This window comes from Nyctibius grandis, assembly GCF_013368605.1.
Source record: "Nyctibius grandis isolate bNycGra1 chromosome 34 unlocalized genomic scaffold, bNycGra1.pri SUPER_34_unloc_4, whole genome shotgun sequence".
NCBI lineage: Eukaryota > Metazoa > Chordata > Aves > Nyctibiiformes > Nyctibiidae > Nyctibius > Nyctibius grandis.
In genome coordinates this window covers 125,598-195,808 of record NW_027167471.1, presented here as the reverse complement: position 1 = coordinate 195,808, position 70,211 = coordinate 125,598, and the positions used below count along the sequence as shown (strand labels likewise).

The window sequence follows — 70,211 nt, the reverse complement described above, 5'->3', positions numbered from 1 at the left end:
TCAGGTATCAGTAATCTCACAACCATTTACACAAGTCATGTGCCAGCTCCCAGCCTATGATCTACTCAGGCACCAGGGATCTTGCAGGCACATACCAACCTATTTGCTCTGTGCTCGTGTGGTGGGGTGACCCCATGTGGCAGCTCCCACCCAATCACTTGCTCACTCCCCACCAGTGGGATGGTGGAGGAAACTGGAAGGATGAAAGCAAGAAAAAAATCTCATGGATTGAGACAAAGACTGTTTAATAAGTGGATTTCTACTTCTACTTTGAAGAACACCCTCCACTCCCCCAGTTTTATGGCTGACCATGACAGCATGTGGTATGGAATATCCCTTTCATCACTTGGGGTCAGCTGTCCTGGCTTTGTCCCCTTGCTGTCGGGTCAGAGTGAGAAACAGAGGCGGTCTTGACGCTGTGCAAGCACTGCTCAGCAATAGCTTGAATGTTGGCATGTTATCAAAGCTGTTTTGGCCACCAAGGAAAGCACAGCTCCATAGGGGCTGCTAACAAGAAAATTATCTCCATCCCAGCCAGACCCAGTACAATCTCCACCCCTTATTCCATACCGTGTGCATCCTGCTCAGCTTGTACACTGTTCAATACATTTACATGAACCACCACCCCCTTCCCCATGCTTTGACATGACATGCACACAGCATACTGGGTTTGGCTGGTGTGGCTCAGGTGCACCTGGACAAGTGCCAGCACACTCCTGACTTCTCCCCTCACTCGGTCAGCCAGAGCTTTTTGAAACATTCCAACAGGTTATGAACCTAAGGACAAGGAAACCTATACAGCACCAGCCTGCACCCCACACTGGTCTTACAGGTAGCTGTGAGATCCCCCACAACCATGGGGAAAGAGAGTTCCCCACCACCAACCTACCTCTCTGTTTGGCACCTTGAAATCCAGTTTGCAGTTCATGGGCTCACTGGCTAGTTCTTCTAGTTCACATGGTCTTTTCTGAGATCCTCTTTGGGTCTCTTCCATATTGTCCCCATGCACATATTCTTCTGATGTTGGCATTTTTGCCTGGTTTTGCACATTTGCAGGCGGCGTTGCCTCTGTCTTGCAGTAGCAAGAAAAGCTCAGCATCTGCCCCAGTAACCCTGCACGGCCATCCTGCTGGGCTGGGCTGGGATGTGGGAGCCTCCGAGGTTCACAGCATTGGGCTCTTCTTTGTACGTTAACAGGATTTGCACCAGGGGTCCCTTGGTGGCCCTCTGGGAGGGAGCCATAGACCTCGTGCATGTTCCAGCTTCTCTGTGTCCTCCCCACCCTCTTGAAGTTGAAAGTGGGGAACTTGACCCATCCTTGTACTTTTCTTTCTATTCACATTTAAACTCTAATTGGTCATTCCATTAGCTCTTATTAAAGAAGACTTTATCAATGTTATACCTATGTTATAATGGCTATTATAGTTAATTTCCCTGGCTTTATATATATTTATATGAATAAAACCACGTTAATATAAATGTATACACATGTATTTGTGTACAGAGGGTTATATCTATTTAAAATACTGTATCTATTAAGAAATAAAAATATATTTATACATATTTGTACACTCACTTTTATATCTCTCTCTCAAAACATATATTTTATAATACAAAATACATCCTTTGCTGATGTGCTTCTGGGTGCACTGGGAGGGGAGGCTCCTTTTGCCAGCCAGTCATAAGATTTCCTGAGAACACGTTTGATGCTGCCAAGCAGTGACCATCAGCCAATCACAGAGCAGTATGGGGTTTAGGAACATGGTGGCTCACTCCCATAAAATGGCGGCACTCATTCACAACATGGCAGCCCCCACAAAGGGCAGCCAAAACAAAACGGCAGCCCCTGGGTATGTAGGGAAGGGCCTGATACACTTCTGGGTAAACCAGAAGGCATGGCTGCTCCCTCCAGCCAATCACAACAAAGCACATGCCCAGTAGAGGGCAGCGACTTCCAGGGCCAGTGGCCCCTTGGGCAGTTGGGATGGGGCGGGACTTCTGCTGGCAGCTGGTGGGCAGGGCACTGCCCATGCCTTACCTCCAGTGTGGGGGTGCATGTGCTCCTGGGCTGTTCCGGGTCCATGAACTAAATAAGCACAAGGCAGGCACGTGGGGATGTAAAAATTCATCTTTTGAAGCTCTGTCACATAACGGGTCACTGTGGTGCCGGACCTTCTGTGCTTGTGCCTGATGTAAGAACTTTTCCCACCTCCATCAGCTTCAAGTCTGCACAACCCTTCTCAAAAAAACACCACGGGACCCTCCTGGGTCTCGTGTCAAAATCTGCACCATTGTGCTGAGGATCCCCTCTGAGCAGGGACAGCACAAAGTCTTTTCCACGTGCCCCCGTCACCTGGCCGTGGTCTCCTTGTTTATCACCACCTGAAGCCCCCCTCCATCTCCTCCCCATCCCTGGATCTGGTGGTGGCAGTGCTGTACCCAGTGGTGCCTCCAGCAGTGAACCCCCTCATCTACAGCATGAGGAACCAGGAGCTCAAGGATGGGATTAGGAAAGGGATTAGATGGAAGTTTTTCAATAGTGATCCACTCCCCATCTCTCGCCACGAATGACCCCCAGGATCTCCCATCCAAAACTGGTGCTTTGGTCTATCACCATTATTGTTACTACTAGCATTAACTTTATCACTATTGTTACTTGAGGTTATGATGTTCCCAGAGAGATGTTTTAGTTTTTCTCACTTCTCCAAAGGCAGAACATGCTCTGTCTCACCTGGAGCCAGTGTAAGAGCGTGTCTAACACTGGGCTGGAGCTGACTCCCCTGTAGCATCTCTGTAACAAAACAGGATCTCCCCAGTGCACTGAGGAGATGAGCATCTGGGGATGCTGATCGACAGCCGGCTAAACATGAGCCAGCAGTGTGCCCAGGTGGCCAAGAAGGCCAATGGCATCCTGGCCTCTATTACGAATAGTGTAGCCAGCCAGTCTAGGGAAGTGATCGTCCCTCTCTACTCGGCACTGGTGAGGCCGCACCTTGAATCTTGTGTCCAGTTGTGGGCCCCGCACTTCAAGAAACATGTTGAGGTGTTGGAGCAAGTCCAGAGGATGGCAACCAAGCTGGTGAAGGATCTGGAGGGTCTGACCTCCGAGGAACGGCTGAGGGAGCTGGGGTTGTTTAGCCTGGAGAAGAGGAGGCTCAGAGGTGACCTTATTGCAGTCTACAACTACCTGAAGGGAGGTTGTAGTGGAGTGGGAGTCAGCCTCTTTTCCCAGGCAACTAGCGATAGGACAAGAGGACATAGCCTCAAGCTTCACCAGGGGAGGTTCAGGTTGGTCATTAGGAAGAATTTCTTCTCAGAAAGGGTCATTAGACACTGGAACGGGCTGCCCAGGGAGGTGGTGGAGTCACCATCTCTGGAGGGGTTTAAGAAAAGACTGGACATGGCACTTAGTGCCATGGTCTAGTTGACATGGTGGTGTCAGGGCAACGGTTGGACTCGATGATCCCAGAGGTCTCTTCCAACCTGATTGATTCTGTGATTCTGGGAAGAGTGACTGATGTCATCTACCTGGATTTGTGCAAAGCATTTGACACTGTCCTGCATGACATCCTTGTCTCTAAATTGGAGAGACATGGACTTGACGGATGGACTACTCAGTGGATAAAGAATTGGCTGGATGGTCGCACTCAAAGAGTTGCATTCAACGGCTCAATGGCCAAGTGAAGACCAGTGACGAGTGGCCTTCCTCAGGGGTCAGTATTGGGACCGGTCCTGTTTAACTTCTTCGTATGGTGACATGGACAGTGGGATTGTGTGCGCCCTCAGCAAGTTTGCCGATGACACCAAGCTGTGTGGTGTGGTCGACACGCTGGAGGGAAGGGATGCCATCCAGAGGGACCTTGACAGGCTTGAGAGCTGGGCCTGTGCGAACCACATGAAGTTCAACAAGGCCAAGTGCAAGGTCCTGCATGTGGGTCGGGGCAATCTCAAGCACAAATACAGGCTGGGCAGAGAATGGATTGAGAGCAGCCCTGAGGAGAAGGACTTGGGGGTGATGGTTGATGAGAAGCTCAACGTGAGCCCGCAATGTGCGGTTGCAGCCCAGAAGGCCAACCGTGTCCTGGGCTGCATCCCCAGCAGCGTGGCCAGCAGGTTGAGAGAGGGGATTCTGCCCCTCTACTCTGCTCTCATGAGACCCCACCTGGAGTACTGTGTCCAGCTCTGGGGCCCCAACATAAGAAGGACATGGAGCTGTTGGAGCGAGTCCAGAGGAGGCCACGGAGATGCTCAGAGGGCTGGAGCACCTCTGCTATGAAGAGAGGCTGAGAGAGTTGGGTCTTTTCAGCCTGGAGAAGAGAAGGCTCCGGGGAGACCTTCTAGCAGCCTTCCAGTACCTGAAGGGGGCCTACAGGAAAGCGGGAGAGGGACTTCTTACAAGGGCAAGTAGTGACAGGACGAGTGGGAACAGTTTTAAACTGAAAGTGGGTAGATTGAGATGAGATATTAGGAAGAAATTCTTTACTGTGAGGGTAGTGAGATGATGGAACAGGTTGCCCAGAGAAGCTGTGGCTGCCCCCTCCCTGGCAGTGTTTAAGGCCAGATTGGATGAGGCTTTGAGCAACCTGGTCTAGAGGAAGGTGTCCCTGCCTGTGGTAGGGGGGCAGGATGACCATGAGCCAGCAATGTGCCCTTGTGGCCAAGAAGGCCAATGGCATCCTGGGGTGTATTAGAAGGGGTGTGGTTAGCAGGTCGAGAGAGGTTCTCCTCCCCCTCTACTCTGCCCTGGTGAGGCCGCATCTGGAATATTGTGTCCAGTTCTGGGCCCCTCAGTTCAAGAAGGACAGGGAACTGCTAGAGAGAGTCCAGCGCAGAGCCACGAAGATGATTAAGGGAGTGGAACATCTCCCTTATGAGGAGAGGCTGAGGGAGCTGGGTCTCTTTAGCTTAGAGAAGAGGAGACTGAGGGGTGACCTCATTAATGTTTATAAATATGTAAAGGGCAAGTGTCATGAGGATGGAGCCAGGCTCTTCTCAGTGACATCCCTTGACAGGACAAGGGGCAATGGGTGCAAGCTGGAACACAGGAGGTTCCACATAAATACGAGGAAAAACTTCTTTACCGTGAGGGTGACCGAACACTGGAACAGGCTGCCCAGAGAGGTTGTGGAGTCTCCTTCTCTGGAGACATTCAAAACCCGCCTGGACGTGTTCCTGTGTAATATGGTCTAGGCAATCCTGCTCTGGCAGGGGGATTGGACTAGGTGATCTTTCGAGGTCCCTTCCAATCCCTAACATTCTGTGATTCTGTGATCTTTAAGGTCCCTTCCAACCCAAACCATTCTATGCTTCTATGATTCTATATTTAGTGTCACATTAAGGGTCCTTTCCAACCAAAACAACTCTGTGATTCTACAATTCTATCACACCAGCCATCAGGTATCTCAGATTAAGGTCTAGGCTCACTTTGTCATAATCAGAGAGACACAGGGAGAACCTGGAAGATGATCCACCTCTTTCTGAGCACAACACTGAAACAAGGCTGGAAAATCAGTCTGGATCTCTTTTCAGCCACTGACCCACAGGACTGTTTGGAAAAGATTTTGTCCTAGATTCAGGACACCACTCATATAGGAACAGACTTTGGGAAGTCTCCAGTCCACCTTCCTGCTCAAAGCACGGTGCCCACTGAATTCAGGCCAGGTTACTCACAGCTTTGGCAGGTTGGGTGGTATTGATCTGGGTGGTAAAAATCTCCAAGAACAGTAACTCCACAACTGGGACCCTATTGCAGTGCTGGATTGTCTCCTTGGTCTTTTTTTTTTTTTCTTCTTCCCCTTTATGTCAAATTAGTCAAGAGTTACATAACTCAGTGCAAGACATCACACCAGGGGAAGGTGACCTTTGTTGGGGGATATTATTGCAGCTAAGGGAAAGAATCAAGAGCTGAAGTCAACAAGCTCTCCAAGCAAGGCCACAGGCCTGTCTCCTGTGTGCTTCCCACAGAGCCTCTGCATACTTGACAGTAAACATCACTGTGAACAGTGCTGGACTTGGCACCTGCAGGATCATGTTACAGCACAGGGGGATGGTGAAAGGACTGACCAATGGGAGGCTGCAGGGGCGAGAGTGGACAGCGTGTGGCAGAAGCGGGGGACCAATCGGGTTTTGCATGGACATTGCCTGTCTGCATGTACGGAAGCAGATATGTTATAAAAAGGGTCTTTTTTTTGTAATAAATGGCTTTGGCTTAGGCTTATGCTTGATTCACATTAGATCGTGTACTGTTGTTACTGCCACAATTGGTGACCCCGACGTGATCGGCCGGCCGGCGAGACACGTTCGGGAGAAGGTTTTTTGCTGGTGGAACAGCGGCGGGAAGAGCTGCTTACCCGGGAACTTAGTAAGGAGACACCGTGGAATTGGTGAGCCACCAGGGGCACGATGGGGGGTACTATAACTAAGGAAGAGAGTACCGTTTTATCTCTGTGGCAGTCAGTTTTAAAACAACGGGAGATACGTCTCCCGGACCCATCATTGCAGAAAATGTTGATATGGTGAAAGAAGAATGGGTGTGATGCATCCCCTATTACCGCCTTCAGTTTAGCAGTGTGGGAAGGCTTGGGATCTGCCCTTTTTGAGGCAGTGACAAAGGGAGATAAATCTGCCACGGAACTGTTAACGACATGGCGTGTAATGAAAGAGACTGTACAAAAAGTAAAGCAACAGCAAGACAAGGAGGAAAAAGGAGAAAATCCGGAGTCTCCTAATCCTCCTGTGCCATGTATCAGTGGCGTTGGTGCCTCCGCAGGCGAGAGGCGAAAACAAACAGACGCGGCGCCGGTAAAAGTGAAGACGCCTGTACCTACTGCTCCCCATGCAGTAGCGGAATACTACAAGAATTTAAAGCCACCATCTCCTTCTAATCCGCCGCAACTGCTCAGCGAAATAATATCAGAAGCTGTCGACGATGGTCACCCTCCCTCCCTCCCTCCGCTTCTGACTTCTTCTCATCCGACACCGACTGCGCCTCAGACTGGCAGCACTTCGCCTCCCCCCCATCCCTCTGCACCTCCACTCTCCACAGAAGTCTCCTCTGCTAGAGAAGAAGATTTATCGCAGGCACTCAATCGGCTAAGTATCACAGAGGGCCTCTCTTGTAGACCTAATATTAATGCCCCTCCAGATAAACTCTTTAGCGTGCCGGGAATTACTGTGTTCCCTCGGGACCCTGAGAAATTTTGGGAGGTTGTAAAATCATCGGCAGCTCAGCAAGGGGAGTGGGAGATGGTAGAGAAACTGGGAGGCATGGCAGGTGATGCGGGTGGATCTGCGTCTGGTCCTTCTGTTTATCCCGTGATTTTTAATGATCCTGCTGTGGGTGAGCCTCATACGCACGCTCCTTTTTCGTGGAAAGTTGTACAAGATTTGCAAAAGAGTGTAGCTCAATATGGTATAAATTCTCCTCCAAGTATGCAAATGTTAAGGTTGTTGACATTGGACGCTTTGACTCCTTGGGATTTTAAGCAGCTGGGAAAGATAATTTTCCAGCCTGTGCAATTTACGGTGTTTATGTCAAATTGGAGAAGTGCTTCTGAAGCTCAGGCGCTGGTAAATTTGCGATACAGTCAAGATGATCCTTGGTATGGTAATGGAGTAGATGTCTTAATGGGAGAGGATCAGTTTGCTAATCCTAATCATCAGGTGCAATGGCATTCTCTTATTTTAGATCAGATTAAGACGTTGGGTATGCAGGCGATTCTAAAAACTGCACAACTGGCATCTCCAGTGCACAGATATACCACCGTGAGACAGGGACCAAAAGAGCCGTTTTTACCTTTTGTCGAGAGATTACAAGAGGCGGTTGAGAAACAAGTTTTTGACGTGGATTTGCGAGAGACATTGATAACGCAGCTAGCTAGGGATAATGCTAATGTTGATTGTCAAAAGATCCTTGAAGCTTTACCTGGAGAACCAGATTTGAATGCTATGATAAAGGCTTGTGCAAAAGTGGGTACTGTGGAACATAAGGCTCAAGTTATGGCTGCGATTAGAACTCAGGAGATGCAATGTTATAGATGTGGAAAGAAGGGACACACTAAAGTGCAGTGTACAGCGTTACACTCTCAGGTGAAGTGCTATCGTTGTGGGAAATTTGGACATTTTCTGAAGGAGTGCAAGGCAAAATCGGGAAACGGACGGAGGAGCGCGAAAGGGCGCGCTCAGACACAAATACCCAAGGTTCAGACGGGACCTCAGAATCGGGGCTCATTGACACCCTCCATGGGGAGACCTCAGGGGCAGCAGGGATGGATGTATCCACCGCCGAGTCAGTAACAATCACAGACACGGCGGTCCATAAAATACCATTAAATGCTAAAGGACCAATTGGGAAACGGCTGAGTGCTCTCTTGATAGGTAGATCTAGTAGTACGATTATGGGACTTACAGTACATGTAGGGGTGATTGATGCAGATTACACTGGACGGATTTCAGTAATGGTCTCTACAGCGACACCTCCTGTCACTATTCCTGCTAATACGCGTATTGCTCAATCGATACCATTCTGGAGTGCAGTTGCAAAAACTCTCAGGATTGAGAGGAAAGAACAAGGGTTTGGGTCCACGGGACCTCCAGCTGTCTATTGGACACAAAATATTGCAAAGAACGCACCAAATTTAACCTGCACCATTCGGTCAAACAATAATATTCCTCGATCTATTACCCTGAATGGGATGTTAGACACAGGAGCAGATATCACTGTGATTGCACTGCCTTTTTGGCCAAAGTCCTGGCCTTTAGAGTCCGCACAGGGAGTGATGGGTATAGGTGGGACAGCAATGGGGCTGATTTCCACCGAGGTGGTAACAATCACTAACCCTGAGGGGCAACATGCTACTGTCCGTCCATATGTAACATCTGCACCAATTACTCTCTGGGGGAGAGATGTGTTATCCCAGTGGGGTGTTCGTGTCACCACGGATTTTTGACAGGGGTCACTGTATTATTTGGCGTCAAGCAGCCCACATTGGCGTTAACCTGGACCACCGACACTCCGGTGTAGGTGGATCAGTGGCCCCGAACAAAAGAAAAGCTTGATGCCCTTCATTTTCTGGTGCATGAACAATTCACTGCTGGACACATTGAAGAATCACAGAGTCCTTGGAATACTCCTGTTTTTGTAATTAAAAAGAAATCAGAAAAATGGAGATTATTTCAGGATTTGAGAGCAGTCAATAAGGTAATGGCTACTATGGGAGCTTTACGACCTGGGTTACCTTCTCCCACCATGCTCCCCTCAGACTGGAAAATTTTAGTTATAGACCTAAAAGATTGTTTTTTCACTATTCCTTTAGCACCACAAGATAAGGAAAAAATTACTTTCACTGTACCTGCTATAAACAACAGTGGCCCTGCAAAGAGGTATCATTGGAAAGTATTGCCTCAGGGCATGAAAAATTCACCCACAATATGCCAATGGTTTGTGGCTCAGGCCCTTAATCCAATTAGAGAACAGTTCAATCAGGAATATTGTTATCATTACATGGATGATATCTTACTGGCTGCTTCAACAGATCAGAAATTACAAGAAATGGAACAATGTACTATAAATAGTCTTCATGCATTTGGACTCTGTGTTGCACCTGAGAAAGTTCAGAGAAAAGCTCCGTGGCTTTATTTAGGTTTAAAGGTGTTAGAAAAACAGATTATCCCTCAACCAGTGAAATTAGAAGTCAATATTCAGACATTAAATGATGTTCAGAAACTTGCTGGGACGATAAATTGGCTGCACCCGTACTTAGGGCTTACATCCTCACAATTGCAGCCTCTATTCCAATTGTTAGCAGGGGACACAAATTTAACAGCACCACGACAGACTACTGCAGAGGTACAGCAACTGATTACAGATGTAGAAAGCAGGCTACATTCCAAATTTGTACATCGTATTGATTTGAATCACGAAATACAAATTATCGCTTTGTTTGATAGGCAAATTCCGTATGCAATAACTGGTCAATGGAATTCAGAATGGTCAGATGCGTTACATGTATTAGAATGGTTGTTTCTACCTTCAAGAACAAAGAAAACTGTCCCCATGATTGCAGAGGTATTGACACAGATTATCATCAAAGGACGGATGCGATGTCGGGAGCTTGTGGCCAGAGATCCTGCATCACTAACCATTCCTATTGCAGCTCAATACTTTGAGTGGTGTATGGCTAATAGCTTTGCTTTGCAAACAGCTATGGAGAATTTCTCAGGACAGGTTGTTTACCACTTGCCCTCCCATCCTGTTGTAAAATTGAGTGCAGAACTTCCAATTACCACAAGAGTGTTGCATACGAACACTCCCGTGGATGGAATTACCATTTTTACGGATGGAAAAACTGGCAAGGCGGGCCTTGTCTGGTATTCTGACGGCAAGTGGGAATCTATGGTAGTACAACAAAAGGGTTCACCTCAGGTGGTAGAATTACAAGCTGTATTAGAAGTATTTCAGAATTTTCCCCTTCCCTTTAATTTGGTTACTGATTCAGCATATGTAGCTGGCATTGTAAAGCAATTGGATAGATCTGTTATAGAGCATACACGTAATCAGTGTGTTTTTGAATTGCTGCGAGCTCTGTGGCAAGATATTCAAATCCGAACTGCATTGTTTTATGTTTTATATGTAAGAAATCATACTAATTTGCCTGGGTTTATTGCAGAAGGCAATGCTCGAGTGGACTCTTTGATTTCTGACCCCACAAATTCTACTACAATGACTGTACAGGTGCCGGACATTAAACAGCAGGCACATATGTCACATGAGTTTTTTCATCAAGGACATTGGGCACTGTGACGACAATTTCATTTGTCACACAGTGATGCTCGGAATATCGTGGCTATGTGTCCTGATTGTCAGCAACTGCCGCAACCTACACAGATACAAGGAGCCAATCCTCGAGGACTGCGGGCCTTGGACATTTGGCAAACAGATGTAACTCACATTGCTGAATTTGGCAGGTTAAAATATGTTCATGTAACAATTGACACTTTTTCTTCTTTGATTATAGCTACAGGGCAAACAGGCGAATCCAGCAAACACGTTCAACAGCACCTGCGTTCTGCTATTGCGGCCCTGGGCATTCCACAGGCGATTAAAATGGACAATGGCCCAGGCTATGTGGCACGTGCCACACAGGACTTTTCCAGCTGTGGGGTATAACACATGTAACGGGCGTCCCACATTCACGAACGGGACAAGCTATTGTGGAGTGCGTGAATCAAACTCTGAAACACCTTTTACAAAAACAAAAAGGGGGAGAGCCAGGGCTATCTCCTCCTGACAGGTTGTGTAAAGCACTTTATGTACTAAACTTTTTACGCTTGCCACAGGACTACTCTGTACCTCCAGCAGTAAAACATGGTGCAGGGTTAAAGGGAGGTATGGAGAATCTTCAGAAAGAACAGGAACAAGCCAAAGTGATGCTACAGGAGCCAAATGGGTACCAGCTAAGTGGGTGAAGCCGTGGCTACAAAAACAACCCGAACTACAGGAGCCAACTCAGGATCTGCCTCGGAACACTGACCTCTTGAGAGATCCAGTGCCCTGACTGTGGGTAGTGTGAAGAAAGGTTTGCGTGGGAGGTATAGAAAAGGGAGCAAAAGGCGCAGTCATGATGAAGCAAGAGGTTGTTTTTTCTGTGTTAAACCTGCTTTGGATCCTGGACCTGACAAAAGGTCATCAACCAATACTCCTTCCACCAACACCGTGGAAGGGGAGTCACAACGTTTGGGTGACTCTGATGTAGAGCTTGAACCAGACACAGTTTTGTGCCTCCTTAGCTCAGCCTGAACAACCCTTTCATACATGCCTAGTGGAGGTCCCCTTAAAGGGATCTGAAAGCAAAAATTACCAAAGGGTCTATTCCTAATTTGTGGGGATAGGACTTGGCCAAGGTTGCCCAGTAAGAAGGTGGGAGGTTCATGTACGATAAGCAAATTAAGTCTACTAATGCCTATGTGAAAAGTCATACTAACCATACTAACCTACATAAGGCCAGGTAAAAAAGAAGTGTCACTAACATAGGGATAGAATGTAACGATGCTGACCAAGGGTTAACACAATTGTGAAATTTAGCTTGCTAGGTTGCAAAAAGAGCTAACCAAACTCCTAGAGTTTTAGAAGCATTAACCAATGATGTAGATAGTATCCGACATGCTACCTTACAAAATAGAGCTGCTATAGACTTTTTATTATTAGCACATGGTCATGAATGTCAGGATTTTGATGGGATGTGTTGCATGGATCTGAACGATCACTCCAAGTCAATTCATAAGCAGATCAAAGAGTTCATGGATACCACACAGAAAATACGGGAACAGCATGGGTTCCTGGATGACTGGTTGGGTAATCTGGGAATTGGAGGGTGGCTGGTCGGATTGATTAAAATGTTATTGATGGGATTGTTCGTGATTTGTATTATCATACTTGTATTACCGTATTTATTCTCCTGCTTGCAAAGGGGCCCTGCAAGTGGATGATAAACACGGCCTTTCTGGCTCAAGAAAAGAAAAGGGGGAATTGTAGAGGGGTTTTTGGAGGAAATGGTAATGTAATGAGCCAGAAGTATGAGAGTATGGAGTGAGAGCCTAGCTGCGTGACAAGATTCATGTAGCTAGAGTCAACAGGCCGACCTTGGAGAGATGAGGAAAAACAGCAGCTGAGCAAACAAGAATTGAGGGAGTAGGCGGTGGGAGTCGAACACGGAAGAGAAGAAACAAGAAATGATGGAGCCAATTAAGAAAGGACCAGCGGCAGAGCAGTGACCAATGAACACATCAAAGAAGAGTATGTTTAGTAATATTAACCAATAGCAATGCACATGCTTACAGCCAGGGACAGTACAAAATGTATAAAAGGGACAGCTTATGCTTAATAAAGCATCTTCACTTTGATTCACATTGGATTGTGTGGAGGCGTGTTCCTTCTCCTCAGTTGGCATTTAGGCTGACGTCACAAGCACCGTGGGTGTCCGAGATTGGAAAAGTGAGGAGGGAGCAATGCTGTTGCAGTGCCATGCTCAACTTGGCATGCCTTTTCCAGCCCCAGCGTCCCTAGACCTGTAGGCTTTGTGGCATTCTGACCCTAACCCTAAGAGTAACGGGATGTTGGGGCGGAGACAAACGTCACAGTCTCCGTGTTGGTCCCTGATAAGAAATGTGAGGAGGTAGCAATGTCAATGCAGTGCCGTGCTGAACTTGGCATGTCTTTTCCAGCCCCACCATCCCTGGACCTGTAGGCGTTGTGGCATTCTGAACCCTAACCCTAAGAATAATGGGATGTTGGGGCAGAGGCTGACAACAAAAACTCCATGGATGGCCCTGATAAAAAATGTGTGGAGGGAGCAATGTTGGTGCAGTGCTGCGCTCCCCTTGGCATGCCTTTTCTAGCCTCATTGTCCCTGGAGCTGTAGGCTGTGTGGTTCTCTGAACCCTAACCCTAACCCTAAGAGCAATGTGATGTTGGGGTTGAGGCTCACGTCATAAGCAACGTATGTGTCCAAGATTGGAAAAGTGTGGAGGGAGCAATATTGGTGCAGTGCCGTGCTGAACTTGGCATGCTTTTTCCAGCCCCAGTGTCCTGGAGCTGTAGGCTTTGTGGCTTTCTGAAACCCAACCCTAACCCTAAGAATAATGGGATGATGGGGCGGAGATGGACGTCACAATCACCATGGTTGGCCCTGATATGTAATGTATGGAGGGAGCCATGCTGGTGCAGTGCTGAACTCAACTTGGCATGCCTTTTCCAGTCCCAGTGTCCCTGGAGCTGTAGGCTTTGTGGTTTTCTGAACCCTAACCCTAACCCTAAGAGCAATGGGATGTGGGGGCTTAGGCTGACGTCACAAGCACCGTAGGTGTCCAAGATTGGAAAAGTGTGGAGGGAGCAATGTTGGTGCAGTGCGGTGCTCAACTTGGCATGCCTTTTCCAGCCTCAGTGTCCCTGGACCTCTACGCTTTGTGGTTCTCTGAATCAGAACCCTTAGAGCAATAGCATGTTGGGGCGGATTCTGACGACACAATCACCGTGGATGCTCCTGATAAGAAATGTGTGGAGGGAGCAATGTTGGTGCAGTGCCGTGCTGAACTTGGCATGCCTTTCCCAGCCCCAGTGTCACTGGAGCTGTAGGCTTTGTGGTTCTCTGAACCCTAACCCTAACCCTAAGAGCAATGTGATAATGGGGCTGAGGCTGACGTCACAAGCAGCGTGGTTGTCCAAATGTGGTAAAATATGGAGGGAGCAATGTCGGTGCAGTGCTGTGCTCGATTTGGCGTGCCTTTTCCAGTCCCAGCGTCCCTGGACCTGTAGGCTTTGTGTTTTTCTGAACCCTAACTGTAACTGTAAGAATAATGTGATGTTGAGGCTGTAATTGAGGCTGACGTCACAAGCACCATGGGTGTCCAAGACTGGAAAAGTGGGGAGGGAGCAATGTTGGTGCAGTGCCATGCTCAACTTGGTTTTCCTTTTCCAGCCCAGGTGTCCTGGAGCTGTAGGTTTTGTGGTTCTCTGTAACCTAACCCTAAGAATAATGGGATGTTGAGGTGGAGACAGATGTCACACTCTCCATGGTTGTCCCTGATAAGAAATATGAGGGGGGAGCAATGTCGGTGCAGTGCCGTGCTGAATTTGTCATGCCTTTTCCAGCCCCAGTGTCCCTGGACCTGTAGGCTTTCTGGTTTTCTGATCCCCAACCCTAACCCTAAGAGCAATGGGATGTTGGGGCAGAGGCTGACATCATAAGCACCGTGGGTGCCCAAGATTGGAAAAGTGTTGAGGGAGCAATGTTGCTGCAGTGCTGTGCTAAACTTGGCATGCTTTTTCCAGTCCCAGTGTCCCTGGAGCTGTAGGCTTTGTGGCTTTCTGACCCCCAATCCTAACCCTAAGAGCAATGGCGTGTTGGGGCAGAGATGGACGGCACAAGCTCCATGGGTGTCCAAGATGGGAAAAGTTTGGAAGGAGCAATATTGGTGCAGTGCCGTGCTCAACTTGGCATGCCTTTTCCAGCCCCAGTGTCCCTGGAGCTGTAGGTTTTGTGGTTCTCTGAACCCTAACCCTAAACCTAAGAGCAATGGTATGTTGCGGCGGAGACTGACGTCACAATCTCTATGGTTAGCCCTGATAAGAAATGTGTGGAGGGAGCAATATTGGTGCAGTGCCGTACTCAACTTGGCATGCCTTATCCAGCCCCAGTGTCCCTGGACCTGTAGGCTTTTTGGTTCCCTGAACGCGAGCCCTATACCTAAGAATAATGGGATGTTGGGGCGGAGACTGATGTCACAATCTCCATGGTTGGCCCTAATAAAAAAGTGTGGATGTAGCAATGTTGGTGCAGTGCCGTGCTCAACTTGGCATGCCTTTTCCAGCTCCAGTGTCTCTGGAGCTGCAGGCTTTGTGGTTCTCTGAACCCTAACAATAAGAGCAATGGGATGTTGGGGCTCAGGCTGACATCACAAACTCAGTGGATGGCTCTGATATGAAATGTGTGGAAGGAGCAACATTGGTGCAGTGCCGTGCTCCACTTGGCATGCCTTTTCCAGCCCTGGTGTGCTGGAGCTGTTGGTTTTGTGGTTCTCTGCAACCTAACCTAAGAATAATGGGATGTTGGGGCGGAGACGGACATCACAGTCTCCATGGTTGGCCCTGATAAGAAATGTGTGGAGGGAGCAATGTCGGTGCAGTGCCGTGCTCAACATGGTATGCCTTTTCCTGCCCCAGTGTCCCTGGAGCTGTAGGCTTTGTAGTTCTCTGAACCCTAACCCTAAGGTTAATGGGATGTTGGGGCAGAGGCTGACGTCACAAACACCGTGGGTATCCCACATTAGAAAAGTGTGGAGGGAGCAATGTTGGTGCAGCACGGTAGTCACCTTGGCATGCCTTTTTCAGCCCCAGTGTCGCTGGAGCTGTAGGCTTTGTGGTTCTCTGAACCCTAACCCTAAGAGCAATGGGATGTTGGGGCTGAGGCTGACGTCACAAGCACCGTGGGTGTCCAAGATTGGAAAAGTGTGAAGGGAGCAATGTTGGTGCAGTGCCATGCTCAACATGGCATGCTTTTTCCAGCCCTAGTGTCCCTGGAGCAGTAGGCTTTGTGGGTTTCTGAACCCCAACCCTAACCCTAAGAGCAATGGCATGTTTGTGTGGAGAGTGACGTCACAATCTCCTTGTTTGGCCCAGATAAGTATAGTGTGGTGGGAGCAATGTTGGTGCAGTGCTGTGCTCAACTTGGCATGCCTTTTCCAGCCCCAGTGTCCCTGGACCTGAAGGCTTTGTGTTTCTCTGAACCCTAACTCTAAGTGTAAGAATAATGGGATGTTGGGGCGGAGGCTGACGTCAGAATCTCCATGGTTGGCCCTTGCACGCCCACAGCCTCTCACGACAGTCCTTGCACACCCACAAGGGTCCTTGCACGCCCACGGCCTCTCACGAGGGTCCTTGGACACCCCCGAGGGTCCTTGCATGCCCACGGTTTCACATGAGGGTCCTTGGACGCTCACAAGTGTCCTTGGACACCCATGGTCTCACACGAGGGTGGATCATTGCACACCCACAGCCTTGCACGAGGGTCCTTGGATGCCCAGAAGGGTCCTTGCACGCCCACAGGCTCGCACGAAGGTCCTTGCATACCCATGAGGTTCCTCGCACGAGGGTCCTTGCATGCCCACGAGGGTCCTTGCACACTCACAAGGGTCCTCGCACGAGGGTCCTTGCATGCTCACAGCCTTGCACGAGGGTCCTTGCACGCCCACGAGGGTCCTCGCATGGGTTCCTCAGCCCAAGAGCTTGAGCCGCTGCAGGTCATCGCACGAGGGTCCTTCCACCCCCTCTCACGAGGAGGTCTCCGTGCCGGGGTCTTGCGGCTCCAGGTCGTCACACAAGGGTCCTTCCTTCTCCTCCTCCCCCTCGCATGAGGGTCCTTCCTCCCCCTCACACAAGGGTCGTTGCACTCCCACCCCTCCCCCCTCGCACGAGGGCCCATGGCGGCGGCGCAGGGCACACGCTCGGGCGTGGAGGGGGCGATGGGGGGCACGGAGGGGGGGCACGTAGCTGTAGGGCTTCTCGGGGTCCAGCTGCAGGGGACAGAGAGGAGCTCCCAGTGCCTCCCAGTTCCTCCCAGTATAGCCCAAGACCTACCAGTCCCCCAGTTCCCACCCTCCCCGTGCCTATAGATGTAGTTTAAAGGTCTCCCAGTATGTCCCAGTGCCCTCAATAGCTGCAATAAGTTCATAGGAGCTCCCCCAGTACCCTTCCAGTATATCCCAGTACCTTCCCAGTATATCCCAGTACCGCCCCATACCTACAACAACCAGGTGAAGGGTCTCCCAGGACCCTCCCAGTGCCTCCCAGCATCTCCCAGTGCCCTCAATAGCTGCAATAAGCTCATAGGAGCTCCCCCAGTATCCTCCCAGTATATCCCAGTACACCCCAGCATTGCCCCATAGCTACAATAAACAGATAAAGGGTCTTCCAAGACCCTCCCAGTGCCTCCCAGTATGTCCCAGTGTCCTCAATAGCTACAACAAGCTCATAGGAGCTCCCCCAGTATCCTCCCAGTATATACCAGTAGCCTCCCAGTATATCCCAGTATACCCCAGCGTTGCCCCATAGCTACAAGAAACAGATAAAGGGTCTCCCAAGACACTCCCAGTGCCTCCCAGTATGTCCCAGTGTCCTCAATAGCTGCAACAACCTCATAGGAGCTCCCCCAGTACCTTTCCAGTATATCCCAGTTCCCCCCAATAACTGCAAGAAGTAGACAGAAGTTCTCCCAGTAAATCCCTGTATATCCCAGTACCACCCTATAGCTACAAGCAGCAGATAAAGGGTCTCCCAAGACACTCCCAGTGCCTCCCAGTATATCCCAGTACCACCCCATAGCTACAAGCAGCAGATAAAGGGTCTCCCAAGACACTCCCAGTGTCTCCCAGTATATCCCAGTAGCCCACTGAACCTACAAAACATAGACAGAGGATGCTATAGGCAGCGCAGTGCCTCCCAGTATATCCCAGTACTCTCCCAGTCTATCCCAGTCTATCCCAGTATATCCCAGTACCGCTCTGTACCTACAATAAGCACATAAACGGTCTCCCAGGACTGTCCCAGTGCCTCCCATTTCATTCCAGACGAACACATCTACCCGGACGGCACTCGGGCAGGGAGGCCACGTCTACCCGGATGGCACTTGCTTGAAGAGGTCAACTCCCACCCCGCTAAAACCTCCCTTCAGGTAGTTGTAGACTGCACTAAGGTCACCTCTGAGCCTTCTCTTCTCCAGGCTAAACACCCCCAGCTCCCTCAGCCATTCCTCATAGGTCAGACCCTCCAGACCCTTCACCAGCTTGGTCGCCCTCCTCTGCACTCGCTACAACACCTCAACATCTTTCTTGAAATGCGGGGCCCACAACTGGACACAATACTCAAGGTGCAGCCTCACCAGTGCCAAGTACAGAGGGACGATCACTTCCCTAGACCGGCTGGCTACACTATTCGTAATAGAGGCCAGGATGCCATTGGCCTTCTTGGCCACCTGGGCACACTGCTGGCTCATGTTTAGCCGGCTGTCGATCAGCACCCCCAGGTGCTCATCTCCCCAGATCCTGTTTTGTTACAGAGATGCTACAGGGGAGTCAGCTCCAGCCCAGTGTTAGACATGCTCTTACACTGGCTCCAGGTGAGACAGAGCATGTTCTGCCTTTGGAGAAGTGAGAAAAACTAAAACATCTCTCTGGGAACATCATAACCTCAAGTAACAATAGTGATAAAGTTAATGCTGGTAGTAACAATAATGGTGATAGACCAAAGCACCAGTTTTGGATGGGAGATCCTGGGGGTCATTCGTGGCGAGAGATGGGGAGTGGATCACTATTGAAAAACTTCCATCTAATCCCTTTCCTAATCCCATCCTTGAGCTCCTGGTTCCTCATGCTGTAGATGAGGGGGTTCACTGCTGGAGGCACCACTGGGTACAGCACTGCCACCACCAGATCCAGGGATGGGGAGGAGATGGAGGGGGGCTTCAGGTGGTGATAAACAAGGAGACCACGGCCAGGTGACGGGGGCACGTGGAAAAGACTTTGTGCTGTCCCTGCTCAGAGGGGATCCTCAGCACAATGGTGCAGATTTTGACACGAGACCCAGGAGGGTCCCGTGGTGTTTTTTTGAGAAGGGTTGTGCAGACTTGAAGCTGATGGAGGTGGGAAAAGTTCTTACATCAGGCACAAGCACTGAAGCTCCGGCACCACAGTGACCCGTTATGTGACAGAGCTTCAAAAGATGAATTTTTACGTCCCCACGTGCCTGCCTTGTGCTTATTTAGTTCATGGCCCCGGAACAGCCCAGGAGCACGCGCACCCCCACACTGGAGGTAAGGCATGGGCAGTGCCCTGCCCACCAGCTGCCAGCAGAAGTCCCGCCCCATCCCAACTGCCCAAGGGGCCACTGGCCCTGGAAGTCGCTGCCCTCTACTGGGCATGTGCTTTGTTGTGATTGGCTGGAGGGAGCAGCCATGCCTTCTGGTTTACCCAGAAGTGTATCAGGCCCTTCCCTACATACCCAGGGGCTGCCGTTTTGTTTTGGCTGCCCTTTGTGGGGGCTGCCGTGTTGTGAATGAGTGCCGCCATTTTATGGGAGTGAGCCACCATGTTCCTAAACCCCATACTGCTCTGTGATTGGCTGATGGCCACTGCTTGGCAGCATCAAACGTGTTCTCAGGAAATCTTATGACTGGCTGGCAAAAGGAGCCTCCCCTCCCAGTGCACCCAGAAGCACATCAGCAAAGGATGTATTTTGTATTACAATATATATGTTTTGAGAGAGAGATATAAAAGTGAGTGTACAAATATGTATAAATATATTTTTATTTCTTAATAGATACAGTATTTTAAATAGATATACCTCTCTATACACAAATACATGTGTATACATTTATATTTATGTGTTTTTATACATATAAACATATATAAAGCCAGAGAAATTAACTATAATAGCCATTATAACATAGGTATAACATTGATAAAGTCTTCTTTAATAAGAGCTAATGGAATGACCAATTAGAGTCTAAATGTGAATAGAAAGAAAAGTACAAGGATGGGTCAAGTTCCCCACTTTCAACTTCAAGAGGGTGGGGAGGACACAGAGAAGCTGGAACATGCACGAGGTCTATGGCTCCCTCCCAGAGGGCCACCAAGGGACCCCTGGTGCAAATCCTGTTAACGTACAAAGAAGAGCCCAATGCTGTGAACCTCGGAGGCTCCCACATCCCAGCCCAGCCCAGCAGGATGGCCGTGCAGAGTTACTGGGGCAGATGCTGAGCTTTTCTTGCTACTGCGAGACAGAGGCAACGCCGCCTGCAAACGTGCAAAACCAGGCAAAAATGCCAACATCAGAAGAATATGTGCATGGGGACAATATGGAAGAGACCCAAAGAGGATCTCAGAAAAGACCATGTGAACTAGAAGAACTATCCCGTGAGCCCATGAACTGCAAACTGGATTTCAAGGTGCCAAACAGAGAGGTAGGTTGGTGGTGGGGAACTCTCTTTCCCCATGGTTGTGGGGGATCTCACAGCTACCTGTAAGACCAGTGTGGGGTGCAGGCTGGTGCTGTATAGGTTTCCTTGTCCTTAGGTTCATAACCTGTTGGAATGTTTCAAAAAGCTCTGGCTGACCGAGTGAGGGGAGAAGTCAGGAGTGTGCTGGCACTTGTCCAGGTGCACCTGAGCCACACCAGCCAAACCCAGTATGCTGTGTGCATGTCATGTCAAAGCATGGGGAAGGGGGTGGTGGTTCATGTAAATGTATTGAACAGTGTACGAGCTGAGCAGGATGCACACGGTATGGAATAAGGGGTGGAGATTGTACTGGGTCTGGCTGGGATGGAGATAATTTTCTTGTTAGCAGCCCCTATGGTGCTGTGCTTTCCTTGGTGGCCAAAACAGCTTTGATAACATGCAGACATTCAAGCTATTGCTGAACAGTGCTTGCACAGTGTCAAGACCGCCTCTGTTTCTCACTCTGCCCCGACAGCAAGGAGGCTGGGAGTGGCAAGAGGAGAGGACAAAGCCAGGACAACTGACCCCAAGTGACGAAAGGAATATTCCACACCACATGATGTCATGGTCAGCCATAAAACTGGGGGAGTGGAGGGTGTTCTTCAAAGTAGAAGTAGTAATCCATTTATTAAATGGTCTTTATCTCCATCCATGAGATTTTTTTTCTTGCTTTCATCCTTCCAGTTTCCTCTGCCATCCCACTGGTGGGGAGTGAGCAAGTGATTGGGTGGGGACCGCCACATGGGGTCACCCCACCACACGAGCACATAGCAAATAGGTTGGTATGTGCCTGCAAGATCCCTGGTGCCTGAGTAGATCATAGGCTGGGAGCTGGCACATGACTTGTGTAAATGGTTGTGAGATTACTGATACCTGAGTAGCTGATAGGCCAAGAGCACGCACATGGCTTGTGCCAGAGCTCGTGAGGTCAGTTGTGCCTTTGTATCTCATAGGTGAGCAGATAGCAAGTAGGTGGATATGTGGTGGTCAGGTGACTGGTGGCTGAGTAGCTGATAGGCAAGAGGGAGACACATGGTTTGGATATGTAGTTGTGATGTCACTCTTGGCTGGATAGCTGATAGGCCAGGACCAGGTGCATGGCCCTTATAGGTGCTTGTGAGGTCACTGGAGGCTGAGTACCTCAACAGTCAGTATACGCCAAATGGGTGGATATGCTCTTGTGAGGTCACTGGTGCGTGAGCAGCTGATAAGGCAGGAGCAGGCCCATGGCTCATGTCTGTCCTTATGAGGTCACTCACACCTGAGTAGCTCATAGGCCTGGAGTAGGCCCATGGCATGTGTAGGTGCTTATAATGTCACTGCTGCCTGAGGAGCTGATAGGGCAGGAGCAGGCCCATAGTTTGTGTAGGTGATTTTGAGGTCATTGGTGTCCGAATAGCCAGCAATGGAGCAGGCCAGTATCAAATGTAGATGCTATGACATCACCTGTGGCTAATAGGCCAGGAGCACGCACATGGCTGTGTATGAGCTTGTGATGTTGCTGGTACCTGAGTAGCTGATAGGCCAGAAGCTGGCCCATAGCTTGTGTAGATGCTCCTGATGTCACCAAAACAATATTTAGACCATGACCAAATACGGCTTTTTGGAAGAACCATCGTCAGCAGAAGTCCATACACTGCACACATGTGTGACAGTGTAACCCATGAGCACAGAGCAGTGGCAGTAGGAGGGATGTGAGGTCACCATCAGTACAACCCATGAACACACAGCGGTGACAGTAGGAGGGTATGAGGTGTCACATCACTGATGGCACCCCATGGCTGTGGGGCTCGGTGCAGAGCGGCTGTGTGCTGTCACAAGGGCATGATGAGGGACAGGAGCTGCATGGCCCTGTGTCTGTGAGGGCTGAAGGAGCAGCCCCTGCAGCCCTGGCTGGAGCAGCCGGGGTGGAGGTGGCTCAGGGACACCAAAGGGATGTGCCTGGGCACGGTGCCAGGAGGAAACCACAGACTTCCTGCCCGGGCACTGCAGGGGGAGCGCTGCGAGGCCACGTGGGCTGTGGTTTGTGCACCTGCAGGCTGCAGCTCCCGATTCACCCATGGGGAATAACGGCCCTCAGTGACACGCTGACAGTCAGGGATATGTCTGAGCCTCTGGGCTGCATGTCTGCTGCCAGGGCAGGGACATGGCCCAGCTCTGGCTTCTGTGAGGGGCCCACTGTGGGGCTCTCCAGGGAGGGAAGGGTGAGCAAGTGCTCCAGGGATGGGGCTCTGGCCTGGGCTAAGGCCTTTTCTCAGCTGCTGCTCCCAGCACAGCAGGGTCTGTAGCAGGGGCAGGGGCTGTTTCCTTCCCTTCCTGACACAGCCCCTGATGCAGTCCCAGCCCTGTGAGTCCCATGGCACGGGGATGGCTGGACACTCTCGCCTTGGGCTCTTGGATGTGCCCAACATAGGAGATGCTCAGTGCTCCTGGTCCACACAGCGGTGTTCTAGGGGTGAAAGACCCATTTGCCCCCACAACCAGCCCTGTCCTGTGATGGCCCCCACCATAGCAACTGCGACACTCGCAGCGGAGCCATCCATCATATATGGTCATGAATGGCTCTGGAGAAGTTCATTGGAGGGCTGGGCTGCGTCAGAGGGGAGATAGCTCCCGATAATGTCTAAAAAGGTGCTGCTGCTTCAATTGGCTCCTCCTGTAGCTGGGCTGGCATCTACAGAGATATATTGCCCTCCTGTTGTCAATGTCCCTGTAAGTCCCCAGGAGCGGTGGCAGGGAGTGTGACGCAGCAGGGATGTTCTGGCAGGGCAGGAGGCTCAGGATGGGCACAGAGGGACTCCTGTCCCCTCAGATGCTGTGGCTGCTCCTCTGGGTACAGCTGTGCAGGGGTAAGTGCCGACTCCCTTGTCCCACAGCCCAGGGCCAGTGGGTAGCAGTGTGGTCATCGGGATCCATCTAGGAATGGGGTTTCTTTGCAGGTGCTACTGAGATGAGGGGTAGAAGGTGCTCAAGTCCATGGACCTTGTGCCTTTCCCTGTGCCCATCTGGGTGGGAGAGAGCCTCTCCTTTTCCAGGGCTCCAGTGTTTAGGGCAGCCTGTGCCTGGCTGGTTTCATAGACACCATGTCCTGGGGTAGCCTTCTGGGACCCTCTGTTCCCCAGCACGGTGCCTCTGGAGCCGGTGGTGGCCTAGCTGGTGATGGCAACAGCCAGAGATCCCCAGGGCACTGCCAGCCTCTGGGCTACCCTGGAGGGTTTGTGTGCTGCTCACTGCCCCCTTGTTCCAGGGGAGCCCTGACCCCATGAGGGCAGTTTGTACCTCACAGAGAGAAGGGGACTGGGGCATCTACAGTAGAGAGATATCCTTCCTGGAACGGGCACCCCCAGCCTTGTGCAGCCCTTGGGGGTAGAAGGGACCCCTGCATTTCCTTGGGGACAGCCTGGAGGGGAGAGTGTTCCCACCCTGGTACCTCTGTTTCCACCTGGGTAGGGGTTCCCCTAGATCTGCAGTGCCGGGGCTCAGCTCTCTCCTGACCTATCCCATATTGGTGTTCGAAGGGGCTGTGGAGCTGAGGCTGGCGGATGGCGGCAGGCGCTGTGCTGGGAGAGTGGAGGTGAAACACGGGGGCCAGTGGGGGACCGTGTGCGGTCACTACTGGAGCATGAACGATGCGGCAGTGGTTTGTAAGCAGCTGGACTGTGGTTCTGCTGTTGGAGCTCCTCAGTACGGACACTTTGGGGCAGGATCTGGCCCCATTTGGATGGATGATGTTGGCTGTAATGGCACCGAGTCTGCCCTGTCTGACTGCATACACAGAGGATGGGGTGAGCATGACTGTGTTCACAGTTGGGACGCTGGAGTGATGTGTTCAGGTAAGGGGACAGCCTGTTCCCCACCTTTGTGGTGGGACAGGGGAAGGGACCTTGGATGTGCCCTCAGGGAGCAACAAGCGGATGCCAGAACAGGGCCCGGTGATGCTGGTTGAAGTGTGCAGGGGGGGCCTGGATGTGTTTGTGTCACCAATGATCCCCCAACAGCTTTCTCTGTGATGTACAATGGGCAGTTTGGTCACAGCTTGCTTGGAGGTGTTGTGGGACGTGGGCGTGTAACTGCCAGAGGGCTCTCGGATCTACCAGTTGTTTTGTTTTTTTTCCAGGATTTGTCCGGCTGGTGGAAGGGAAGAGCCGCTGCTCAGGACGTGTGGAGATCCATGATGGGGACCGGTGGGAAACTGTCTGTGACTCCCACTTTGGTCCCAAAGCAGCTGACGTGCTCTGCAGGGAGTTGCAGTGTGGTATGGCCCTGCCTGTGGCTGAAGGATCTCGCTTTGGAGAAGGGGTTGATCCCACCTGGGATGGAGAGCTGCAGTGTGTGGGGAATGAATCTGTCCTCGCCTCCTGCCCCAGGGGTTCCCCCAGGGACCAGCCCTGCACCCACGCGAACAGCGCTGTTGTCACCTGCACACGTAAGGACTCAGGGAGGGGTGTTGAACACTGGGGTGAGCCCTAGCCTGGATGGGGTGGGTCAGGGCAGGTTGTACCTATGGAGTCGAGGGAACTGGGGTATCTCTTGCCACAGGCTGTCAGAGAGGTGACCTTCCTGGTGGGTCCTAGGCAAGGGCAGGGCTGGGCTGATGCCCAAGGACAAGGAGGGGACATGGGTTGGGAGGGCTCACTGGGATCATCCTGTTGCTCCAAAGGGGATACAGAAGGGCCTGAGGGTGGAGGATGAGCTGGGAGGTGCCCAGGGCAGGCTGTGGTCCGGGGGGCCTGGGGGCCCTGGGGCGGAGCAGCAGTGTGTGCTGAGAGGAGCCCTGGTGGGGTGGAGTCTCTTCTCAGGGTGCTGGCTGGGGAGGAGTGGGTGCCCTGGGTGGGCATGGGCCAGGGGCAGGGGGCTGTTGGGGTCAAAGAAGATGTGAAAGTCTGTGGAGACACAAATGACCCATCAGCACTGGAGCTGGGCACCTCTAGCCTTGCGCAGCCCATGGGGATAGAAGGGACCCCTGCAGTGCCCTGGGGACAGCCTGGGAGTGGCAGGGAGTGGGCTTCTACCCTGGCACCTCTGACTCCACCAGGGTCGGGGTTCCCCCAGACCCACGTTGCTGGGGCTCGGCACTCTCCTGACTGGTCCTGTGTCAGTGTTTGAAGGGGCTGTGGAGCTGAGGCTGGCGGATGGCGGCAGGCGCTGTGCTGGGAGAGTGGAGGTGAAACAACAGGGCCAGTGGGGGACCGTGTGCGGTGACTACTGGGACATGAACGATGCGGCAGTGGTTTGTAAGCAGCTGGACTGTGGTTCTGCTGTTGGAGCTCCTCAGTATGGACACTTTGGGGCAGGATCTGGCCCCATTTGGATGGATGATGTTGGCTGTAATGGCACCGAGTCTGCCCTGTCTGACTGCACACACAGAGGATGGGGTGAACATAACTGTGCTCACAGTCAGGATGCTGGAGTGATGTGTTCAGGTAAGGGGACAGCCTGTTCCCCACCTTTGGGGCTGGGACAGGGGAAGGGACCTGGCTGTGTCCTCAGGGAGCAACAAGCTAACACCATAGCAGGGCTTGCTGTGGCTGGTCGAACTGCTGAACTGGGACTGTCATTGCTGATGTCCTCGGTCCCTGGGGAAAGGCCAGTGGGAACCTGCCCCAGGGTGCCCATTCCCTGCCTGGCCCCTGAGGTGGCTCAGATGAATCCCTCTGCCCTGCCCTGGCGTGTCTGTTGCTTCCCATCTTTCTCCTCCCTTTCACCAAGGACCTGTCTGGCAGCACTGAGGACCAGGTCCCCCCATGCCAGAGGTGCCAAGAGTGACTCATGCAGCCACCCACAGCCTCAGGGAAGGGTGTGAGATGGATGAGGAGTTTTGGGTTGTGTCTCCTGGCAGTCCCTTGGCTGGAGCAAAGATATTGCTTGGAGAGGAGGAGCGCTGGGCTTGGGCAGAGGAACAGGGTGGCACGTAGCACCTCATTCCTCTCCTGGGGTCACCCCACGAGAGCCTGTCCCACGGTGACAAGGCCCCATCCAGGAGTGCTGACCCACTGCCCAGCCTCTCGTGTCTGTCACAGCCTCTGGCTGCATTGCACTTTTGGATTTGTCAGCACTTACTGGCTCTCCTCGGTGCCTGCCCTGGCACTGGGAGCTCGGGTAAGCCCAGGGTTGCTCTTCTGTCCACTCTCCTGCCCTCTGCCCAGCTGTTGGCCAGGGACATGCGTGCCCAGCAGGGCACTCTGCTCATAGCTGAGGACCTCTTTCCTGGGCTGGTGCTGGAGGCGGGGGCAGGCACAGACACTGACCACAGGTACAGCCTCACCGTACATTTGCCCTGTGACAAGTCCCATCTACCAGCAGCACCCCAACAGCCCAAGAGCCCCTGGGAACGGGCTGTGTTTCTGGTGGCACCAAGGGGTTCCTCATGCCTGGCCCTGAGCTCAGTGGGGCAGAGCAGGCTGCAGCAGCCAACAGCACCTGGGCCCATTTCCCTGGACCCCAAGTGCTGTGGGTGCTGCAGTGCCCAGGGACCAGTGCCAGGTAGCTCAAGGTCTCTGGGACAGCAGCAGTTTGCCTGAGAGATTCCTGTGGCTGTGGGCTTGGGAGAGAAGCAAGCCCACAAGTGCTGTGCTGATTGCTGAGGAGCAGCTGGGGGGGCCCTGATGTTTGTGCCATCAGCATCCACTGAGAGCAGCTGGGGTGGTCATGGGGCTTTTTGCCTTTGACCACCTTGGAGAGCAGATGGGATGTGGTCAGGGGACTGCCAGAGGGTTGTGGGAACTCTCAGGGTACTTGTTTGCTCCAGGAACTGTCTGACTGGTCAGAGGGAATAGCCCCAGCTAAGGACGTATAGAGATCCATGATGGGGACCCTTGGAAAACCGTCTGTGACTCACACTTTGGTCCCAAAGGGGTCAACATGGTCTGCTGTGGGTCTGCGATCGACAGATACCCTTGAGTGCTGTGATGGTGTAGAGAAGGGGTGCTGGAGGGCCTGGATGTGTTTGTGCCACCAACAGTCCCCCAACAGCTTCCTCTGGGATGTGATCACAGCTTGCTTGGAGGTGATGTGGGACGTGGGCATGTAACTGCCAGAGGGCTCTCAGTTGTTTTCTTTTTTCCAGGATTTGTCCGGCTGGTGGAAGGGAAGAGCCGCTGCTCAGGACATGTGGAGATCCATGATGGGGACCAGTGGAAAACTGTCTGTGACTCCCACTTTGGTCCCAAAGCAGCTGACGTGCTCTGCAGGGAGTTGCAGTGTGGTGTGGCCCTGCCTGTGGCTGGAGGATCTCGCTTTGGAGAAGGGGTTGGTCCCACCTGGGATGGAGAGCTGCAGTGTGTGGGGAATGAATCCGCCCTTGCCTTCTTCCTCAGGGGTTCCCCCAGGGACCAGCCCTGCACCCACGCGAACAGCGCTGTTGTCACCTGCACACGTAAGGACGCGGGGAGGGGTGCTGAACACTGGGGCTGTGCTGGGGGTTGGGGAACAGAGCCAGGACTGTGCAGGTCTGGACGTGAGGACAGCAGGGGTGATGGGTGGTCTGCAGCATGAAAATAGAGCAGAAGGAGAAGAAAGGCATGCTGTCCCTCTGGCCTCTCTGCCAGCTACTGAGGGTACGAGAGCACCAATCCACCCTCTCTCCTCCTCCTCTGTCCCCAGAGTACACAGGGTTCAGGCTGGTGAACGGCACCACGGCATGTGCAGGGAGGGTGGAGGTCCAGGTGCTGGGGACCTGGGGGACCCTCTGTGCCTCCCACTGGGATCTCTCCGATGCCCACGTTCTCTGTCGTCAACTCAACTGCGGGTTTGCTGAGTCCATTCCTGGAGGAGAGCATTTTGGGAGAGAGACCGGCCCTGTCTGGAGATACTTGTTCCACTGTGATGGGACTGAAGCCCACCTGGGACAGTGCCCAGTGATCACCCTGGGGGTCTCACCATGCCCCCATGGGAACAATGCTGCTGTCATTTGCTCAGGTGAGTGGCAGAAAGATGCTGCAAATGCCCTTGGTGGGTGACATGGCCACCCATAGCAGGGGTCCCATGGCAGTACCAGGTTAAATTTTCCATGTAGAAACCCTGGCTTCCCCAGGAGCCATCTGGAGGGCTTTGTCTGCTCGGACTGACCACTCTGCTTTGGGAGAGTTGAGGACTGAGCAGAAGCAAGCATCTGCCCCCAGGGCAGTGGCTTAGGCCCTGGTGCCACCACCAGGCCTGGGCTCCTCTGTTCTCATACTGTGGGACGAGCCCAGGACAGGGCTGCAGGGTTCTGCTCCATCCCTCCGGCTGCAGACAAATACATCCCATCCCCACAGAGAGCCCTGCAGAGCCTCATTCCACCACCCAGACAGGAGCTGCCTGGGTGCCCCCAGCAGCAGCAGACCTGGGTGGGAGCTGCAGAGAGGGCCCAGGCTTTGCCATCCCTTCCCACCAGCACAAAGCTCAATCTTGTCCTGTTTGGTCAGAAAATGCCCCCTCGCCCTGCTCCCTGAAGGGTGCTGTGCTCCCTGGTGCCACCGATGGCTGTGGCATCTCTGCTCTCCCCAGGCTCAGCTGCCTTTGCATCCCTGCGGCTGGTGGGTGGAGGGAGCCGGTGCGATGGACGAGTGGAGATCTTCCAGCACGGGATGTGGGGCAGAGTCCTGGATGACCAGTGGGACGTGCAGGAGGCCAGCGTGGTGTGTCGGCAGCTGCGGTGCGGAGAGGCAGAGACAGCCTACAACCCCCCAAAGCCTGAGCGAGGGACGGGCCCCGTGGGGCTGCGAGGGGTCCGGTGTGCAGGGCACGAGGCCAACCTGACCCTCTGCAATACCTCCCTGCCCGAGAGTGCACTGGCGGCAGGGGTTGCAGAGGACGTGGGTGTCATTTGCAGGGGTGAGTGGCGCTGCGTGGGCCCCCCATGTGGTGGGGTGGGTGGGCAGCCAGCCCCTGACAGCACCTGGGGTTTCTACCCACTACAGGCAGCCGGCGGGTCCGGCTGGTGAACGGGACCGGGCGCTGCGCCGGGAGAGTGGAGATCTACTACCAGGGCAGATGGGGGACTGTCTGTGACGATGGCTGGGACCTGTCTGATGCTGCTGTCGTTTGCCACCAGCTGGGCTGTGGAGGGGCAGTGGAGGTGGCCAGCTCCACTCGGTTCGGGGAAGGCTCTGGGCAGATCTGGCTGGATGGTGTGAACTGCTCTGGGGCTGAAGCTGCTCTCTGGGACTGCCCTGCCGGGCCCTGGGGGCAGCACGACTGCAGGCACAAAGAGGACGTGGGAGTCATCTGCTCAGGTCTGTGCTGGGAGCTGTGGAGGGATCCTGAGGCCTGGGGAGGCCAGGATGCAAGGAGAGCCGGGCACGGCCAAGGCTGTCCCTGGCTGCCTCTGAGCCCCTGCCTGAGCCCGTCCTATGGACACCCATACACGGGTGCCCTCAGTCCCAGTGGGGGTCCCTGGGGAGCTCAGCCATCCCCAAGGGTTAGCGGGGAGAGCAGGGGTGTGTGTCCATCAGGGCTTCTGTCTGCCCCCGGGGTGCAAGGGGGACGTGCTGGCCCTGCCCCTGCCTGGCTGAGGGCCTGGGCGGTGCAGAGATGTCCTGACTCCCACAGCCCCACACCAGCCTGTTCCCCCTTGGTGCCTTTCCTCCCAGAGTTCGTGGCCCTGAGGCTGGAGAACAGCAAGAACTGCTCCGGGCGCCTGCAGGTTTTCTACAACGGGACGTGGGGGAGCATTTGCTCCAACTCGATGACCCTCGACGTGGTGTCGCTGGCATGCAAGGAGCTGGGCTGCGGGGACAGAGGATCCCTGGAAACACGCCTGCCCTATGGCAGGATATCTGGCCCCGCCTGGCTGGATCGCGTGGAGTGTGGGGAGGGAACCAGCTCCTTCTGGCAATGTGGCTCCGCTCCCTGGGACCCGCAGTCATGTGATGACCTGCGAGACGAGACCCACATCACCTGCAATGGTAACTATGAGCCTCTGGGCACTAGCGTCACCCCAGCTCCTGCTCTCTGCTAGGCATGGCCAAACGCAGAGACAGGGCCTGGAGGGGCTTGTACTTGACGTGCCAGACCCTGCTGCTGGTGGCACCCATGGGACCGCAGCTCTCATGCACCTGCACTTGCAATCTGGGCTCCCAGCAGTGCCTGGGGAAGGCAGAAGTGTCTCCAGGCAAAGTCTTAGAAGAGAGCAGCCAGGGCCCCTCTAGGGACACCCTCCTGCAGCTCTGTGAACCGGGGACCCTTTGGGGCTGAGCAGTCAGACTCCCCCACTGTCCTGCGCATGTCCCCTGCATGACTGGGCTTCAGCTGCTGCTGTGAGCGAGGTGGCACAGGGAGGTGTGAGCAGATCTCAGCCCCACTCTCTTCTGTACAATCCCCTGAACCAGCCCCTTCACCACAGTGTTTCCTTCTTCAGGGGAACGCCCAGAAATGCCCCCGGCCCCACTGACCCCGTGCCCCAACTCCGCGAACTGCACAGGTAGGGAGCTGCTCCTCTGTGTGCCCTCCTTGTCTGGCAGGGCTCTGCCTGCTGTCCCGGTGCCATGGGAGCCCTTTGCCTTCTCCAGACAGGGAGAAGATTCGTGCCGTGGGAGGCGAGGACGGGTGCTTGGGCAGAGTGGAGGTCTGGCACCGTGGCTCCTGGGGGACGGTGTGCGATGACTCCTGGGACATGCAGGATGCTGAGGTGGCGTGCAGGCAGCTGGGCTGTGGCCCTGCAGTGTCTGCCCTGCATGAGGCTGCATTTGGGATGGGGACGGGCCCCATCTGGCTGGAACAGGTGGAGTGCCAGGGGACGGAGCTGTCCCTGCAGGACTGCTGGGCCCGGCCCGGGGACAGCGGTGCTTGCCGGCATAAGGAAGATGCTGCCGTGCGCTGCTCAGGTGAGTGGCAGGTCTGGGACCCCTGCTCGGGTATTGGCAGGGAGCTGGGGAAGGCCTTTTGCCCACTTGGTCCTGGCATGGCCCCTGACCTTCCGAGAGGAAGAACGTTCCTGCGGAGTGCAGGAGCCTGGAGCTAAATTGGGGGCAGCCTCAGTGGAACTAGATGTCCTCCGGCCACTGCCCGTAGGGGATATCCCATGGGACAGGCAGTCCTATCCCCCGGGCTGCCTGTGCCATCCTGCCTGCTGCCCAGAGCAGAGACCCTGGTCCCTGTCCTGGCCTCCCTTTCTAGCACTGCAGGAGGGGCAATTTGGGTGGGATGTGTCTATATCTAGAGACACACACACGGTGTGTTGGGGAGGAGGCTCCCCAGTACCCACACACCCCCCCTCTCAGCCCAGCTCTCCTTTTCCTCCTCTGCAGCTGCACCCAGGACTGCAGCATCCCCACCCCAAGCAGGTAACTTGTCCTCCCCCTGGGGCTGGGTTTCCCTGGGGCCAGGCTGTGACCCACAGCTGGATGGAAGGGGCTTCTTACTGAGGTGTGAAACTCCCAGCAGAAGGCACTGGCGTGGTGGGGGATGGTTGTAATTTACTCAGCAGGGTGGAAGCTTCGCCATCACTCACCTCTGGGGCGCCCCATCCCCTGCTGCCTTATGTGATGGGGGTCAGGCCTGGTGCTGCCCCACCTCTCCCAGGCCTGGTGCTGCGTCTTCTGTGTTCTTGCCCATGCAGATCCCACCCAGGGTCATCTGACCAGCAGTGGGAGAGTCTCGCTGCCCGTCATCATCTGCATCATCCTGGGGGCCCTTCTCTGCCTGCTCCTGGCCTTTCTGGTTGGGCAAATACTAAGCGCCAGGGCTGGGCGCAGAGGTGAGTCTTTCCACAAGGGTCCCAGGGGGAGATACGTCCTGGAAGGGCTGTGGGGTGCTGCAGGGTGTCAGTGAGGGGCACAGGCAGAGCTGGGGGGTTGAGCCTGTGTGCTGCCATCTGTCCCATTCACCACCCCATTGACTGCCTGGCCGTGGGGCACCAGCAGCAAGGGGTGGAGAGAGCCCAGGGATGGGGGGAGTTAGCAATGGGGTGAGGAGAGAAATGGCAGAGCGGGGCAAGTGAGAGGGGAGATGGCCAAGGCTGGCAGTGCTCTGGGTTGTTCTGGAGGGGGCTCTGGGGCAAGGAAAATGATAGGAGCAGCACAGGGCAGCAGGGTCCATCTCCGTGGAGTCAGGCCCCCAGCTGTCTCCTCTGCCCAGCCCTGCCCACACCCAGCAGGACAGGAGCCCTGCTATAGACCTGTGGGACAGATCAGGGAAAGCTCCAGGTGGAGAGGAAACATGGGAGCTGCTCCAGGGTCAGGCAATGGGAACACAACCCAGGGGCCAGAGGAGCATGAGCGCTGTCTCCAAAGGGATGATGCGAGGGTGACGCTGCCCCAGATAATCTCCACAATGATGTTGCCCTCACTGGGGATGTGGCAGCCATGTCCAGATGGTGCAGTGGGGCTTTGATGTCGGACCAGTCCTGGGCTGGCTCAAGGGGCAGGTTTGGGGGAGCACAGTGGGGTCCCATCGCCCCTCTGCCTGTGCCTGTGCCAGCCCTGCCTCTGTCCTCAGGCTCCAGGAGAGCTCAGGAGCCCTTCCCTGAGGCCGTGTACGAGGAGATCGGTTACAGCCCAGCGTGGGAGAAGCAGGCGAGGTTTGGTCGCTCAGGTGGGTGTAGGTCCTCCATGGAGGCACATCTGCAGGACCCTTACCCCTGGCCCCAACCCAGGGCTGGTCCCCTGAAGTCCACCAGCCCATGGTCCCTGCAGTGCCAGCACCATGTGGTCTGTAGGGAGAGCATCCAGGTCCTGGGTCTGGGAGAGGAGCTTCCTCCCAACCAGCTTTGCCCATCCCAGCTGGACAGCCCCTCTCTGCCTGCCCCTGCACCCCATGTGACACCTGAGGAGTGAGGGAAGGGGCCGTCCTAGGGCAGGTCTGGGAGCACCATTGAGACAGGATTTGTTCCAGGGCAACAGGGTGAATTCCCAGCCCTCCTCCCCATGCAGCCCTGGCTCTGTGGGTGCCCCTTCCCCAGCAGTGCTGACCATGAGCCAGGTCAGTGGGGCTCACTCCATAACACCCACTGTGCATCTCTCCAGGCTCCTATTCAGAGGAGTCCCTGGCCCAGCTGCAGCCCTACCCTGGGGTCAACAAGGAGGAGGATGGTCTGGGATTGGCACCAGGTAACAGAGGCAGGAAGGGGCTGATCTCCCTGCAGACACGTGATGGACAGAGGTATCACTGAGTGTCACCTTTGGAGACACATCACCAGCTCCCCTCTGCTTTCAGGTGTTCTTGTCCTGCCCGGAGGTGACCCAGCAGATGGCTATGATGATGCCAGGGAGGTTTCTGACCCAAGGGAGGATGCTGTCCCTGGGCAGGGAGCTTGGGACATGCCCAGGGAGCCAGAGGAGGGAGCAGGGCCCAGGGATGCACCCGGAGGTGAGAGGGAAATTTAGTGCTGCTGGTTCCTGGGGTGCCATCCCTGGTGCCACCCAAGTCGCTACTGTACTGACACCCAAACCTCCTGGGAAGGGGGAACCTGCCCCGGGAGTTTTCCTTGGAGGGACTGGGGGTGGGAGAAGGAGCTGAATGTCTCAGGAGTGGTGAGGAACAGGGAGGAAGGTGATGTACAGACCCCAAGGGCTGAACTGCAATGTCCTGCCTTGCTGCTGGCAGGGGGCAGCCTGCGCTCACAGAGAAGTGCCAGGATCCCTGGAGCTGAAGGAGACACCTCGTCCCTGTCCCCGGGGAGCATGGGCTATGATGATGCTGAAGAGGTGTCTCTGGCACATCCCCGTGAGGACACAAAGGCTGTGACACCGGAGCTCGAGGCACAACAGTCCCTGAGCCCCAGGCCAGGAGAGCCCATCCCTGCTGTGCAGTTGGGTGCTGCCAAGAGGGAGGAGAGGTCTGTGCAACTGGGAGAACCATGAGCACCAGGGAACCGTCTACCTTGACCCAGGAGCAGCAGAAACTGCCTGGAGTTTCCTCTATTTCTATTCCCATTTTTATGCTGTGCATCCATATTTGTTCTTATTAAAAGTCTCTGAGAGCTTTGACCAGGAGCTGGTGCTTGCCTCCCATGTGTCAGGACGTCTCCCTGAGGCTGATCTGGAGGAGCAGAGCACAAAGACATGGCAGTGGGGAAGGGGCACGTCTTGGGAATAGCAGGCTTGGGTTCAGGTTTTGTGGCTGCAAGAGCCCATGATCCCTTGGGAACGTTCCTACTGACAAAGATGGCTCTCTGATAAGTCCTGTGATGCACCCCAGTGGGAGCACCCATCTTCTCACCCCAGGGTTTCCCAGCTGCTCTTTCCCCCAGGCTCTGCCTGGGCTGCACTGGTCCCACACTGCAGAGGCCATGACAGAGTTGCCATGTCAGGGTAAGCCCTGGGCTGCGGCCCCACAGAAGTGAGTCCTGAGGTGCCTGCAGTGGCCTGAACACCCCAGCATGCCACAGGAGGGAACATGGCCCACGCATTACGTCCCACAATGATTAGGAGGCAGCTCTGCCCCCCACTGCCCTGGCACAGGCCTCACTTTCTGGGACACACGGGGCTGGGATTCTCTCTCCTCATGCTCTGCCAGGACCCCAGTCTCCATGGGCTGCTCCTGCTGCCTTGGGCCCTCACAGGCCCCGATCACTCTTGTCACAGACGCAGAGATACCTTCTTCCTGAGCAGGGGCTGTAAGATGCCCCGGCAGCCCTAGGACCCCCTCCTCCTTCTCCCCTCCAGCCCCCAGCACTGCCCTCCTGCTGCCTCACCAGGGGTGTCAGTGTGGGTTTGTGCGTGGGGCAGTGCCTGTAGGCAGGTGCAGGGGATGACAATGGGACATTCTTTGATGACTGTAACCTGTTAGGGAGGGATGGAATCCACCTGTCTAGAAGAGGCAAGGGAATCTTTGGCAGCAGGCTGGCCAACTTGGTGAGGCAGGCTTTAAACTGAAGGACTTGGAGGGGTAGGGTCCAAGGTGGCAACGCTCACACCATTACATCCAACTGGGGGATGTGCCAGGCCAATCAGAGCAGCAACAAATGTTCCTTGGCTGGCTCCCAAGATGAGAACCAGAAGGCCTACCACCTCAAGGGTGTGTATGGCTATGGTGGATCCTCTTGCACCCCTCCTGGGAAACCTGCACGCTCAATTACCTCTCTGAAATGCCTGTACACCAACATACGCAGCATGGAGAATAAACGGGAAGAATCAGAGAGCTGTGTGCGGTCACAGGGCCATGATGTCATTACAATTGCAGAGACGTGGTGGGATAGCTTGCATGCCTGGAATGCTGTCATGGATGGGTACGTACTTTTTAGGAAGGACAGGCCAGCAAGGCGAGGAGGTGGAGTTGCCCTTTGTGTGAGAGAGCAACTAGAATGTATTGAACTCTGCCGAGGGGAACTCAAAGAACGAGTCAAGAGTTATGGGTAAGAATTAAGGGGCAGGCTAATATGGGTGACTCTGAGATTTATATTATATATTATATTATATTATATTATATTATATTATATTATATTACCAGCAGTACATCATTATATTAAATATTTCATATATTATATATACTTTATATATATTAAATAATTATATTATCAGGAGTAGTCAACATGGATTCACCAAGGGGAAATCTGCTTGACCAATCTGATGGCCTTCTGTGGTGGCATGACTAGCTGGGTAGATGAGGAGAGAGCAGTGGATGTTGTCTACTTTGACTTCAGCAAGGCTTTTGGTACTATCTATCTCCCATAACATCCTCATAGGTAAGCTCAGGAAGTGTGGGTTAGTTGAGCGGACAGTGAGGTGGATTGAGAACTGACTGAATGGCAGAGCTCAGAGGGTTGTGATCAGCAGTGCTGAGTCTAGTTGGAGGCCTGTGGCTAGTGGTGTTCCCCAGAGGTCAGTACTGGGTCCAGTCTTGTTTAACTTATTCATCAGTGATCTGGACACAGGGACAGAGTGTACCCTCAGCAAGTTTGCTAATGACACAAAACTGGGAGGAGTGGCCGATGCACCAAAAGGCTGTGCTGCCATTCAGGGAGACCTGGACAGGCTGGAGAGTTGGGTGGAGAGGAACCTCGTGAAGTTCAACAACGGCAAGTGTAGTGTCCTGCATCTAGAGAGGAGTAACCCCATACATCAGTACACGTTGGAAGTTGACCTGCTGGAAAGCAGCTCTGTGGAGAAGGACCTGGGAGTTCTGGTGGACAAGAAGTTCCCCATGAGCCAGCAATGTGCCCTTGTGGCCAGGAAGGCCAATGGTGTCCTGGGGTGCATTAGGAAGAGTGTGGCCAGCTGGTCAAGGGAGGTTCTCTTCCCCCTCTACACTGCCCTAGTGAGGCCACACCTGGAGTACTGTGTCCAGTTCTGGGCCCCCCAGTTCAAGAAAGACAAGGAAGTACTGGAGAAAGTCCAGCGGAGGGCTACAAAGACGATCAGAGAACTGGAGTATCTCTTATGAGGACAGGCTGAGGGACCTGGGTCTGTTTAGCCTGGAGAAGACTGAGGGGGGATCTCATCAATACTTGCAAATACCTTAGGGGCAGGAATCAAGAGAATGGGGCCAGACTCTTCTCAGTGGTGCTCAGGGACAGGACAAGGGGCAACGGGCACAAACTGAAACATGGGAAGTTCCATCTAAATATGAGAAAAAGCTTCCTTACTTTGAGGGTGCCAGAGCCCTGGCACAGGCTGCCCAGGGAGGCTGTGGAGTCTCCTTCTCCGGAGATATTCAAAACCTGCCTGGACGCGCCCCTGTGCAACGTGCTCTGGGTAAACCTGCTTTGGCAGGGGGTTGGATTAGATGATCTCCAGAGGTCCCTTCCTACCCTAACCATTCTGTGATTCTGTGGCATCACAAGAAGCTGCAGAAGCCAGCTGCGTGCTCCTGCCCTAATAGCTACAGAGCCACCACTGACATCACAAGCAGCTGCACCAGCCAGGTGTCCATTCAGACCCAAAAAGCTACTTAGACACCGCTGACATCAGAAGCAGCTCTACAAGCCAGGTCCTGCTCCTGCCCTATCACCTACTCAGCCACCTATGACATCACAGGCACCTGCACAAGCCAGGACATGGCTCCTGCCCTGCCAACTACTCAGGCAATTGCGACACCAGAAGCAGCTGCGCAAGAAGGTTCCTGCTCCTGCCCTATCACCTACTCAGCCACCTATGACATCACAGCGCAACTACTCAGGCAATTGCGACACCAGAAGCAGCTGCGCAAGAAGGTTCCTGCTCCTGCCCTATCACCTACTCAGCCACCTATGACATCACAGGCACCTGCACAAGCCAGGACCTGGCTCCTGCCCTACCAACTACTCAGGCTCTTGCGACACCAGAAGCAGCTGCGCATAGAAGGTTCCCTGCTCCAGCCCTAGCACCTACTCAGGCACATGTGACATCACAAGCACATGAACAAGCCAAGGGCCTCCTTCTACCCTTTCACCCACTCATCCACCTGTGACATCACAAGCAGCTGCACAAGCCAGGAGCTTGCTTCTGCCCTGGAAGTACTCAAACAGAGATGACATCACAAGCACATGCACAAGCCTTGGTAGTGTTAGGTTAACGGTTGGACTCGATGATCTCAAAGGTCCTTTCCAACCAAAACAATTCTATGATTCTATGAACCCAGCTGCAGACTCTTGCCCTAGCAACTACTCAGCCATCAGTGACAACAGAAGCAGCTGCACAGGGCAGGAGCCTGATCCTAAACTAACATCTCCTTGGCATCATGTGACATCACAAGCACCTGCACAAGCCCTGGGCCAGCTTCTGCCCTATCACATATGCAGGGGAAAATGACAATACCAGCACCTGCACAAGCCAGCTGTCCTTTCATGCACAACCAGATACTCAGACAACAACAACCTCAAAAGCACTGTCACAAGCCATGGGCCTGCCCCTGCCCCGTCTCCTACGCAGGCACCTGTGGCACCAGAAGCAGCTGCACACAGAAAGTTCCTGCTCCAGCCCAATCATCTACTCATTTACATGTGACATCACGCCTACACAGGCCAGCTGCGTGCTCCTGCCCTAACAGCCACTCAGCTGCAAGTGGCATCACAAGCAGCTGCACAAGCAAGCAGCCTACTGCTGCCCTATCACCTACTCAGGCACATGTCATGGCATAAGCATATGAAGAAGCCAGGTTCATGCTCTTGGCCTATCAGCTACTTGGCTACTAGTGACATCATATGCACCTGCACAGCAGCAGATTCTTCACTGCCAACACCCTGGCTTCTTCACCTCCATCTCTATGTCTACCCCCATCTCCCCATGCTCTCCTCGCTCCAAGGCTCCTTTCTCACCCACTCCATGACCTCCCAATCCCTCTGTCTGTCTCTGTGGTTGTGTGGAAGATTCTACCCTGAAAGCATTGCCTCAGCCACGCCACCTGCATCTCTTTCTCTTCTCCTGCTCTTGTCATGACTGCACCTGCTGTCTGATGCACTTTTGGATTGCATGGGCCCTTTCATCCTGACTCACTTCTGCTCTCTAAATCCTCTTCCTGCAACAGAAGTGACAATCTGTTGGTGTCCCCTCTGTGGCATCTTACCTGCATCTTTCTGACCTGGACAGCTGGTGGGAACTGTCACCATCAGCCCCAGCAGTTCCTGAAGTCTCCTGGCACAGGCGCAGCTCTGCTGTGCTTGGTATGTACCATGCCTCCTGAAGGAGAACAGCAACACTCAAAGGGACTCCTGGGCAATGTTCTGCTGGGAAGAGCTGATTTCAAGGCAAGTTGGCAGCAGACCCTGAGGCTGTGCTGGGGATGGCCACATCTGGCTCCTTCCAGCAGGATTTGGGAAAGCCTGTTCCCAGCTGTGAGCACCAGGTCAAGGGCACCAGGACAGAAACAGCACCCTCCCTCAAGGGCCGCAGCCCCCAACTGGCCTATGTCCCCAAACTACTCAAACTTCCAACCAGGCTCTTCCTCTAACTGAATTATCTTCAGTTTGGAGAAAAGAAACTATATACTTCCAGATTCAGTAATCTAACTAAGACTGTTAGAGGGCAATTCAGGCTTCAGTGGCAGAACAAAACTATTTCCATTGCACAATCTCAGCCACCACCTCCATGATCATCACATCAGTGACCAACAAATGCTGTCTTGTAAAAAATCTAACTGCTAATAAAAAGTATCCTCTCTTCCCAAAGTCTTCCTTTCCCTCATACCCTCTGACTACCATAGTAATAATCATATTATTATTCTGTAATTATTACCGATCTGAAACCCCACCAAAGCATTATTCACTGACGTGACTGACAGCACTGTCGATAAGGGAGAACCACCACTGCCCACGCACCCACCCATTAGTCCTTTTGCAGTAAGGCCTCTGTGACCAAGCACATCAACATGGATGTCTCTGCCTGACAGGAGCCCCAGCTTGCTCTGAGCTGTAGGTGTACTGGTCTCCAGACACAGCCATACACACAGCCTTGCCTGTCCATGGACCTTGTTCTTTCAGACATGCAGACTCACTTCCCAGCTTGATTCTTTATGGGGTGTACAACAGAATGACTCTGTGGCCCTCCAAGTGCCAGACCCCAGCTGGTTCACAGAGGCCTAGGGCCTTTCTGCTTCCTTTCTCCCCATCACTTGGTCAGGTTTGGGGAGGACAGGAGAGGAACAGAGGTGAGGTTTCTGGGTGTCAATGATTGAAATGGAGGAGCAGAGCCATCACATAGAATCAGAGAATCACAGAATCGCTTTGGTTGGAAGGGACCTTTAAGTTCATCAAGCCAACCATTAACCCAACACTACCAAGTCTACCACTAAACCATGTCCCTAAGCACCACATCTGCTCATCTTTTAAATCCCTCCGGGGACAGTGACTCCACCACTTCCCTGGGCAGCGTGTTCCAATGTTTGATAACCCTTTCAGTGAAGAAATTTTTCCTGATATCCAGTCTAATCTAAGCATCCCCTGGTGCAACTTGAGGCCATTTCCTCTTGTCGTATCACTTGTTACCTGGGAGAAGAGACTAACACTCACCTCGCTACAACCTCCTTTAAAGTACTTGTAGACAGCAATAAGGTCTCCCCTCAGCCTCCTTTTCTCTAGACTAAACAACCCCATCTGCTCAAGTTCCCCATCTCCTCCTCATAAGACTTGTTCTCCAGACCCTTCACCAGCTTTGTTGCCCTTTGGACTCGCTCCAGCACGTCAATGTCTTTCTTGTAGTGAGGGGCCCAAAACTGAACACAGGATTTGAGGTGGTCTCAAGGACACAGAGGCTCCTGGGGGCAGAAGAGGTCTCAGCCTTCCCATCAGTCCCCGTGCTTGCAATAATGGCACAGGGAAACAGAGGCCAGTCGCTCTCAGGCTCTCCTGCATTTGTATTGTAGCTGATCCTCAACCCCGACTTCATTTGCCCTCTTTTCTGCCACCACCAGACCCATTACCCAGGGCAGCACAAGAGCTGTGGGCCTCCTCAGGCAGCTCCCACATCTCTCCAGCCTCCCTTACCTCTGCCTGCTGGGTCCCCACTGACGCCCATGGCACTTCAGAGCCCTTGATTGTGGATATCTCAATTTAGTGCTTTAGTTCTGGGGGACTTCACCTTTGAGGGAGTTTCACCTTCTGAGTCTTCATTCACTCCCAGCCCAGGGTGCATGGTGAGTTCCCATCCCCTCCTCGCCCCACCAAATTCATTTCCAGAGAGACCTGTATATGCCTTCAGTCCTGTCACAAGTGAAGCAGCCTGAAGAGCTGACGAGGAGCCCATGCACCATCTTCACTGCCGTTGGACCCCAAGAAGAGAGCCTTTAAAACCAGAACTTTTGGTACAATAGAACCCAGTGGTGCTGTGAGCTCAACCCCCAACACAGGGAGAACACAAGGAGAACAGACACTTTAAAAGATCAATTCCTTGGATGTTTTCTTGGCAGCAACTTTGGAGAACAAGCCCAGTCTAAAAGCACTGCACTCGGGAGATGCCCTTTTATTGAAGAGCTGCTATTGGACAGGTTGTTGACATAGTGTTGTGCAAGGGTCAGACACAACAGGATGAAGCCTCAAGACAAGGAGTATAACTCCAGGCAATTATTTATCAGTAGGGTTCTCACAAGAGAAAAAACCACTTTTGTGGCCTAAGACAAAGCCTGGGAAATGTGCAGAGGAGGGGAGGAAGGTTGTTGTCAGTGAAACAGCATCTGTTGGGTCAGTTTCCATAAGGCATCCTTGAGCTCCTGGTTCCTCATGCTGTAGGTGAGGGGGTTCACTGCTGGAGGCACCACTGAGTGCAGAACTGCCACCACCAGGTCCAGAGATGAGGAGGAGATGGAGTGGGGTTTCAGGTAGGAAAACAGTGCAGTGCTGACAAACACGGAGACCCCAGTCAGGTGAGGGAGGCACATGGAAAAGGCTTTGTGCCTTCCCTGCTCAGAAGGGATCCTCAGCACAGCCCTGAAGATCTGCACATAGGACACCACGATGAAAACAAAACACCCAAATGCTAAGCAGGCACTAACCACAATAAGCCCAACTTCCCTGAGGTAGGTGTTTGAGCAGGAGAGCTTGAGGATGTAGGGGATTTCACAGAAGAACTGGTCCACGACATTGCCTTGGCAGAGGGGTAGTGAAAATGTATTGGCAGTGTGCAGAACAGCATAGAGGAAACCACTGCCCCAGGCAGCTGCTGCCGTGTGGACACAAGCTCTGCTGCTCAGGAGGGTCCCGTAATGCAGGGGTTTGCAAATGGCAACGTAGCGGTCGTAGGCCATGACTGTGAGAAGAAAATACTCTGCTGACATCAAAAAGAAAAAGAAAAAGACCTGTGCAGCACATCCTGCATAGGAAATGGTCCTGCTGTCCCAGAGGGAATTGGCCATGGCTTTGGGGACAGTCGTGGAGATGGAGCCCAGATCGAGGAGGGAGAGATTGAGGAGGAGTAAGTACATGGGGGTGTGGAGGTGGTGGTCGCAGGCTACAGTGGTGACGATAAGGCCGTTTCCCAGGAGCGCAGCCAGGTAGATGCCCAGGAAGAGCCAGAAGTGCAAAAGCTGCAGCTTCCGTGTTTCTGCGAATGCCAGGAGGAGGAACTGGGTGATGGAGCTGCTGTTGGACATTTTGTTCCTCTGGGTAAGAGGACCTGTTCAAGGAGGTAAAGCAGTAAGAAGACAGGGCAGAATTCTCTCAGTAAAAAAAATCTATTCAGTTTCTCATAAACACCCTCCCTGCCCCAAACCACCTCTTCTTTTTCAGGAAGACATTTTGTGACCTCTGGTTGCTGCTGGCTGACAGTTCCCCAGGAGCAAGAGGCTCCTCTTTCAGGTGGAGGACGATAGCATTCGTTTGTTGCCCCAGAAGGAAACGGGACACTGCTGAGAGCAGAGGAATCCAGTTTCCAAGTTCAGCTCTCCAAATCCCTCAGCCCGTCTCATCGTACCTAAGGAGGATCTCAGCACTCCCCTCCCAGCCAGGGACACAGAGGGCTCATTACAGCTGCTCACATACAGCCACCCAGCAGCATTGACATGGCCTTAGCACTGAGGTGTCTTCTCTGTGGGGCTCCTGCATAACAAAGAGATGCCATGAGAGTCCTGTGCCCTTCTGGAGGGCAGCCTGCAGCCCAGCAGGATCTCCCAGGGAAAGACTTGAATGTCCTAAATGTGAGGTGTCCTGAAAGGAGGCTGAGATCATTACCAGCCACACACACTGCAGTACCCAGAGCACCAGAAGTTAATAGGGTGTGAGCTAGATGCTTTTCCTCCATGGACATATAAGCATGACCGTACACACAGCATTGGTCTCAGAGCTGCACTTGAATCCTCACCCCCGCGTCACAAGTGCATGTAACAGTAAGAACAACAGCAGCAGGGAGAGGAGGAGAAGATGCCAAAGTGCCCCTTCCAAGGGAAGAAGAAGTGGGAGACAGTCAGACACTGGAGCATTTCTCCTCTTTGGTGGTCAGGCTGCTGGGAAGGCAATTCATGACCACGTTCCCATTACATTAAGGGCAGAGGCTCCGTTGTGCAAGTGAGGAGACCAGGCAGTTGCTCAGGGGAAAACATCTGCACTGCAGGCGATGGCAGGGAGATGCCTGAATCCCTCCTCCCATGGCATTTCTGGGAGCAGTCCTCTCTTCCTTCCTGCCCATGTCTCTGCTGCCTGGAGCTTGTCTTGGCCAGGACCTGTTTCTCTGTCCCCATGTCTCCTCTCTCTTTGTGCTCACAGACCCCATCCCATCTGCTGTGTGTGCTCAGCTCTGCCCTGCAGACACCTCCTGGCAGCAGGGCGCTGCTCAGGGCCATCTCTGTGTGTGCAGGGGCTAATGAGTAGCTCAGAAAAGTCCTAACAGCAAATGGGGTCTCTGAGCATTCTGCACAATTGTCACAGTTTAAAGCTGGGCTGGCTATTAAACCTGTGGCAGATGCTCTCTGTTATTTCCCTCCCCCCCCCAAAGGGAAAGGGAAAGGGAAAAGGGAGAGAGACTTCCGGGTTGGAAAGTTAAAACAGTTTTAATAAACTATAATAGTGAAAAAAAAGTATAATAATAATAATAGAAATAATCTATTTATTATTATTTATTATTATTTTGGGGACACGTGGGGGGGTCACAGGGGGGAGGGACATGCGTGGGGGTGGAAACGTGTGGGGGGGAATGGGTGGGTCGCAAGGGGGGACGTGGGGGGACACGTGGGGAGGGGTAATGAGTGTGGGGGGGTTGGGGTCACAGGTGGGGGGGACACAAGGGGACATGGATTCACGGGGGGGACACAAGTGTGCGGGGACACAAGGGGAGGGTCACGGGTGGGTCGCAGAGGGCACATAGCGGCGGTTATCACGAGGGGGAGGGGGAAAGAGTAGGGGAAGGGGGACACGGGGGGGACACAGGGTCACCCGTGGGGTGGGGGGGGGACGGTGGATATGCGTGGGGGGACACAGACACACGTGTGGAGGGGGTCAAGGGTGTGGTGGGGTCACGGGTGGGGGGGGGGGAACGAGTGGGGGAGGGGGGACATTGAGGGGTTGGAGGGGGGGGACAGCGTCACGGGTCCCGGCGCGGCGGGGGCGGGTCCCGGCGCGGCGGCTGCGCGGGCGCACAAGAGCGGCGGCGCGCGGGGCGGGCGGTCGCGAGGTTCCGTGCGGTTCCCGGCGCGGTGGCGCCGGGGCAGGTGAGGGGCCGTGGGCACGGCGGGCGTGGGAGGGGGGATCCCCCGGTCGGGGCTGTGGCGGGCGGGTGCGAGCTGTGCGCTCGTTGGGCGGGGGGCGGAAGCGGCCCCGGGCCGAACGCTGCCCCGGGCTCGCCGGGGGGGTTTCGGGGCCGAGCCCGTGTCCGGGCGGGGGGAGCAGGGACAGCCCCGTCGGGCTCTGCGCTGCCCGGTGTTGGGGCCGGGCAGGCTGTGGCGCTGCCGGCGCGGGTCGGGCAGCGGCGGCGGCGCCGTGCGGGTCCCGGTGCGCGGCCGGGGTGTGGGGGGGAAAGGGCCCCGGCTGCTGCCGCCGGGGGGTCGTGGGGGCGGGCGGGGCTGCGCCGCGCTGCCGGGGCGGCTGGTCCCGGCTCCCCGCGGGGGCTTTTGGGCGTCGGGGGGGGTCGGGGGGCGGGCGCGGCGGTGCAGGCGATGGCGGAGCAGTAAAGCCCGCGAGAGCGATAGCGAAGCGGTGCGCGGGCTGCGGTGGTGCCGTCCCGCAGGGGCGTGGGGCCGGGCCCTGCGCGGTTCCGGAGCGCTCCCCAAAAGTGCCCGTTGAGGGGCGGGGGGAAGGCTCAGGGAAGGAGGAGGAAGAGGTGGAGGAGGTTGAGGACGATGGTGGTGGGGATGAGGATGAGAAGGAGGAGGTAAAGTGGTCGGCCACGGCCACACTTGAGGCAGAAGGGGGGCGGTGGTGCTGCTGGGGCGGCTTCGCTGCCGGGGACGCGCTGCGGCAGCCGGTGCAGCACGTGCGAGGGAGGGGACCCAGGCATCGTGGGGGGCAGCGCATCCCCCCAAAGGACCACCTGCAAAAGTCCCCAGGGGTGCAGGCCCCTCCCCGCACCCCCCAGCCACTCCCTAGTGGACCCCGCACCCCCCAGGGGACACCTCCCCCAAAGGACACCCCCGAAAGGACCCAGGGGTGCAGGCCCCTCCCCGCACCCCCCCCACCCCCAAAAGGACCCAGGGGTGCAGGACCCTCTCTGCACCCCCACTCACCCCCTAGGGTACCCCCCACCCCCCCAGGGGACACCCCTCGAAAAGACACCCCCGAAAGGACCCAGGGGTGCAGGCCCCTCCCCGCACTTGCCCCCCCACTCACATCACCACCCCCTCCAGGGCGAGCGCCGGGGGCAGGTGCCATGTTGGGCCGTTCCTGTGTTGGGGGGGTGTCAGCAGTTTGGGGACCACCCTTTGCCCCTCCCCCTTCAAGGACCCCCCATTTACCCCCTCCCCCATATTGAGGACCCTGCTCATTTGGGGCCCCTCTATTCTCCTGCCTCCCCCCTCTTGGAGACCCCCCATGCCCCCATTAATCTCCCCTCCACATCCCCTCCAAGTACCCCCCCCCCGATCTCTGCCACCGCCATTTTGGGGATCCCCCATCCCCTCCTCCCCCCAATTTCAGTCCCGTCCCTCAAATATGGGGTTTTAGTGTCTCCTGATTTTTGGCAGGGGGTTCAGGAATACCCCTACTATGAGGGAGTTTTTCCAAAAACAGGGGCCCTCCCCCAAATTTTAGGGACCTCCTCACATGTTTTGGGGACCCCCACTTACCCTGCGGGGACCGGGGTTCTGTAAACCGGTTTTGAAATCGAAATTATCCAAATTTTGTTCTTCCCCAAGGAACTCCTGGAGGCGTTTTTTGCTTCTCGGTATTTCTCCCGTGGGGCTGGAGGATTTCCAAAAATTAGGGGGGGTCCCCAAAACCCTGAGGGTCCCCCAGGAACCTTGGGGGTCCCTAAAACCCCCGGGGGGGGGGGTGGTGATCCAGGAGGGGGCACTTCAAAAGCTAAGGGAAAGCAACAGGAGGAGAGCGACGAAACTTGGGTGGGAGGGAAATGGGGGGTGTCCCCCAAAATTTGATGGGGTCCAAGACACCCCAGGGGACCCCAGAATGCCCCGGGGGCGTGTGACGGACAGATTTTGTATGCCTTAAACAACTTGTTTGACAACTCTGGCTGGAGGAGGGGATGGCTGCTCCAGAGGCCTGCAAGTCTGGCAGGAGATCAGGGCCTTGGGAGCAGAACACCCCCTGTGCTGGGCCTTCCCTGGTGTGATTTCCAAGTCTGGCTGGAGGAAGAGGCAAGTCCTGCGGAGGCCGGATGGTATCTTTTCCTTGGGGCCAGCCTACACGTGCAACAGCTCTGCAAGGCATCAAGCACCCTTGTGCAGAGCGGGGTCATACAGCGGACACCACAGCTAGGGGTGATCACGACCAGCAGACACCCCTTGGGGGACCACCGACTCATTTGGAGAACAATCTAAGACTACAAAGTGCAGGCGTCCCAATTAGCATGAGAAGCGAGCGGAGGGGGGAGACAAGAGGGATGTTACCACCCTCTCCTATCTCCCATGCAAATGACCTCAAGTATTTAGACCTTCTCCCTTGGGATGCTGGCGCGCGCTCCCGCCCGCCACCTCAGGACCCATCGTGCAAGGGAGGAGCAACTCTGCAAGCAACTTACCAACTCTACAGACAACTTACATGGCTGGATCCAAGGGTGTGAAACAGTTGGGGCCCCAAGAACAAGGGGGATGTTGTAAATACCTTAATTACTCAACTGTCCTGGGTGCTCAACGAAACCAAGGGAAGCCTTTACAATTTGGAGAGCGGTAATGGCTGTAAGATAAGGAGGCTCCAGGATGGTCTCACTTGAGGTGGCTGGGCCTTGGGATGAGCAGATGCAGGAGAACACAGAGAGAAGGGAATTGCAACAGCTGCCTCAAAGGACGTGGCCTACGTGATCCCCGGACCGAGTCTGCGCAGAAGCAGGGGACAGCCAGCGAACACAGTGAGGAAGACTACCGGCCTTCATCTGAAGACCCCTGACGCCCACCAGGGAAGATGACTGCGCATGCGGAGCGGACATTTGCATATCTCGTGGTTATGTAAATGAGTTCTCGGAAATCCTATGACTATGTATACCTTTATAGTATATAGTCTCTGAAAGTTTGCCAAGTCGGCGGAGTACTCGTGGTGGATAATCCCCAGTGCTGCCCAGCGCTGCCATAACGAGTGCCTGCTTAATAACACTCTGAGGTTATTGAGTTTTCTTTCGGACTCTTTCCCCAGCCGCACCGAGCTTCCCACTTCGGTGAGGAAAGTTAGAAAGCGAGGGGGTTTGGATGCTCCGATTTTTGTATCAGTTTTGACGAGCCAGACAGGAGCCTCTCTGTCCGGCTGCAGGACCCCTGGGTCGGAGACTCCCTTGGCCGGCCCCAGAGACTTCTCTGGAGGGACTCCCCGATTCAGTGGATCCGTGCGAGGACAGACAAGGGCCACTGGTAAGAAGAGGCATTCTTTCTGTGTTTGTTTTGTTTTGGTCTGGTTTTGGGACCGGTCGTTTGGAGCTACTCATAAGTCACGGTTCGTAAGAACCCCGCCGGATGGGATACATCTGCGTGTTCGATTTGTATTAATCATCGGGTTAAAGCCATCGTCTGTTTGTGCATTTGTATTTGATTTTGACATTTGCACGAACGATTCGTATTAATCTTCTGGTCAGCGCGATCGTTGGTTTGTGCATTTGTTTGGTTTGCACACGCGTAGGGATACGTGTGTGTTTGGTACACGCGTATTTGCAAATCTTTGAATAACCTGTGTCGACATTTGTCATCTGGGGAGTAGCAGCTGCTGTTGTCAACTTTGTCATCTGTGTACCTTTGTTCGTCTCCCCGAGGTTTTTGGGGGGCGAGTGAATGTTTAGAGGAACATTTGCATTTAACTTGACTTTGTATCTGAACTTGTACGATTAGGTGAGACGTACAAATAAGTAGGAAACGAGTGCGGAGTCCGGGTCCGCGGTTCTGTGATCCTGCGAGGGAAACAGCCGGAGAAGGACAAAATGATGGATAAATGTGGGAACCTGAAATACTGTGTCTATAGCAATGGTTAATTGTTCTCGGTGTGTGTGTAAGTGTTCGGGCCCCAGTCCCTGTCTTTGTGTGTTATAAATTTTTGAATGGGAAACCAACAGGGTGGAGTTTTGAAAAAGAGCCCTTTGGGCTGTGTTCTGGCTCACTGGAAAGGTATTGGGGGGCCACCTGGAGGAAGCGTGAGCCGTAAAACTGTGATAAAATACTGCAGTCAGTGGTGGCCTTTATACAAGTTCGATGACGGAGAAAAATGGCCTTTTAACGGAACTTTGAGTTCTAATACCTTGTCACAACTTACGTATTTTTAAAGGGAAGGAAAATGGGATGAAGTGGTTTATGCAGGTATGTTCTTTACTGTGCGGAATCAGCCAGAGTGGCAAAAGGAATGTGGAATTAATTTAGCACCCCAGGACACTATGGTCCTGGCGATAGGAGGGGGAGAGTGAGGGTGGAGCGGCTGCCTGTGCCGCAGCGGCCGCTCTGCGCAGCGCAGGGGGCCAGAGACCCTCTGGGAACTTACCGGGGAATAACACTGACGCTGTGAGACGAAGTACAAGTGCCCCACCGAGGGGAAATGGACCCCTCCCGAAAGAGCAGTGTGTGTGTTGGAAGCAGATGGGGCACTGGGAAAAGGAGTCTCTGAAAGTGGTGATGGTTACTGATACAGGAGCTGACTGATCGCAGCCAGGGGAATCTTCCCTAGCAGAACCCTTGGTAACAATGCAGCTAGGGAAAGGAGAGGAAAGTGTAGAATTCCTAGTAGATACAGGTGCCCCCTTTTCAGTATTGAATCAGACCTTATTGTCAAGAAGCAAACAAAATGTTAACATTGTGGGAGCAACTGGGCAGGTTGAGAAAGCTTTCTTTTTGAAACCATTGGAATTCAAAATTGGACAAAGTGTAGGAATTCATAAATTTCTCTACCTGCCTGATGCTCCTAGACCACTTTTGGGAAGAAACTTGTTAGAACAATTGAATGCTGAAATAAAATTTAAAAATGGAGAAATTGAGTTTAAAATACCAGAAAAGAATCACATTGAAATTTTAAGTTTGGCTCTCACTGAACCCCAAATCAGGAACGAAGAAATTATACCCGAAATAAAGGACCAGGTATATCCAGGAGTGTGGGCCTCAGGAATGCCTGGAAAAGCTAAAAATGCAGAATGGGTTGTTGCTAAACTTAAAGAGGGAGCACGGCCTGTTAGGATAAAACAATATCCCCTGAAATTGGAAGATAGGCGAGGAGTGAAAAGTATTCTAGAGGACTTGATGAGGTTTGGATTATTGATTGAATGCTCTTCAGAGTATCACACACCCATTTTGCCTGTTAAAAAGCCTGATGGCAAAACTTATCGATTGGCGCAGGATTTGCGAGCAATAAATCATATAGTTAAAGATTTGTGTCCAGTAGTGGCAAACCCATGTACTTTGCTGACCAGTTTAAAGGAAACCTATGAATGGTTTACGGTGTTAGATCTATGAGAGAAGAAGGCATGATAGCTCAGTCAACACCTTTGGACTTTAAGATACATCGATTAAATCCAGGAGATTGGGTATTGATAAGGACCTGGAAAGAAACTACTTGACCCCCCCAATGGGAAGGTCCTTTTCAGGTGTTGTTAACTACGGAAACTGCAGTACGTACGGCTGAGCGAGGATGGACTCACGCAACTAGACTGAAGGGAGCCGTGGACCCGCCACAAGAGTGGACAACAGTATCTGCCCCAGGGGACTTAAAACTTAAGCTGACGAAACGACCTGTATGAACCAACTTCCTGCCGTGGAGAGAGACTTCGAAAGGTGGCAGATACAAGACCCTGAACAGAGGGATCCAAGAGACTGGTGCAGCAGGTGTGATCGAGCCGTAGTAAAGCCTGGCCTATACTCCTGGTTCCAAATTCCCCCTGGATACACACTAGAAAAGACTAGATTCGATCCTTGGAGTGAAAGGGGGAGGGAAATTCCTCTCCAAACCGGAGGATCGGGAATCTATAGGACTAACCCTAGATCAAGATTCTTTGCGTTAGCTTGTGACCTTGAAAAGGGTGATCCTTTTATACCCCCACAACCATCATCAATTCCCTGTATCAAACACCCAGATTCTGGACACAGATGTTGGGTTACGTGTGAATGCATAGGGTGTAGCATCAGGTGGTCCTGTGTATCTTACAGTCGACATCCCTACTGCAGGAAATGTCGCAGCAACCAGCCTAGAGGTAATTCTCGGAATAGTAACCAATTGGAACAAGTACAAATGAAACAACTGTTTTGGGGGTGGGAACTGTTAATTCCAGAAACTTGGGAAGTGTTCGATAAAGACTGGTACAGGACGTTACTATATTGCACCAAGGAGTTTGTGTGGAAACGAGCTCAAAGGAAATATCAGGCATAAGGGGGCAAGACCGGGTTAACCTCTATTCTCGCCACGGGAAAGCCGGCCGCGGGCAGCACCCCCGTAGGGCACGGGGCGTGGGAGCGTATGTTATACCGGACCCCTTTTGCTGATCCTAATACACATCCCAGTCGGCTGGAGCAATAATTGTCATAAATGCGTGACGCCAGTCTGACTTGGAGGAAGAACGACCTCGACCATGTCTTATCGCACTCACATAAACAATGCTACGAGCAGAGGGGACTAGAAACTTGTCAAATTGGAAATTTGGAAATTTGGGTAGGACAGAATCTAGGAAAAGGGGGAGCTAAATTGGGGTTGGGTTGTCTGAGGGAAGAAGAATGGATTTGTTTTCCAAAAACAGGACAATGGGACATTTCCGATGGTGGTGGTGTCCAGGACCAGAAAAAGGAGGAAATCATTAAAACACAAGTGAAAGGACTTATTCACTCTAGTTCCCTTCCCAAATATAGCGATTTGTATACTGGAGTAAAGGAAAAATTAGAGAGGGAACTCCAGCTCCCTGGTTTGGGGAAAAACTTGTTTATGGACTTAACGGAAAGGATAAGTCAGGCACTAAACATAAGCAAATGTTGGATTCGTGGGGGAGCCCCTAATGATCAAAGCATGGCCGTGGAAAGGAAGTCGTCTATGTGTGTCAGATATATTAAAATGGAATAACACTGAAATCTCCAGAGAACATGGACCGGAGGGGTGGATCTTGAGTTCAGAGGTAATCGGGGAGGAATGTATAAGGCGGGTGGGAAACAAATTCAAAACAAGGATAGGAGAAAGCCCGTGTAAAAGAATAAAGACTACAAATGGTTCCAGTGAATCGTGGTGGCCAGAACCACCTTGGGGATACTGGTCACTAAGGAATCAGGATGACTGTAAGATTGATAATGATTCCAGCCTCTTCTGGTGTAATAAAACCCAGAGACCTAACCCCTTTGAAGGAGTAGAAAGTTTGAGAACATACTGGAACAATGTAAGTGATACAAGTATAAATTGGAGAGCCCCAGATGGTATGTTCTGGATATGCGGGAAACGAGCATCTACCGAACTACCTGAAGACTGGAGAGGGAGTTGTACAATCGGAATAACTCAACCAGGATTCTTCTTATTACCATTACAACAAGGAAGGAAATTAGGTGTCCCTGTCTATGAAGACCTCGGCACCCTAAAAAGGGGAAAGAGGGATGCCACTGGAGGAGCCCAGACTTGGGGAGAAGATGAATGGCCACCTGAAAGAATTATTCAAAGCTATGGGCGGCTACGTGGGCTCAGGATGGAAGCTGGGGTTATCGCACCTCTATTTACATGTTAAATAGAATAATCCGGTTACAGGCTGTAGTAGAAATTATTCCCAATAAAACTGCCCGGGCTTTGGAGTTAATAACAAAACAACAGTCTCAAACTAGAGCAGCAGTTTATTCAAAACAGACTTGCTATAAACTGTCTGTTGGCTGAAGAAGGGGGAATCTGTGGAAAATTTAATTCTTCAGATTGCTGTGTACAAACTGATGATAACGGACAGGCTGTAACCGAATTAGCTAAAGGTATCCGGAAACCAGCTCATGTACCTGTACAAAAATGGGAATCAATGCTGGCCAGTAAATGGTGGGATAATCTATTGGGAAAGGCGTGGTGGAAAAAGGTGGGATTCTTTCTGCTCTGTGCTGGTGCAGGGTTGATCTTTTTACCGTGTCTGATTCCATGTTTTATTCAATTGGTAGTTTCTGTAGTTCAAGGGGTGCAGGTTGTGAGCATGCCTGTAAATCCAAAACAAGTCAGCAAAGGAAACGCTAATAAAATCATGGTACTATGGAAGATGTTACTGGAACCAAACCGAGATGAAACTAAAAGTTTAATTTTAGGCAAATTTGAAAGAAAGACACGAGTCAATGAGATAATAAAAAAGGGGGAGGGCTTGTGAGAAGTGAAATATGACTCGTGTCAGAATAAAGGGGAAAAAGTAGAGACTTCTTGGCAATGTAAACGTGACCGCAACATACTAAGCCCCTGTGATGAGGAGAAACTAACACTTAAGGGTTAATAACAGAACCATCAGGACCATTGTTTAGCTTAAGCTGTATATCTATAATCTTAGCCCCTAAGTAGGAACTAACTACTAACCACAGGACAAACATAAGATAGAGTAGAATGTATACGAGGAAGGGACTCGTCAAGGAAATCACAGAACTGCTGTCAAAAGAAAGCTGGTCTCAGCAGGTTTTGCAGTTGGGATAAAAAGTGCACAGCGAGGAAGACACACGGCCTTCATCCCTGAGACCCCGGCCCACGACCACCACCAGGAGAAACTGCGCGTGCACAACCAGGAGGAATTAAGGGCGGAGACTATGGAAATGATTTCTCGGGGCTCATTATAATAAAGACCGGCTTTTGGGGACAGTCATGAATATGTAGAGGTGTCCTTAAAATTCTGATGAATATGTAACACTTTACCACATAAATACAAAATGAATTACTGTGAAAGGCGCGCACGATTTTGGTGGGATTACCCCCCGTGCTGCCAGCGCTGTTTTGCCTTTGCTTTGCAATAAACCGAAATTATGATTGGCGTGTGAGACTGAGGCTCATTTGTCACGGGGGGACACAGACACACGTGTGGAGGGGGTCAAGGGGGGTGGTGGGGTCAGGGGTGATTGGGGGGGGGGAACGAGTGTGGGTGGGGGGACATTGGGGGGGGGTTGGAGGAGGGGGACAGAGTCACAGGTCCCGGCGCGGCGTGGGCGGGTCGCGGCACCATGCGGGGCCGGAAGGATGATCCAGGGAACTATAGGCCTGTCAGCCTGACCTCGGTGCCAGGCAAGGTGATGGAACAGACCATCCTGAGTGCCATTAAATGGCACATGCAGGCCAATCGGGGCATCGGGGCCAGCCAACATGGATTCATGAAAGGCAGGTCCTGCTTGACCAACCTGGTCTCCTTCTATGACCAAGTGACCCGCTTAGTAGATGAGGGCAGGGCTGTGGATGTCATCTATCTAGACTTCAGTAAGGCATTCGACACTGTCTCCCACAGCATCGTCCTAGACAAACTAGTTGCCCGGGGCTTGGATGGGTGGACTCTTCAATGGGTTAAAAACTGGCTGGATGGCCGAGCCCAGAGAGTGGTGGTGAATGGGGCAAAGTCCAACTGGCGGCCGGTCACTAGCGGTGTTCCCCAGGGCTCAGTTCTGGGGCCGGTGCTGTTCAATATCTTTAGAGATGATCTAGACGTAGGGATTGAGTGCACCCTCAGTAAATTTGCAGCTGAGCTCAAGCTGGGTGGGAGTGTCGATCTGCTGGAGGGTAGGAAGGCCCTACAGAGGGATGTGGACAGGTTGGATCGATGGGCCGAGACCAACGGCGTGAGGTTCGACAAGAACAAGTGCCGGGTCTTACACTTGGGCCACAACAACCCCCTGCAGGCTACAGGCTGGGGGAAGAGTGGTTAGAAAGAGACCCGGGGGTGCTGATCGACAGCCCAGGCTAAACACGAGCCAGCAGCGTGCCCAGGTGGCCAAAGTGGCCAATGGCATCCTGGCCTCTAATTAAGAATAGTGGAGCCAGCCAGTGTGGGGAAGTGATGGTCCCTCTGTACTCGTCACTGGTGAGGCCGCACCTTGAATCCTGTGTCCAGTTCTGGGCCAGGCACTTCAAGAGAGATGTTGAGGTGTTGGAGCGAGTGCAGAGGAGGGCAACCAAGCTGGTGAAGGGTCTGGAGGGTCTGACCTCCGAGGAACGGCTGAAGGAGCTAGGGGTGTTTAGCCTGGAGAAGAGGCGGCTCAGAGGTGACCTTATTGCAGTCTACAACTACCTGAATTTTTGCATCTACTTGATTTAAAAAAAAGGCAAGCACTGTAATACTTACATAAGGCTGGAATTTTCCTCACTCTCGCCATGTTTGTATGGGGAGTGCATGGATGTTTTTAAAATCAATGAGATATAAATGACTAGTACATTCCATACAGTGACTGTCACAAGTTTTATTGATGTGGAATCTGGTTTGGATAGATTGCCCCCTCGCTTTTAATTCACCTCTGTTTAATTCAATGTTAACTACCAAATTGGACTGCCCCGACCTCGTACCTATGCTGAGGCTGCCTTTATGCTACTTATATTGTTGAAGGGCTTTTCTACTACACCCACAGGATTAGGAGCACTTACTGTTTAGTGCAGGTCTGGCTTTGAGAGCTTGCTAGGCCACAGAATCCCAGCTCTGCCCCTCTAAACACTGTGCTATATAACTACGGAGTGACATAAAGGCAGTGTTTAAATCAAGTCACTGCCTTCAGAGTATCTGTGGGAATATGACGGAAGATTGGTGAGGAGGATTGTAAACACGCTCAAAATGCACCTGGGGTGTCGAAAAACACATCTATCATACTAGTAACTGTTGTTCAGTCTTGCGTGCTGGACAAGTAGAGCATCTGCATTCAGATAACACGGGCCTGTGATAAGACTCAGGGGCACCTAATTGTTCATGCCTGAGATTCCAGCCCTGCTGTGAGAAGATCAAAGCGCAGTGGAAAACTGCCGCCTGCAAGAAACCCCCAATATCCAGGCGAAGGCAGCAGGCCAGAGATCTCTCGCTCTCTCTCTAGCAGGAACTGAGCTCCGCGGTGCCTGCGTTCCCGCCTCCGTGCCTTTGCCCCGGGTGCTGCTTCGGAGATCCCCCGGTTTGCGAGGTAACGGGGATAAATTTGCTCTTTACATTTTATCCGTGGTCTTGTGGCTGTTCCTGCGTCCTGCCTGTGTCGGCTCACACATTTTGGCGTAGTCGGCCGGATCCAGGAACAGCCATGCCATGGCTGAAAAAGAAGTCGGGGACTGGGGAGGCCGTGACGGTGACTCCCTGCATTCCGGGATGGCCCAATACCGAGGACTGGGCCCCTGTGGCCACTCTCCTGGCTCCGCTGGCTCTGCCAGAGCATGGCCTGAAATAGATGACGGGGTGGCGATGACCCCCCAGGCAATTGACACGGCTGTGCGCGGGTGGCCATGGAAAAGGGCATCAGATTCTTCTCGCAAATTAGCGGGGAGATCGAGATGGTTGTTAGCTCCTGGTCTTAGAGCTTTTCACCATGAAAATGTTGCATTACGGAGCAGAGTGAGAGAATTAGAGAAGGAAGTCGAGACTTTACAGGATGCAAAGGTGATTGCGCAAGAAGTAATTACTACTCAAGCAGAGCAGTGCTATGAGTTGCAAGAAAATGTAGAGCGGTTGGTAGCACGTATTGCTAATAGCCGAAGGGATAAATATGGAAAAAGTAAGGTTTCGATTTCGCAAGTTCGTGCTCTCACCGCAAAATGGTCATGGGATCCCAAGGCGTGGGATGGAAATATTGAGAGTGAATCCTCAGGCTCTGAGATTGAGTTTGAATTTGATCCAGACTTAAAAGGCAGGGAGGTGGTGGAAGCACGACCCCTCATACAAATGATGGGGCAGCAGGAACAAGCGGACAGGGGAGTGCAGGTCACATGTACTTACACTCCAAAAGAGTTAAGGGAATTTTTAGAGATCTATCAGCAGAAGAGCGGGGAAGGCATACCGGCACGGATTTTGCGAGCTTGGGACAGTGAGGCTGCATCTATTCATTTATTAGCAGGTGAAAAAGATTTATTAAGCCCTATAGCCCATGATGATCAGATACAACGGGGATATGCTCAGTTGCAAAGTGTCAGGGGCCCTGATGGGCGAGCCATTACTGCACCTCCGCTGTATCAGTGGTTGTGTGCAGCAGTTTTAACAGCATATGCAGAACCTGCTGAATTAGTGTCGTCCCTTGTAAGCTGGTGCACATTGGTAGAAGGTATTAATTTGGTGCGGCAAATGTGGAATGATTTTGTACAAGACAGCATCCCACGATCAGAAATAGACGGGATCACAACATCAGAAATTTTTTGCAGATGGCAAAAGTTAGCATTTACGCGAAAAAGCTGACCACCCCCAGCCCCACCACCAACTCCGTGCCCACTCTCTGCCCCTCCTGCCACTGCAATGCACGACACGACTTGGCAAATGAACTATAAAGTGGCAGTCTTGGGGCAGGGGGGGCGTTTACATGTATTAGCTCTGGTGAATACTGGAGCTGAAGTTACTGTACTGCATAGTATTGTTAATAATAAAGATGCCACATCACAGATCTGTGGATTGGGGGGAAATCTGACCCCCGCCCTCCAAGCTAAGGTGACCTTAACAATAGAAAATGCTACACCATTTACTGCGACTGTGTTAGTTGCCCCAATTAAAGAATATTTCTTGAGTATTGATATGTTGACAGGACGAACAGTTGAAACTTTAAATGGTTGCTTCTGCTTTGGAACTTCGCAAGCAGGATTTGCTGTTCGGTCTATAACTGTCTTGCGTGCATTCCCGAAGTGGGATCCTGTTGTGCTGCCTGTGCCTGCCAAGGTGATAACAGCAAAAACAGTATCGTATTCTAGGGGGGGAGGAGGAAATTACCCAAACCAGATGGCACTTGGAGAATGACTGTATATTACAGAGAACTGAATAAAGTCCCCCAGCCCCCCACCCCATGCAGTTACTGTACCAGACACGGTTACTCTTACAAAAAAAAAAATCAGCAAAAGTTTACAACCCTGGAGAGTGGTGACAGACCTTGCTAATGCTTTCTTTTCGCTAGCCATTGCTTCAGAAAGCCAAGACCAGTTTGCCTTTACCTGGCAACAAAAACAATATACTTTCCAAGTTTTGCCTCAGGGATACAAACACAGTCCCTCCATCTGCCACCAAATGATAGCAGCTGATGTTGCCCTACGGTCAGGTACTGTCACTGTTTATCATTATATTGATCATCTATTGATTATGGCAGAGTCACAACAAGAAATGGCAGCTGCGGCGGGCGGAAAAGGCGGCACAGACTCTGAGATTGAGGGTGCGAGGGCCTGAAGCCGAAAGGCCTAAGGCTTTTTTTATTGTTATTCTACTACCCTATTTAACTGCTACACTGCACGAGTCGACTAGGCAGTTCAAGATAACATCAACACTCACACGCTAAGCACTCATCACCCATTCTGGGAAGAGCCACGGTGTTCTGGGCTCAAAACATCAACAACCATTCCCTGTTTTCAGCTTTGTGTTCAGAACTGACCTTCAACATATGTTTACTTCTTCCATGCCTCAAAAGGCCCTGTGAACTGGTCTCGGCTCCTTTATCTTCGAAGCAAGCAAAAACTATTCTCCATGCAGTGTTCCCAAGCAAATCTTCTGCTCCCCAAGTAAAGCACAGCTGTCTGCAGGCCAAGGGTCTTCCACAGCAGCAGCTGCTGAATCACTGAAAGTGCATTTAAAGGACCAAGGCTGGGCAATAAAGATCAAAGAAAATACAGGGCCCTAGTACTACCATACAATTCTTGGGAATAGATTGGCATGTACTTCTCCTCTTATTTTACATCTTTTGTTGATATTGGATTCTCGAGTTCTTGTATTTCAGGCATCTTCGACGACTACCTGTACCTTATCTAGAGGAGATAGCATTGGAACGGTTTTATTGGTGTCACAAACCCAACATCGAATTGAAGTTCAATCTGAAAAAAGCACATGCCCTGGATACATTTCTGCAAGGCCAACATGTAAATACTTAGATTTTGTGTAACTAACCCATCTGCTTTTTATATTAAGGGAAGATCAACAGCTGCAGATCTTTTAATGATGTGTTTCATTAGCATGCCAGTAGCTGTATTATACAATTATATTATGCTAAGTGATTGTGATATTAATGTTTTTCCTTTGTTATTTTTTCTGAGTAGGTAACGACTGTATGCCAGTGAACATTACAACATTGTTTGACAATGGACTATTTCCTCCTCCAACACCATAAATGCAACCTCAACATCACTGATGTGGAATGTGGGAATATAACGGAAGATTGGCGAGGAGGATTGTAAACATGCTCAAGTGACTTGCACCTGAGGTGTCAAAAAACACATATATCATACTACTAACTGTTGTTTAGTCTTGTGTGCTGGACAAGTAGAACATCTGCATTCAGATAACATAAGCCTGTGATAAGACTCAGAGCACCTAATTGTTCATGCCTGAGATTCCTGCCCTGCTGTGAGAAAGATCAAAGCGCAGTGGAAAACTGCCGCCTGCAAGAAACCCCTAATACACAGGCGAAAGCAGCAGGCCCGGAATCTCTCACTCTCTCTAGCAGGAACCAAGCTCTGCGGTGCCTGCGTCCCCGCTTGCGTGCCTTTGCCCCGGGTGCTGCTTCGGAGATCGCCTGGTTTGCGAGGTAACAGGAATAAATTTGCTCTTTGCATTTTATCCGTGGTCTTGTGGCTGTTCCTGCGTCCTGCCTCTGTTGGCTCACACACCATCTTTGGAGGTTCTCAGCTCCCCAAAATGTCACCCAAGCTGATCCTGGGCTTGGTGATATTCTACCCTTTGGTGGGAAGCTGGACCAGAGACTCCCCCATCAATCCCTTTTCCAAAAACCCTTCCATGAGCCTGGGCAGTGTGGCCCAGGAGAAGAGATTCAGCCAGAGCTGAGGGTCTCTACAGCAGAAGCTCATGGGACAATTCAGGATGGAATTGTCCTGTGCTCAGGTCTACAGCCCTACCTTTGACACCTTGTTATGCTTCCTGATCACTCTCCTTACCCATGTGGTGTTTTAGTCTATGAAGAGAATCCAAAGCAACTTTTTGACTCAGTTGCTTCCATTTTACATGCTGAAATGCCAGGCAGGTGAAGGGAGCTCAAAGCTTCCAGCCTCTCTGCTGCACAATGAGGACTTCAGAGACTGGAAATGCTGCTAGCGGTGTTGTGCCAGCGTACACCAGGGGTCAGGAGCAGGGGGTACCGGCCACAACACCACATGAATATTTTACCTGCCTTTGTGCCTTTTCAGAAATCTGGGATCTGCACCTTGGCCTCTTTTGGCTAAAAAAAGAAACAACTTCCACCCCTCCACCTCTTACCGAAACCAGGGAAAGAAGATATGGAGCAGGCATAATTTAAGGGAAATTCTGTCTACAGGGTGTAATCTTTAAATGATAACAAAGACATAGCAGTGCGAGAGAACACACTGTTCTAAGAACTTCATGCCAGAGGCTAACGGCTGAAAAATTGTACCTACTTTGACAAGTGAGAATAACTGTCAGGAAGGAAATGAAAGAGCTTTAGTTCACCATCATGAAGAATAAGGAGTTCCCTTCCAGCGCTTTCCTCTTGCTGTTATTAGTGATAGTACCATTAATTCCACAACACTCTGGAGAGCTGCTTTCTTTTTCCTTGTCTCCAAAGCTTGGCCTGCTCAGACCTGGAAAGGACAACTTCACAGCTCTGCAACCCCAATGTGTCCCGCCGCCTTTCACCCTTTTAGCCCAAGACACTTCTCCCCATCACTTCAGCCCACTGCCAAGCCTCTTATCTGAGTGCAGTCAGGGTCTTCCCTCACACAGCCTTCCCTATGAAAATATTCTCTACAGGCTGATCCCAGTTATAGAATCATAGAATCATAGAACTGTTTTGGTTGGAAAGGACCCTTACGATCAACAAGTCCAACCGTTAACCTGGCACTGCCAAGTCCACCACTTAACCATGTCCCTAAGCACCACATCTACACGTCTTGTAGTTTGACTTGTCCTCACTCAAGAGAGACCTCTACCAATCCTGTGACCTTTCAAAAGAGACGTTCCAAAGAAATATCGATCTTCCCGTGCAACTTCATTGCCTCTATTCTACCTGTTATATGGTGTATTTAATTTCTCTAATCTTTCATATATTTGCACCTGTCCCGTTATGGTGACCATTTCTAAAGTCATCTTTTCAGACACAGACTCTCGAGACAAAGGCCCTTGCCATTCTTCTCCAGCTCTCTTCTCCGCTTACTCTTTGTTCCTTCAGATTCCTCTCAGCTTGCCAGCATCTGCTTTGAACTTCAGGTAGTTAAAATTTTGCCTGTCTTGCCGTAGACTAATTGTCTCCTTAGCCAGCTCTTTAATTATGTTTATATCTATCTTTTTGTGTCTACATTTCTCATAAGATTATTCCTCGTAGAAAGGCAACCTCATTAGTGGCAGCTTGTACTTAACTTAGGGTGGAGGAGTGTGTTTTATTGTTTATGACTCTTTATCATCCTTAATTTTCTTTGCTTGCAAGTAGGCAGAATCCTTCTGTGCCTGCGTGCAGCCAGTTCTCTAAGGAGATCAGGTGGGAGATGGTGCGATGGAGCTGTAACATCCAGCTGCAGACTTCAGTGGAGAAGGAAGGAAAAGTGATGCAAGTCCCAGGGGGCCAATGGGAGAAATGGTGAGGCTGGGGAGGTGAGGAGGACAGTTGTCCATACCGTGTTGGACCTCAAGGGACTGCCTTTCCCACCTGTCCAGACCTCCTGAGGAGACCCTCTGGATCAATGTCAATTGGAGAATGCTGCTATCACCTGTTCTCTAAAGTGAAAAGTAGTATAATATGCCCTTTAAAATAAAAATTTTTTTGGGTGCACTTTGAAATCTTCCTCCCTAACCACATTCTGAAACAGCTCCAATTAGCTGTACAAGTCTTGAAGACTTGAAGAAAATTACAGGCAGAGAAATAGCTCGTTAGGACTTTCTGTAGTTTAATGAGCCCCATGGTGTATTTGGCCTTGAGTCCAGGAACCTCATATACTGACAGGAGACTGAACAAACCTCTCAAGAAGTTGAAGTCAGAAGCAAAACTCAAAGTACCTTGAAGCATTAATGGGCCCCACTGAGGGCCATTACTGACAAAGCCTCCCCATGGACTCGTTAGAGAAGGTGACTAGAGGCCATGTTTGCAGGTAGGCAAAGGCTCTGTGCAGGTGGCTGTAATGGTGAGAAAGCCCTTGGTTTGTTTGATGAAGCAGAAGGGCCAAGACCTCACCCCCCCCCAGGCCCTGGGAAGGCAGATCCTGACCCTCAGGTGTGGCTCAGGGCTCTTCCTGGGACCAGTGGGGTGTGAGGGTGAGCAATGCCAAGTGTAGGAAAACTGTACAAAAACTCCCGGCATCCCCAAGCAACCGTGAAGAAGAAACAAAGTCCAGAACCTCAAAAAAGTTTCTCCTGGTAGGCCTCAGTGGCAGAGGCAACTGCCATGGCCAAGCAGACAAAGACCTTGGTCCTGTTAGGGCTTTCAGCCTTGCCAGAGCCCTAGGCCATCTCTCCTGCAGGCTGTCCTACACCATCCCATGCCTGCACTTCTTTCCTTGCAGGCTGCAGACACCCATCTTGCTTTCCCACCTAGCTCTCACCCCAACATTTCTCTACCTTTCCTGATGCCTCTCCACACTCACTGGCTGTTCCTTGAAACACAAAGCCATGGGCTGATCCAGACTCCCTCTGTGTAACCTCTTGCACCACAACGCTACGATTTGAGTGTTGTAGAAACAGTTTAGTTAACTGAATTCTTTTAACTGTTTCTTTTAACTGTATTCTGTTGCCTGAATAGTCTTGCTTAGCATTGGTAGTTAATGTTGCTGAAGCCCTGGGCTGCAGCTGTTGTGAACTTTTGAGCCTATCATGAACTGCTGCTTGGATATGTGAAGGAAAGCCCTGAGACCAGTGCGAACTGGAAGACAAGGAGGCTGCAGCTGCCAGCAGAAGCTATAACTCAGCAGAATCTGTAACTCTTGCAGATAAGATGTTTCACGGCCCATTTAGAAGACCAAGAATCACAGAATCCCAGAATCAATCAGGTTGGAAGAGCCCTCTGGGATCATCGAGTCCAACCATTGCCCTGACACCACCATGTCACTAGACTGTGGCACGAAGTGCCATGTCCAATAAAGAACAAAAGGACCTCAGACCCTAATTACCATGACTTAACCAGGTTGAGACTTTGTGCAATGACAGTGAGACATTGACAAAGAGGAGCCAATTCACTGGAGGGTCACTAAGATGGTGATCCTTCCATTATCTTTCAACTGTTCGTGCAATTTCCCCAAGAATACCAGTATCTGCAACAATGACAACAAAATCAAAAGCATTGATCTGCCTAAAGATGAATCTCTGCAGCGGAGCAATCGGCATCTGTGGTAGCCACTTTGGGCAATGCCAATTAAATCAGTATTTGCATTATACAGCATGATACCCAATCCACAAGTACATATCAAAAGTGGTTTAGATGAAGGGTGGTCTCGTAAAAGTGAACCTTTGTGTCCATACATGGCGTGGACATTGCTGATTTCCCTCTCCAGAGGGGCAGAGGCTGGATCCCCTTCTGAGGGTGGACTCCCTGCAAGGAAGGCAGAGCCTGGCTCTTGCTGGCAATTCACTCAGCATCTGTTTTGACCTTTTTTGGTGCTTTTCTATGACTTTCTGCACAGAAGATCATCAAAAGAGAACCGTTTCAGAAAAGATGGTCATAAAGGTCATGTTATGGACAAGAAAGCTCACCATGAGCTCTGGAGGGAGCCAGGAAGATAGTTAATAAGCACTGGGAAGACCCAGGAAGCTCAAAGTCTCTTCTGAAGGGTGGGTGGCCTTGAGCAGCAGTGTTTGTTCATGTGGAGGTCTGGGAGAAAGAGCTGAGGCACATCAGTGAGAAACATCTGATGGCTGTTGGCTTCTTACAACCATTTTCCATTTCTGAGTCTGGAAATGGAAAGCAGTTGATTTCTGCAGGTGGAGGACGAGGAGAAAAAAATTTCCACTGGAAATATGGCAGGAAGGATTTGCAAGGACATGAGCACAGTCACAGGACAGTGTAGGACAGCCTGCAATGGGGACAACGAAGGGCCTTGGTGGGGCTGGGTCAAGCCCCCAACAGAACTGAGATCCTTGTCCAATTGGCTATGGCTGCTGTCTCTTCCACCGAGGCCCACAAGATGACAGCAGTTCCTCATGTCCCCAGTGCTTTGTTGCCTTCTCACCTCCATAGAGGTTGGGATGTGTCCTACCGCTGTCTTCCACTCTGCATTGCACACCCCCACCTCTCACTGCTCCCTGGAAGAGCCATAAAACTCCCATGAAAAAATGGTTCCCCTCCAGTGAGGGCCCTCAGTGGGGCCTGCTCACCCTCAGAATCTTGGAGGTTGGCTGCCGAGTTTTACTTCTCTGGGGGCTTGTTCAACCTTTCGGGATCTGCAGTTCAGCAACTTGGCACTAGAGGGCTCATTAACATGCAAAACGCCCTAACGAGCCAAGTCTCTGTGCAGAGTTTTCCTTAATTCCTCAGATCTTGTGTGGTAAATTAGAACGTGAAAAGATTTCAGTACTAAACAACAATAAGGAAGGATTTCTTCTTTTTCAATTTTTTCCTTATTTTTCTTTTTATGCATTGAGTGATACCAGCAATCTCCAGTCGATATTGATCCTGGATGTCTCCTAATGTTGTCTGAATATGTAAATCAAGACTCTATGTCAGACACTCTCTGGGAAGTCTTTGTCCTTCCCCACAAACCCCACCATTTCTCTCACCAGGCATCTGGGACTTACAGCAGCCCTGTTCATATCTGAGAATTTTCCAGTAAAGTCTGTAGCTCCGTGTTTCAGCTCATTGGCACCAGTTCCCACTGGCTTTACTGGGAGAACAAGCTGCACACAGACACAGAAGGATGCTTCTTAATTGCCAGAGACAGAATATAAATTAAATGCTCTCTTGTGAAGAGCTAAACCTGCAGTAATCCCAAGCTGTCAGGGTTATAGGAGCATCTTCAAGTAGACTCTGCATCATCTACACCCACTTATTTTTCATTCCCTGCATGGTGAATTACATGTGGCTCCATTGTAGGTGAAAGCCGGGATGAAGGTGATCTCCAGTGTGTGTCCAGTTCTGGGCCCCGCACTTCAAGAAAGATGTTGAGGTGTTGGAGCGAGTCCAGAGGAGGGCGACCAAGCTGGTGAAGGGTCTGGAGGGTCTGACCTATGAGGAACGGCTGAGGGAGCTGGGGTTGTTTAGCCTGGAGAAGAGAAGGCTCAGAGGTGACCTTATTGCAGTCTACAACTACCTGAAGGGAGGTTGTAGTGAAGTGGAAGTTGGCCTCTTCTCCCAGGCAACTAGCCATAGGACAAGAGGACACAGCCTCAAGCTTCGCCAGGGGAGGTTCAGGTTGGACATTAGGAAGCATTTCTTCTCAGCAAGGGTCATTAGACACTGGAAGGGGCTTCCCAGGGAGGTGGTGGAGTCACCATCTCTGGAGGGGTTTAAGAAAAGACTGGACATGGCACTTAGTGCCATGGTCTAGTTGACGTGGTGGTGTCAGGGCAATGGTTGGACTCGATGATCCCAGAGGTCTCTTCCAGCCTGACTGATTCTGTGATCATGTGTATTCCCACTTCACTTATCTTCTGTCTGTGCACCCAGTGTCAGGTTGCTCTGATGTTCAAAACCCAGGTTTCCCGACGCAGACTCTCAGGCATTGGATTTTATAAAATAAATAATGTAATAGAGTGGTCCAGCAGCATGGTCAGCTCATGTCTCCAGAGAAGGGCTGAAGGGGATGAACAAAGAAATCCCTGGGCAATTGTACCCTTATGGACTATTCACCCGCCCCTCACGTGATGGTTCAGTCCAGTAGTAATATTTGGGTCTGGGGTCTTTTTGCTCCTCGTTGGATTCCTTCACTGTCTTCAGACAGGCTGTTAGCTTGTCTAGTTGCAGCTGCTGTTGATGATTTGTAGCCTTGAAGCCTCCATATCTTCTGACTTATGCTGGTTCTGGAGACATTTAAGCTAAACAACTAATATCTCTTGACATTGAGAGGCGTCCCTGCTAAAGGGGAGAGTTGTGGGGCGTTCAGTCCAGTTGCTGCCCAAGGAGAATTCAAACTGGGCTCTTCCAGTGATCTGTCGTTGGTAAAAGATCTCGTTGCTTTGAAGAGCAGCCTTGAGAGGCGTCCTAGCTCAAGGGGAGATCAGCGATGTGCAGCCACGCTGCCTAGCAGGGCGAGCTCAAAGGCGGCTGTCATATTGATGGGATAAAGTGGTGGGCTTGTAGTCAAATTGCCTACAATGGGATAGGTATGCACAAGAGTCCTTGTACCCACAACTTGTCAGTGTTCGCTGTGTCACTTTGCTTCTTTGTGGCTTTCCTAGAGGAGTTCTTGGCCCAGCTACAGCTCAGGCCTTTACCTCCTTTAGAGGTAAACCAACCGCTGCTGATTTGGGCAAGGGGGATCGAATGCATCTGTCACATAGTGTCAACTGTGACTCAGGACATCTCCCTCTGTCCCCAGTCTGAGCATCTCTCCAGTCAACCAGTCAGGCCCAGGGAATGGCACATAATGGAATATAGTCCCATAGCTCATGGCCATCTTGTTGCCCTCCAGGGCCCCCTGGTCCTACTCCAGAGACCTTCTTTCCAGCCCATCAGCCCCCAGTATGTACTGGTCCATGGGTTTATTCCTGCCTTTGGGCAGGACTTTGCGTTTCCCTTTACTGAATGTCATGAAGTGCCTCTCTGCCCAGTTCTCTAGCTTGCCCAGGTCCCTCTGAGAGGCAACGTAACCAGCCGGTGTATCAGCCACTTCTCCCAATTATGTGTCATCCACAAACTTTCTCAGGATGCCCTCGGTCCCATCATCCAGGACTGTAATGAAAGGTTGAATAGAATGGGACCCAGTATCAACCCCTGGGTTACACCACTGGTCACTATCTTCCAGCTGGACTTTGGGCCACTGGGCACAACCCTCTGGGACCAGCAATTCAGTCAGTTTTCAATACACCTCATTTTCCACTTAGCTAGTCCATACTTGCTCAGCTTGTCTATAGGGGTATAATGGGAGACAGGCTGGCAGCTCCCCGCATCCTCCTTCTTACCCTGCTTCAAGATAGAATGTACATTGGCTGTCTTCCAGTCCTCAGGAACCTCACCAAATCACCATGACCTTTCAAACATGACTTCAAGTGGCCTTGCAATGACATCAGCCAGCTTCCTCAGCACTCAGGAGTGCATCCCCTCAGGTCCCAAGGACTTATGCATGTGCAATTTGTTGAAATGTTCCCTAACCTGAGACTCCTGCACCAAGGGTAAGTCTTCCTTGCTCCTTGTCTCTTGTCTTGGGGGCCTGGGATTCCTGAAGGTTGGTCTTACCAGTAAAGTGAGAGAGGAAGAAGGCATGGAGTACCTTGGCCCATTCTGTGCTCTCTGCCACCAGGATCCCTGCCCCATCTAGCAGCAGGCCCACTTTTTCCCGAGCCTTCCTCTTGCTCCTGGCATTGTTGTTCAATCGCGTCTTGATGCCGTTCACATCCAGACTGAATTACCAGATGGAACTCGAGATGGGTTTTGGCTTTCCTAACACCCTCTTTGAATGCTCGGGAGGTTCTTGGTGCCCTCCAGAAACCTTCTGGGTGTCTTCTGCCCTGCTGTGCTGTCCCTCAGGCAGATGTCTGACTGGGTAATGTCCCCCATGAGGACCAAGATCTGCAAGCATGAGGCTTCTCCTTGTCTGAAGAAGGTCTCATCTGTTGGTTCTTCCTCATATGGTTGGCCCACAGCAGATACCAACTACAACGTCACCCACATTGGTCTGCCCACTAATCCTGCTCCATCAGCTCTCGTCTGGCTCATCACCTGTCACTAGGCAGAGCCCCATGCATTCCTGCTCCTTGCCCACATACAGGGCAACTTCCCCTCTTCACTGACCTGCCCCATCCTTCCTAAAGAGGCAGCTTCCATTCATGGCCACACTCCAGTGGTGTGAGCTATCTGACTGTGTCTCTGGCCACTCAGTGAGATTACAGCTCAGGAATTGCCCACAGTCTCCTAATTCCTCCTGTTTGCTCCCCAAGTGGTGTGCATTCCTGTGCAGGCACATCAGAGGTGTGCCCAGCCATGCTGATTGCCCTGCTCAGCTTGAGAGCTACTTGAAAGGTGGCCACAAACAGCCCTGGTTGTACCATTTGCTTCACCTCCAACTTTCTTCTTCCCTGTTTCCCCCCTCCCAAGTTCTTCCCTTTGGTCATCCTCAAACTCTGTCAGATGAGAAACTCACCTCTGTTTTCCCTTTGCCCACTGGCCCTGGCTTTTCTTGCCTGGTGCCCTCCTTTGGTGTTTCTGGGATGGCTGCATTGGGAATTCTTACCTTCAGCAGCAAGTTCGTTAAACTAGTACCTCCTTTTATTATCTGTTGTGTCCTGCAATTCCTCATGCTGTCCTCTTGTTAGAGGCACCACAGGACAGGGTGAGCCACCTACACGCACACATTAGCAGCTGACACAATGAAGCTTCCATTCCTGGGAACCTTGAGAAATTCTGGGATTCGGCCAATGGAAAACTCACAGAATCACAGAATCACAGAATCACAGAATGTTAGGGATTGGAAGGGACCTCGAAAGATCATCTAGTCCAATCCCCCTGCCAGAGCAGGATTGCCTAAACTATATCACACAGGAACGCGTCCAGGCGGGTTTTGAATGTCTCCAGAGAAGGAGACTCTGCAACCTCTCTGGGCAGCCTGTTCCAGTGTTCGGTCACCCTCACTGTAAAGAAGTTTTTCCTCATATTTATGTGGAAGCTCCTGTGTTCCAGCTTGCACCCATTGCCCCTTGTCCTGTCAAGGGATGTCACTGAGAAGAGCCTGGCTCCATCCTCATGACACTTGCCCTTTACATATTTATAAGTTTTACAAGGAGAAGTGGCCAGTCCTGCATCAGGGACAGAATAACTCCGTCTATCAGGGCAAGCTTGGAGCTGACCAGCTGAGGAGTGAGCCTGAGGAGAAGGCCAAACAGGAATATTCACCCTTGAACTTAGGGTGTGTTGCCAGTACTGGAAATGGCCAGTGAGAATGGCTGGGGGAGAGGGTCACAAATGCCCTGGGTCACCTTCCACAACTCTCCATGGCACCAAAGGCACAGACCAGCCTCCTCTCTCCTGTGTCTGAAGGTCTCAGCTCCCTTCTGCAAGCCCATGGTCTGCACCACCAACCCCCTGGTGTGAGTCCTCACCCTGCATGGTCAGACAGCTCAGCTAACTTGAGTGTGTTCCTCTTCCGATCACCCTTCATCCCAGCCCAGTCCCTCTCTGCCTCTCCCCATCACTTCCTGCCCCCACCCATCTCTCCCCTGCCCAGCCCACAAAAACAGACCATTCTGGGATGACCCCATGGCAATGCCCATTGATGGGTGCTGCAAAGCTCTGCACATTCAACCCTCAAAGCCCCAGCCCCTCTGAAGTTCACAGGAGTTTCTGGGGGGCAAAGAGGTGTCTCAGCCTCCCCACCAGTCCCAGGGCTGAGGGCCAGCCATGGCATGAGGAGACAGAGGCCAGTGTCTCTCTGTGTCCCCTGCACCTGTCTCCAAGACATCCTTATTGTCCACTGCCAGCAAGCCCCTCTGTGTCAGCCCCTCTCCCAGGAAAAGACCCCTGGCCCAGGGGCTCCTCAGGCTGTTCCAGCTTCCCCAGCAAGAGAGAAGCCTGCCCCGAGCTGATGCATTCAGATGTATGTTTCTCTTGGTCATTTATTTCCCCCTGGAAGCACAGAGTTGCTCCTTTGCTCTTCTCCAGGGATGTCCCTGTGCCCTTGGAGCCTTTCACCAGGGAAGCAGGTCTGTGCTGGCCTGACTGGCCATTCCTATTCTTCCCTGTGCTCTCCATAGGCCCCAAGCTGCTGGTACTTCTCTGCAGAGCGAGCGGGCTGTGGTGCCTGAAAGCAATGGGGTGATAGTCCCAGGCAGATCCCTGTTAATCATTCACCACCTCTGGGGGAACTGGGCACCCACAGGTGAAGCTGAGCCTAGGCCCATTCTCTAACACATTGCCCCACGCCCTCCTCCCCTCATCCCATGGAGAACCCAAGCACAGCAACACAGTGGCCTTGTGGGGGCAATTTCTTCTAGCCTAACCTCAGCTTAGGGAGAAGAGCCCAACCGCCAGACACCAGCGTTGAAGAAATCCCCTTTTATTACAGAGATGGGACATGGGAGGGCGGCTGTACCATTGTGCCAGGCACACGTGAACAGGTGTCTGTGTCAGGCTGGTTTCTTGCCTCTGCTGAAGTGAGGTGGATGCAGACATTCCTGGACAAACATCATTATCACAGATAAAATGCCCAAAGCACAGGAGATTCCCCAGATGAATTTGAAATCACCTCTGAATAGACATGGGTAGGTTAATGCTGCTGACAGACAGCTGATTGGATCAGCTTCTTCAATGTGTCTTTAAGCTCCTGGTTCCTCATGCTGTAGATAAGAGGGTTCACTGCTGGAGGCACCACTGAGTACAGAACTACCACCACAAGATCAAGGGATGGGGAAGAGATAGAGGGGGGCTTCAGGTAGGAGAATGATGCCGTGCTAACAAACAGGAAGACCACAGCCAGGTGAGGAAGGCAGGTGGAAAAGGCTTTGTGCCGTCCTTGCTCAGAGGGGATCCTCAGCACAGCCCTGAAGATCTGCACATAGGACACCACAATGAAAACAAAACACATAATTTCCACAAAGATACTAACCACAATAAGCCCAACTTCCCTGCGGTAGG

At 52.2% G+C, this 70,211-nt stretch overlaps 3 protein-coding genes and 1 long non-coding RNA gene across 4 annotated transcripts in view; 2 read left to right on the top strand and 2 right to left on the bottom strand.

Moving 5' to 3' along the window:
* Window positions 1–18,828: 18,828 nt before the first annotated feature.
* Window positions 18,829–42,464, bottom strand: LOC137677079 (olfactory receptor 14A16-like). Its single transcript, XM_068424262.1, has 2 exons — window positions 41,696–42,464; window positions 18,829–19,019 (listed from the first exon to the last, which is right to left on the bottom strand). The coding sequence occupies exons 1-2, from the start codon at window positions 42,462–42,464 to the stop codon at window positions 18,829–18,831; spliced, it is 960 nt and encodes a 319-aa protein (XP_068280363.1).
* On the top strand, window positions 22,132–34,327 carry LOC137677081 (scavenger receptor cysteine-rich type 1 protein M130-like). Its single transcript, XM_068424263.1, has 17 exons — window positions 22,132–22,202; window positions 23,997–24,379; window positions 24,664–24,972; window positions 25,646–25,969; window positions 27,613–27,921; window positions 28,149–28,463; window positions 29,034–29,360; window positions 29,447–29,761; window positions 30,119–30,433; window positions 30,886–30,948; window positions 31,037–31,351; window positions 31,775–31,810; window positions 32,086–32,223; window positions 32,964–33,059; window positions 33,491–33,574; window positions 33,681–33,833; window positions 34,071–34,327. Exons 1-17 carry the CDS (start codon window positions 22,132–22,134, stop codon window positions 34,325–34,327), a joined length of 3,810 nt encoding a protein of 1,269 aa, XP_068280364.1.
* A 1,982-nt stretch (window positions 42,465–44,446) lies between the features above and the next one.
* LOC137677072 (uncharacterized) lies at window positions 44,447–58,699 on the top strand. The gene is made up of 3 exons (XR_011050211.1): window positions 44,447–44,513; window positions 58,246–58,398; window positions 58,576–58,699. It is a non-coding gene; the product is annotated as an uncharacterized lncRNA (long non-coding RNA).
* Window positions 58,700–69,843: 11,144 nt separating this feature from the next.
* The window catches only part of LOC137677076 (olfactory receptor 14A16-like), a 936-nt gene continuing 568 nt past the window's right edge, over window positions 69,844–70,211 (bottom strand). The window contains exon 1 of the mRNA XM_068424259.1: window positions 69,844–70,211. This exon is cut by the window's right edge and continues 568 nt beyond it. Coding sequence (XP_068280360.1) covers window positions 69,844–70,211 — 368 coding nt within the window.

Coding starts and splice junctions, on each gene's coding strand:
- LOC137677081 (XM_068424263.1), top strand. CDS start 22,132: ATGACCAAATACGGCTTTTTGGAAGAACCATCGTCAGCAGAAGTCCAT. Junction 29,762..30,118: donor CGTGGGAGTCATCTGCTCAG/GTCTGTGCTGGG, acceptor CTTTCCTCCCAG/AGTTCGTGGCCCTGAGGCTG. Junction 33,060..33,490: donor GGCGAGGTTTGGTCGCTCAG/GTGGGTGTAGGT, acceptor GCATCTCTCCAG/GCTCCTATTCAGAGGAGTCC.
- LOC137677079 (XM_068424262.1), bottom strand. CDS start 42,464: ATGTCCAACAGCAGCTCCATCACCCAGTTCCTCCTCCTGGCATTCGCA. Junction 19,020..41,695: donor CAGCACTGCACTGTTTTCCT/ACCTGAAACCCC, acceptor TTGTTTATCACC/ACCTGAAGCCCCCCTCCATC.